The sequence below is a fragment of the Chaetodon trifascialis genome, chromosome 17 (genome assembly GCF_039877785.1).
Source record: "Chaetodon trifascialis isolate fChaTrf1 chromosome 17, fChaTrf1.hap1, whole genome shotgun sequence".
NCBI lineage: Eukaryota > Metazoa > Chordata > Actinopteri > Chaetodontiformes > Chaetodontidae > Chaetodon > Chaetodon trifascialis.
Window position 1 is genome coordinate 17324021 of NC_092072.1, and position 72089 is coordinate 17396109.

Below are 72089 nucleotides of genomic sequence, written 5' to 3' on the forward strand. Positions count from 1 at the left end.
ATTTTCCTTGTGCTGCCCTGATTTTCTAACCATATGAAGTTGTACACTCTGAGATATTATCACCTAATGAAGTTAAAATGGCAAACATGTCAGCAAACAGTGGCTTACTTGCACGTTGAGCAAACATGAAACAATAGTAGCCTTAAAATTCAGCGTTTGTGTTGAATCTGAGTCTAATTTTCACTTTCCTTTTAGCTCCATTTTGGTCTCCACTAAATGTCCGGCTGTTTCGTGGCTAAAGTCGCCACTGTGTTCACCAACTAGTCACTTACTGTGTCTCCACAGGCAGCGTACGGCTGCTCTATTAGCAGCTTTAATTAAATATCTAAACTGTATGTTTTTCCTTAAATTGTTGTAGAATTTAACAAAATCAATTTTTATTCAGTTTCATCCGATTACATAAACCAAACAAATACATCTATAACTGGGGATACAGCACCTAATCTCTAACAATCCTACCATCATTTGATCTGAATAAGTAACTGGTGGTGTGCCACTGAATCGATCAGTGATCTGTTATGCCAATAGCTCTGTGTTTGCTGTACTCAGTTGATATTGACTAAATCATTATCACAGCAGAAGCAACGACGCCATCCCAGCCTCTTATCCTGCTATCAGATGACTTTTAAATGTTGTGCACACATCATTCGGCTCAATGTGCCGTGAATGAGACTTCAAACTTACCCACATGTTCCCTGTGGATCATTAACACTGCTGCTCCATGCCGGCACTTCAGCACGCGTGATGGATCAATTTCCATTTTCTGTCCGGGAAGAAAATGAAAGCAGCTGGGGCCACTTTCTCATTCTAATAAGATACAATTGATAAAGCCTTTATACGTTTAGAAATAGCGTCAATGATCTTTTTCATATATGGATTATTAAGCATGACTTATTAGAAAGTGGTACTGAAATAAGTGATAACTCACTGTTGTGTAATATCAAGTTCTGGTTTTAATTTGTATTTTAGCGCCAGTCAATCCACCGCTTTGGTTCAGAGTGAAAATATTTCAACTAAAATCAACTATTGGATGGATTGTCATGATTTCTTTTATCAATTTGCTGATGAAACTGATATTTTTGCTCTTCCATCAGTAGACCGGGACAGACATTTCCCGCATTTTGCACAGACGTTCATTGTTCTCAGAGGGTGAACCGCTGGTGCCAATGTGAGGTTAACATTTGTGATATGCAATAGATGACTATGTTGCTGCACACGTGAAACACTAAAAAAAAATACATCTGTATCAGCTGTGCATTTTTGTGAATTAACAGCCTTGAGTGGAATTCTTTTTGGATAATTAATCTTGCCTGCAATCATTCAGACTAATGTTCTAAATCTTCTGCTTGGATGAATTGATTTACTCGCTCACTGATGACTGGCGTCTGCGTTCTCATTATGTAAGAAGTGAGGTGACTGAAATGGGCCAGGCTTCCAAATACCGAGTGTATTTCTCTAAAGTCAATCAGAGTTCCTGAATGAAAAGACAGCATTTGTGCCCCCCCCAACATGAAACAAACTTTGATGCTCCTCACCACTGGGTCTTCCTCTGTCGTCAGAGATGAAGAAATGCTAATGCTCAAACAGAAAATTCTATGAATGAGTGGGAGAAAGAGCAGAAGGCAGGAAAGAACAAAAGGAGGACGGAGAGGCAGAAAAACAGAGGTGTTATGGGAAGAGAGGGCCGTGGGTGATGTATTCATTGTAAGTGTTTGATCTGTGTCCATGTTCATGACCTGTGTGTGTGTGTGCGTGTGCTGACCTTTTCACACTGTAGCAACATGGCAGATCTCCCCCTGGCTGCTTCCATTTGTGACACAGCTGTGAGAGACAGTGAGAGAGAAAACAAGAAAGGCTGAATGAATAAATAATAAGATATATCATATTGACAAGCAGCACACCTTATTTATGCTTGACTGACTTGTAGGAGGTTGATGCAACAAACAAGGAGTTAAGGAATGACAAATTGGCAGGATAACTATGAAAAACACCAGCATGGTGAAATTAAACAACTCTCTGGAGAGACTGAGAGCTTTTCTTCAAGCAAAATAAATGGCAAAAAACAAAAAATCAATAGGTAAATATTCATACATCAGATGAAAAGGCATTTGTCAGGAACTTGCTGCTGAAGTAATTAAATGGGGCCAGGTGACTTTTTTCCATCATGTTTTCCTCTTCATATGTATGGAGCACAAAAAAAAAATACACATTCTGCATCACTGTATGAACTCTTGGAACAGTGTGCTCATTGAGCACAGAAGCCAAAAAAGTTTTCTAGCTTGGGGTTTACAAAGTAAGCCTATGTCTGCTGCCAATGACACAGTATCTGACAACATGGCAAGAACGGAGCTTACGTACGGGATGTGAAGTATGTGTTAAGGGCCCAGGAAGTGGATGGACCCTAAATGCAGCATGCAGCCTCTGAACATTTGAATGGTAACAGGATTTTTTGATCATGATCTGTGATGTTCTGTGTGGATCCAGAAAGGAGCGGGCAGGCAGGTGAGGTGAGCCAGTCCAGGTGGTGGACTGGAGCTGGGCAGACCTGGCAGGTTTGAGACACAAGGAGAGCAGAAGAAACGGGCAAAGCAAAACTCAAGAGCACAGGGGAAAACACGAGGAGAGCAAACCAGGCTGGTGAGTGCAACAGTCTGGCCAAGACTGGTGAGGAGGTCTGGGTTTTTATCCTGATGAGCGTCGATTGGCTGCAGCTGTGGTGGCTAAACACAAGGAAACACAAGGGAAGACTATGTGGTCCATCCATCCAAAATAATCCCCAAAAATGGAGCTAAACCAGGCCCTCCCTCAGATTTGTGCCGATGCAAAAACCGAGAAAGGTGAACCCTTATATGGTTGACTGGCACCCAAAACGACGACAAGAGAAGAGGCAGTTAAAACACACTTGTACCAGCATGATTGAACCCTACGTCAGCAACTGCACAATTAATTGCAATATCCAGATAAATGTTAACAATCAGCCCAATCTTTAAGCGTGCTCTCCACAGTCTGTGTGTTGCTGCATCTGTGTGTTGCCTGGCAACCATTCTGTAAAACGTTGCTGAAGCGCTACATCGCTTGGCGGATGCAGTAACTGTCTTTTAGGGTTTTAGGCCTGGCAGCGCCCCTCAGCTGTTCTGAAGTCCCTGTAGACCACAGCCTCTTATGGTTTTGATGTATTACAATACTGTAACAAACTAGAATACAACATTCAATGTGTTGCTTTGCATGTTTTCGTTGTGCAGTAATGGCAGCGCAAATTTGAGTGCAACACCATCCAGGGTAGGAGCTGTCTCCGTGTCACTTAGCTTCTGTTTGTTTAGTTTAACATGTTTCTAACCATAAAATGTTGGAAAATAACTTTGTGTTGCTTGGTTTGGGCATTTTTTTGTGTTAGAACATCCTAAAGCAACATGAAAATCTGGCATCCTACTATTTGAATGGTCAAAACCCTGGACCACGATGGAGGCAGGGGATATGCATCTCACAAGCCTGAATGCAGCATCTACTGTAGATATCAACACTGGGATGATGTCACACACTTTAACACGTGTTTTCAAGACTCTGGGAGAGTTTGACAACTCTCAAACCTCTGTGGATCAATGAGCAATAATCGACCTTGTTTGCCGTGTCAGGCGTCCTGTCAACAGTTTACAGTTATCTCTTTTATCATGGTGGTCTATGGGGCCTTTTGGGCTGCAGGGGCCACTGGGACAAGTTAGCTAGCTAACTTTTTACCTTTAGCTAGCTGGCTTAAATGCTTTAACTACTGTTAAAAGAGCTTATACAGTGATGCAGTATGCGTTACAGTATGTAGACAGTTAACATGAAGTGAACTGGCTGGTGTAAACACATAGTTTCATTTCAAAATAAAAGTTCCTGGCGAGGATACATCAGAGAGGCAAAAACCCCAAAGAGACATGTCTTCACTGTGCTGTCTTTTATTAGAATTCACTGTTGAGCATTGTATTCCCTCTGCATCACTTCCTGTGGTTATTTTTTCTCTTTGTCATGCATACAACGCACGCATGAAAGGGTCGAAATTTCTGGACAGGAGCGGGCTATATCTGCGCGGGAGATGCGGTGATCCACAATCTGTTTCATTTTTGCTGGGAGGACGCATGGGACGGATGGACGGGTAATTTGCGCCAGTGAACACAGCGCCCAGAACAGAGCAGAGGTCAATGAGCTCTTATATGGCTGCATCTTCCATCTGTCGCTTTGTATGGTTATCAGTCCACTGGCTGCTGTAATGGAATGGTCAGGTGGGTGTATGTGCACACACGGGCATGTGTGTGTGTGTGTGTGTGTCTAATACGCTTCTCTGATGCATGACGACTATGGAAAGTAGTGGTCAGCCCAGACAAAACATAAGGTTACAAGGCCACACTGAGTCTATAATCCTATTGGTTTATTGGTCTCCCCCGATGTTATTCGCATTCAATCACATTCACATTCTGCCTGACGACGCTGCTATAGTGGGGTTGCCATGACTCACTGACAGGAGGGGAAGAAGATAAAGATTGTTATGATCCAATTTGTCCGAGGAAGAAATTAATCAGAGGACACCAGGTAACGCAATGGTCAGAAGTAACCACATGACCCACAGATGCTACGTCAATACAGCGTCATCCAAACTCATCCGTCCCATCTTCTTTAGAGGGGTTCACCAAAGAACTGCCATGCTTCTGTCTCTTGGGACAAATTGAAGCTAAGCATCACTCAGCGTGTCATCTCGATCTGCCGTGGCAGAAAAGTGGGCATCATCTCTTGAGTTCAGTCAGTTGCCTTTGTCATTGAGTGTCATTGTCGCTGGTGCAGAAGAATGTGTGCATACGTACAATGTGTGGGCGCATTCTGGATGTCTGATGAAGTGGTGGTGTGGAAGTGTTAATGTTAGGAGTGCAATAATGGATAAGAAAACAAACAAACTACTCAAGTGGATGGGGTGGTGAATGTACAGTAGGTGACGTTGTTTCTTGGCTTGTGGCAAATTTGTCCAGCAGCAGCGACGGAGGATAAACACCAGGCGCTGCAAGACATAAGGGTGATTTTAACACCTTATATTTAGCAGCCGAATCTGCCTGTACAAGTCTGTCCTCAGCTCTGTTAACGGTGCAGCAACAGGCATCAAAGAGACAATGGTGACACCGCGCACACACAAAGACATGAAGAGGCGTTCAAGGACAGTATGAGACAGAGTTCCAGCTGATATAAGAGGAGACGGTAAGACTGCTGGCACCAACTGTTTTTCTCAAATCCAATGCAACCATTAACAAAGAAGTTGTTTTTCGTGTTTTTCACTTGGTGTATCTTGTTATTTTTCTTGGTGGAAAGCCTCATTATCTCATGCGCAGGGTTGTTTCCATGATGAGGCGCAGCGCAGACATCTCTTGGGTGTGAGCTGGAGTCAATATGCTTGAAAAGTCTTTGAAGAGAGTGAAATAGAAGACAAAATCAATGTCTATGTCTCTGTTTCTCTGCTGCTGCCACACATCTCCTCCCTCCTGGCACCTCCTCAACTCTGAGGAATGACTCTCCTCAGGACCATAGTTGAATTGGGTATGACGGCACCTCGGAGGAATCACGTTCTTCTGGAGCCTCGACGACATCATGGCCTGCATCACCTCGACGTCAAGACTACGTCAGCAGCTGGCTCTGCTCTGTATGAGAGGGGTCGGTCAAATCCTCCCACGCCTCGGTATCTCAGCTAACATCGAGGTCCTGTGTCGTACGTCCTGACCTGTTCAGAAGCTCAAACGTACCTGGAGTAAGTGCTCGAAGTTGGCTATGGGTCAAAAAACATATAATGTCTCAGAACTTATGACGGCTTGACTCTAAACCACTTTTTATGAGGGGAAAAACATATTTCCAAAGTATTCAATATGAAATAAAGTAATTGTGAAGGAAATAATTCCATGAATAAATACTGAAAAATGTATAAAGAACTGGAAAAATTAACAAAACCCAGTTGTCACTTTCACCTAAGTTCATGTTTAACCAATGCTACCAGATTTAGCCTGTTCGCTAAACGAAGCACTGTGCCAACGGAATTAATCAAACAGAAGCTGCTGTAGATAAACTCAGTGATTAACATCTCCTTTAATGTAGAGGATCTAAGTGATATTTTCATAACAATGTCTGAAATGGCGAGATGAAAACTTTGTGATGGTGAGAAAGGGATCGCTCCCAGTGAGGAAAATACACAGAATTATCATAAGAATCTGACGCTCCCCTCAGCTTTATGTTTAGTCACTCATGGTGTTGTTTTTTGCTGCTTTTCGGGGAAAAAGCTCTAAAAACCAACTGTACAATAAAGACTCTGCACTGAACAGCAGACAGAGTTAGCCACAGGCTGGTTAGCGTACTGAAACATTTCCTGAAGAGCCAGATATTTCCCTATTTTTGTGGAGACCAAAACGGAGACAAAAGAGCGTGAATTTTGAACTTTAAAATCCAAACACATGAAAATGTTGCTCCGTAACTGCTGGATTTGGAAATAAGCAAGCTTGCCATAAAAGGTTTTGAAAGGTGATCATACAGTATGGCTATACAATTTGTTTGCTGCCCCAAGTGGCCAAAAAATTTAATAAAATAAAAAATCAGTTATTGCTGGTTGAACACGGCTAGTCATGCTACCTATGTAGCCTGCTAACAAGCTAGTTTTGTTGTGAACGGCAGCAGCTAGCTGGCTAATTCAGTGACCTCTGTTGTGAAATTCAAAGTTTTATTATGTTGTATTAAAAATAAGACTGATAAGATGATTGTCAATGTTCCTAATAATGTTTTGAGTTATTGCTTGAATTATTTTACTTTCACATTGAACACTTTGGGGCTCCACAGATTCTGGCTCTCTCAATGTTAGCCTCTCGTCAATGCTCAGCAGAACGAGTAAGTGGAGTAAAATTATGAACATGTAACCCAGCTCTGCGTTGACTAAAGGTGACTGATGCTCTCGGCTGATTCTGGCAGAGCGGCGAGTGTGCGCCGCCGCCAAGGCGAAACAATCTGGATCTCTGTGCTCTGTGGCACCTTCACAGTCTGCTACAGCTAATTGGCTCCTCTGAGAGCCGTGTACAGCCACTCATACACATACAGTAGATGACATCCATGTGAGCGCACACCAGCAGAGGACCTCCCAGCCATCTGTTGGGGGCTCACACATACAGGTGCTCCTCTGCTCCTGCTGTCCCGGCTCAGTGCTCAGGAGATGTCTGAGGTCCCACCAGCCTGCTGTTGTGTTTGATCAGTGACGCTGCGTCGTGTCTTGTCATTGTAATTTTGCAAAGCTGCACTTCACACCTCATCTGTGTCCACACAGCTACTGCTCTCACATCCTCCAACCTCCAACTGCTCATTCTCTGTCTACCTGGGTGCTGGAAAGACACACTTCAAGCAAGAGATCTCAATAAGACAGATGATCCGGAGCACTTTCACAAAGCCAACAGCCCTTTGATTCAGATCATGTTAATATACTGTACCACATACCTACTGTAGCATAATCAGCCCACAGTGTTGCTCTCAGGGTGAATCTGAAACGTAGCACTGCTGACATCAAGTTGTGGAGGGAAGGAACTACAACTGGGTCTGACGCACATCACTGTCCCTCTGTGGGAAACTCGTCCGGGGGCTTCTTGTCAATATTAACCCAACTCCGACTCACTGAGCTGCTCAGTAAAGCAGGGAATTGTTTGAACGCTCAGAAGAGACTTGGCATGCAGTTTGCATTTTTATATGCCGCAGTGGGAAAATTAATTATCGATGGCTGCATTCCATTTAGCAGTAAAAAAAGCTTCATTGGGCTGGCTTGCTTGTATGGTAGAATGTGATAGGACAGATTAATTTTAAGGCCATTTGTCACACCTGTGCAAACTGTTGTGAAATATCTATTAGGATAATGTCAGTCCTCAATGGTTCGGCGTGATTAAATTGAGCTGACGGTCACCAGTTCAGGGGCAACAAAGCACAGGTGGTATTAGCTGATAACACCAGCAGTAGTAGCAGTAGTGTGTGCATAAACTCTCCATATATTTATTATCATACATGGATCTGAGTGTTTCTGCAGTGTCAGAGCAAATAAAGAGTCACAGGTTTTGAAGTCAAAGAAATACAACTTTATTTAAGCGTAAACAAAAAAAAAAGCAAACAAAAAAAACTGCATAGGAAATGTTTAAAGTCCACAGAGTACAGAGAGAGCAGCAGGTGGCCAATATATTATAGTCTCCTCTGCCTTATTTAGACTGAAGACCTGACATCTGCACTTAAACTCAGCACCATGTGTGAGTGTGTGTTAAGAGGGAGGGGAGGTGTGCTGGCAGACACACACAAACACACACACATACATACACACGAGGTTTGACTGATAAACACACACACACACAGCGGCCTGGCAGAGGAAGTGCCAGCAGCACCCATCTAAACTCAGCCGGCCACCCCGGCTCGCCCTGCCTCTTGGACTGTTCGGAGGATACATTCAGTGGATTTCTGCTCAGACAACATGGATGCAGCGCACAAACACAATACACACTCCACACACAACTGGCTGCTGGGAGAACGGGATGCAGTGGAAAACAAGAGTTCGGACAAGATGAGCGGGCAAATATGTTCCCCATCTGATGCTGAATCTGGTTTCTGAATGAACGGTGCTGCGTGTTCCACAACCACGTGATTCTACAATACTCTGAGCATTGCTTGTGTGGAACATTTGGCACCGCGTGTTAGGAGGGAAATGGAGGATTTTTCTGTGGTCTCTTATGTAATGGCACCAGCAGCTGGTTGGAGCGAGTGAGCATCAACAAGATCCCATTTAACCCCTTTCTTCACAAAATACATTCTAAAAGGGCCAATGAGCATCAAGTGGTAAGAGGTATTTGTACTTTTTGTGAAAGAAAACAAAACTTGGCCAAAAAAATACTAAACAAAAGAGATTAATCAGGGGAAACTAATCAAAAGCCTTATTGTTTCAGATTTAGAAATAATTTGTTTTTATAATATGCAAATGGACACACGAAAGAATCAGACTAGTACTGAGAGGTCATAACAGGGGAGGGGAAAAAGTCACTACATCATCACTATGGGACACGTTTCAATGAGACACCTGCAGGGCAGGGCTGCCGAGAACTACCTGAGTTTATTTTTTTCCTTTCTAAATTTTCCATCCTTTTTTTTCTGTCTTTCTTTAGAGTATACAATCATTAAAAGGAGGTCTACGACCTTGCACACGCCACCCGGTGCAGCTTTGCTTTTTCTCTCTTAAAGCCGTGAGAGGCCAGAAATAAAATGTTTGGAAAAAAAAAAAAAAACCCACCCCACCCACACCCCCGCCAAAAGAAAGAAAAAAGCCGAGCAGGAGTGCGGTCAACCAATCACTTGCTCAGCAGCCGTTGCTGCGCTTCCCGGAGTCCTAAAAAGACGAGGAAGGGAGCTGATTGCTGAGTTTGTGCTGGAGGAACTGAGCTGCTCCTCACAGGAGTGAGAGGGTTCCCGTTCAAACACGAAATGGATTCATCATTGTTGGTAAGGTTCATCTACAGTCAGCAGGGAGCTTTTACAGCCTGCTGACATTACAGGGCTCGAGTGTGAAAGGGCAGTATGTTAACATGTCTTCCCGTATCATGCATATTTTAGCGAGTAACCGTAAATGAAGCACCCGCCTCCTGCATTTCTGTGAAAAACCCTGCCTCTGTTGTCGTTTCAGGAATCAAGGTACGGCAGGCTGAACAGATTGTGCTCTGCGGAGCCTCTTGAGAACAGGAAATACAATCGCAAAGGTCAAAGGTTAACTCCATCCAACGCAATCCTAACACACATACACATCTTTGGGTATATATTTTGGTAAAAACCATCCCAATATTCAGCCCCCATCTGAGTTTTGCAACACCTATCTGAGAGACGCCATTATAATACAAGGACTTTTTAAAGCATGCAACAAAACAAATAAAGGTTTAAAACACACGTTTCCTCTTTAAGAGTGAAGACCTACGGATCTTAAAGATAGAATTCTGCAATCTTAAAAACGGATGCAACATGAATGAACATTTCACAGAGTAATACTGAAAAGCAAAAAAAAACAAAAAACAATCTTACTGGTGAAGCTAGGTATTGAGTTCAAAGCAGCAGGGTGTGTGGAATCAAACTGGTTTGCCATCTATGTGCTAACAGCTCTGCTTCAATAATAAACCAGCCTGTTGTCACGCGTTAGGCGTAACCCTCTGATGTGTTTGTTTAAACACAGTCAGATTGGTTGCGTTTAGACTTGTCGCAAAGTCCTCCACAACCAACATCAAGCATCCTTAAATCCACACTGAAATATTGGTAAATTGTGCTGAAATCAGAGGTAATTCTTGTGCGTTAAAAGGCGAATTTGTGAAGTTCTTCTTAACTCTTTAAAAGAGGCCACATCCTCTTGCCCTCACTCCTTGCGCACAGTAACAAAGTACAAGTGGAATCTGCATGTTCATCATCATCATCATCAATCATCATGAGGTAAAGATAAATGGGGCCCAGCCCTCTTAAGTGCATCCAATCAGAGAGTAAGGATTTATTCTCAGGTGCTCTGACTTAACATTTGCATCTATGATATAATGGTCGAGTGACAGTTGTTGTCTACAACAGCGTGGTCCAAATGCCAACCCTGTTTGGCACAGAACTCTCACAGATCATTTTGGCACAATGCTTTCATCTGAAATATTTGGTTTCTTGATGATAAAAGGCATAGACTACCAGGCAATTTTACAGTAGCGGGTTGGAAGATGGAGCGATGACTATAATACAAATTTCATTTCAACTCAAAACAGTACCACGATCTTTGGTCCTAGAGCTGCGGGACATGTACTGTACTGTAACACAAGACAATTCATCCTATGAGGTATATTTGTAATGCATAAATATATCTGATGAGGTATGCTTAAATAAAAGAGTAAAAATGAGGTATTCAGAATGAGTAACAAGTTGAGGTATTCGAATGTTTAAATGCACAGTAGCAATGAGTGACATATTTGAGGTATTCAGGAGTTGAGGTATTCGAGAAGGGAGGTAATTTGACCGTTGAGGTACAGGATGTCTGAGATATGACAGATGTGCAGACAGCCCCCCCACACACAGAGGTGAGAGGCAGTCAGAGAATCTTTTTATAGGTCCCAAGATTCTTTGCTAGGCTAAGGAAGTGGCTAACAGAACCTTAAATGTCTAGTGCTTCCAGCGGGACATGGATTGAACGAAGGGAAAGGGGATTTAAAATCCCACGATGTTTTTACCACAAACAGTTCGTGTCAATTTGTTTCAATGGTAGATAGATTGGGATACAAAGGCTAATCTGAGATGCTACTTTGAACCTATGGGCCATCTAATAACGATAAAACTGGGGCATCATTTGATGGTCTGAGGCAATAAATGCGAGGGGGAGAATGGGGGTCTCTTTGGTGCAGGTATCTTCTGTTGTCTACGCGAACATCTCTGCAGACAGACGGACAGGCTCTTTCAAAACCTGTCTCACACAACAAGGGTCTTGGTGTTAGCAGGATGTGAAGTACTCAAGCACAACAAGCTGTGTCCCAAGCACACCTCATTCTTCTAAGTCGAACATGGACAGTGCTATGAACTCAACTCCATGAGTTTTATCAATTTTAGTCTTCCCAGCAAAATTATTTAAGATAGTGTTTTAAAGGGGATTTTTAGTTTCTTTCATTGCCAAATCTACAGTTGGCCATTGTGCAGAAATTCTAACTTTGGTTGACTCCAGCAGTTGGTCTATAGACCTCCGTCATTAGAGGAATCGGTCTGCTAGCGCTCATTCTGGAGAGGTCTCCTCAACTCCAAAGATCAATAAATAGGGCAGGGCTTCGTAATCACGCCCTCTCGTTGGACTGGACTAATTCTCAGGCCCGAGGAGCCGAGGGAGTGGCTTTCAACCACACTCTAAATCAAAAGGATTGTAAAGGTAGGCCTTTCAATGGATGTCATTAATGTCCTCTGGACGGCCAAATTAGGAGTCTACTTGTGAGGCTTTTGTTAGACAGCATGCCTCTCCAAAAAGGTGTCATTCAATTATATGATTAAATCTCTATATTAAAATCACTAATAGATCCTGATCTTGGAAAATCCGTCTCCAAAATCCTTTGGTGGGTCCTCCCTTTTGAAGGAGACGCTGCTCTCCTTGCATACTAATCTTTGCATCTAGTTGTTCATGCAACTGACTGGATAGTAATGACACAGGTTGTCTAATTTCATCAGAAACATGACTTCATCCAGCCTTACGTGGCATGATTAGGGGTGGGGGTGTATGGATAATCAAAGAGGGCTTATTTTGGGGATCATATCGGGGATCATTTAGGAGCTCCTTTCCTCAACTCTATATTTCTACTTCTCGATAAATTCAGCACATCAGCATTAGCTAGTAAAGCTAGAGGGAGAACCAGAAAAGTACTGATCATTTTAATTAGTTCTACCGTGACCTGGGCTAATTTTGATTCTATCGTGTTTGGCATCGCTCGGTACGCTCTTCTCAGGCTGCTATGACGCTACAAACTTCACAGAGCCACGAAGAGATACGCGTTGATGCATGGGCAAAAAGCTAAGTAGCCTAACAATGTGGAAAGGACACTACTGTACTCTAGTTTCCTCTCAAAGCGAAACCCTCTAATGAGAATGAATCATGCAGCCTCTACAGCGGTCTGAGTATTGTCTCAGCAACAACATTCAGGAAGTTCACTTTAACTCAAGATGCACAGCAAGAATTCCATTAATCCTGTGCAAATATCAACTGAACAGTCTATTCTTTTTTGTCTCTCTTAAATAACAAAGTATAGAGGTAGACTTTTCTTCTTTGTAAAACTTCACGGACTAAAACCTCTGCTCAGTGACTATGAGTACATTCATAAAGAGCTAAATGAGGTAGGTATGGAGCAGAGGGTACAAGATTTCAAGAAAAGTGAGAAATTCCCTGAGATGGATAATTAAGGAGAGCTTCCAGAGAGAATTCAGAGCTGAGACTGAGGGAGGGAAATATGGCTCTTTTTCTACTGATTATCAATTTGTAGAGGTCCCCTTTGTCATACATACCACAGATATCTGATTGGAGAATATCAATGCAAATGAAAAAAAAATAATATACAGTTTTAATTTCCCTTCATTTCAACATGCTCTCAATCCTCTCTGAGCTCTCCTCCCATTGTGTCTGTTGATTCATTCTCTCTCCTCCGTTTCCTTCATCAAAAAACTGCAAAAGGGCAAACGGAGGGAGAGAATGCAAAAATAAACTTTTTTTCTTTCTTTCTTTTTTTTTTTTTTTTTAGAACTTGAGAATGCGATTATTTCCAAAGTCAACAACCACAATGACTCCGTCAGGCATCACAGCCACACCGGAGGGGCGATCCATCTGTCCGAAGCCGCTCCCCTGTGTGCCAAATTTGCATAAGAAGTTTCCGTTGGGCTCAAACACTTGGACTCGGTGGTTGCGGGAGTCCGCCACGATGATGCGGTTCTCCTGGTCCACGGCGACGCCCTGGGGCCGTAGAAACTGCCCGTTCCCGGTGCCCTCAGAGCCCAGAAAGCGAGCTGACTGGCAGTCTGGCCGGATGACGAGGAGCCGGTGGTTGTTGAAGTCAGTCACCACCAGGTGGTCTTCGTGGTTAAAGGCCACTCCTCTGGGAGAATCAAAGTGTTTCCAAAGGGCCCCTTCAAAGCCGTACTTGTTGAGGAAAGAACCATCAGGGGCGAAGAGCTGTACGCGGTGGTTCCTGGTGTCTGAGACCAGGATCTTACCCTCAGAGTTGACAGCCACATCCCACGGATAGTTAAACTGCCCATTCTTGGTACCCTTTTCCCCAAACTTCAGCAGGAACTGGCCCTCAAAAGTAAACACCTGTCAGACAAAGCAAATGTGTTAGGGTCCAACGTGTTTATATCTGCAGTAGACAGATGAATCACAAGGAGTTACGTGTTTACATATGTGTGTATGAGTTTACACGTTTTCAAAGGCCAACATGCTCTCTGAACTTACACAATTGTACATTTACATTTTTTTCCTCCAGCGGCTTTCCCGTGGCTTTTGGACTTTCACATTCACGTCAGTACTACAGAGTAAGCTGGTGCGTGTTCGTACCTGCACACGGTGATTGTCCTTATCAGCCACAATGATTCGTCTCTGACTGTCACACGCAACCCCTGCTGGACGATCAAACTGACCAGGCCGGGAACCCAGAGAGCCAAACTTATGGTGGAAGGCACCACAAGGCTTGAATATCTGGACAGAGAAGGAACAAAAACGTTGCTTATTGATTTAAATTTAAAGTTATGAAATTGGAGCGTTCACTATGTACCAGCTCTCTGGTAAAACTCTCGCACTAACCGGCATGTTAAACGCTTTGGTCAAACTCATTTGTATTTTTGTGCAGTTCATAAATAGTAGACTCCCCCCTTGGTTTTCAGCAAGCACTATGAAGTACACACAGCTACAGTCTTTGCCAAGCAAAGCAATACACATACCAGCATGTAAGAACTACTCGAGCATATGAGTGTGTGGTGAGCTGTTAGGGCCCTCCTGACACTGGAAATTTCAAATTTAGACATTTGTTCATGTAAATAGAGCACTATTTTCAGTTTTTCAAACCACTGACTATACTCTGTTACCACAGTATGATTGTATAGAAATAGAGACTGAAGGTCGTGCTCTACCTGTATGCGGTTGTTGCTGCGATCAGCCACCACCACGTATCCTTCCTTGTCCACGCTGATGCCCCAAGGACGACACAGCTGGCCGTCTCCCTCCCCCTCGCACCCGAAGGATGACACTTGGGAGCCCAGGGAGCCGTAGCTTCGCCCGGACTTCACAATTACCTTGAAGGGGCTGCCCTGGATGTGCTGGTTACACACCAGCACCGACACAAGGTGCTCCCCCTCACATTTAGGTAGGTAGCTGACGGTGTACGAGCCATTCTGGTGGTCCATTACCTCCGCTGCAGACAGGTTACCATCTGTGACCGACATGACCATTGCTGACACCGTGTCCCCGCCGGAAAGACGTGGCTCGCCGTCATGGTCATATCCAATCACAGTGAAAGAGGCAGGCTTGCCACGAAGCGCACTTTTTAGACCCTCACCATGGGCTTTGGTGACTGGGGCAAAGGCTCCGCTGCTTATGAGGCCCATGGACTGGATGGCTATATACAGAGCCTGTGAGAACAATGATGGAATATATTCAACTGCTTTAAGGTTTTAAAAGGTTTCCGTGTAAACTTTGAATCTCCTACAGCCACTATTATTACATTAAGTATTCAGAATGTTAAAACCCATCCAAACATTAGGTGATGACAACTTGTTTATGATCCAAGGGGTCTCAGTGCCTACCTGGTCTGGAGGAGTGAACATGAAGCGATCATCCTCTTGCGGCTGTAGCAGACCCCTCAGGGCCTTCAGTTCATGGATCTGAGTGAGCATTCGCTCCCTGGCCAGCAGCACGTCGAGGTGACGGCCCTCATCCAGCACCTGGCTGACAGCAGCAATGGTGCTGTCCAGCTTGGTCAGACTCTGGTGCAGTTTCTCCACCTGCAGGTACAGAGACTTGGCCTTCACCTGACGAATCTTCTCCACCTGAAAGGAGAGAGAGAGAGACACAATGTTTAAACAGCAGTGAAGGCACATGACAGAGGCATCCATAAAATTATCCATCTATACCCGACTATCCCTTTCGGGGTTGCGGGGGGGCTGGAGCCTATCCCAGCTGTCAACAGGCTAGAGGCGGAGTACACCCTGAACCGGTCGCCAGCCGTTCGCAGGGCAACATATACAAACCTTTATGCTCACACTCACACCTAAGGACAATTTTAGGACAATTTTAGAGTCACCAATTAACCGAATGAGCATGTTTTTGGTCTGTGGGAGGAAGCTGGAGTGCCCGGAGAGAACCCACGCACGCACGGGAAGAACATGCAAACTTCACGCAGAGAGGTCCTGCCCGACCCGGGAGTCGAACCTGAAACCTTCTTGCTGTGCACTACCTGCTGCTCCTCCATGCCGCCCCCATAAAATTATGGTTTTTTATATTCGAATTGATGATGTTTAACGTACAAGTAATATTGGCACCCAAAACACAGACACAGCTAAACACATTTTTCTATCTTATAAGGTTTTCTTGTTCCTGTCGTGACCCAACTACTTGAACAATGTACAACAGAGAGTAATCCAATTAAATTATACAAGGTTTCAAAAATCACTCTGTGGTTGGTTTAATACCTTCTAAGTACTACAGGACCACTTTCTGTAGATGTGGTTACCACTTCTTCCACTTTTCCTTTACTTAATTTAAAAGTAAATTGACGGTGGAATTAAACCAGTGTTTCTCAATTCTGGTCCTCGGGCCCCACTGCCCTGCATGTTTTAGATGTTTCCTGCTCCAACACACGATTCAAATGAGTGGCTCGTTATCAGGCCGCTGCAGAGCTTGATGACAAACTGATCATTTAAATCAGGTGTGGTGGAGCAGGAAACATCCTGAGGACCGGAATTGAGAGACACTGAATTGAACAGTCAAGTCTCCAAGCACCTCCATTCCACAGACTGTTATCAGCAAATGTGCCCACAGGATGGCAGCAATGTGCTGACCATGCCAAGTCTTTCAAGACATTCAGGAAGAAGAAAAAGACTTCGCAGCTAGCTGCCTGCACACCAGTTTTGATTGGGCATCATAGCATCAATATCAATCGCTCCGGTAGAATATAGATATCACAAAATTGATATGAAGTTGACTTAAGCGAGCAAAGAGGGGAAATATTGCATCACTGATTACAGTGACAAAATCAAACTGTAGGCAACTGAAAAACACAACAATGAGATGCTCTTGCTCCAGATTACTGATGAGGTTTTCTTTCAGCACAAATTTTGCCCTAAGAAACATTTCTAAACCAGCTGTAAGCGCCCGTCGTATGTTTCTTTCTTCTTGCCTGAACAGTACAACGCAAGACAATAAGCTAACTATGTGCAACAGTGTATACAAAGCAGACTATTCAAAGAGATAGTGGGGTTGGGGATGAACAAAAGGGTTGAATTATTCAGCGCATCAACAAGAATAAGTTTGATCATCACTTAATGATGGCACATTTCTGTTACGCTGAGCCAGATCAATTTAGAGGACAGTGAGTGAGAATAAAGCTGTAAAGAGTGGGGCAGAACCTGAGAAGCAGAGATTGAGCTCTTACTTATGGTCACCTAACAAAAAGAGAACAACACAATAGCCTGACTGGCTCTATGGTCAGAAAGACTTTTGATGAAAGAAACAAAAACTCCACAAGAGAGGGGCCTTTTGTTAATTCTTGGCATAAGTGGAGCAGCAATTTGCATCTGTGAGACTAGAGTTACACTTTACAGTCGCTGAGGACAAAGGCACCAGTTAGGCTTTCTGATGGACAGACAACTAGTTTCAGTTCGTACACTGAACACGCTCAATGGCTGAGTTGGTGTGTATTTCACACAGTTACAGAAGGAAAACTCGAGAGACAGAGAAGGAGACCTTGATGTTCTTTGAAGTAACAACAACTCCTGTGCAACACATTCACACAAAAACATACAGAAGACACACCCAAACTCGTAGTCATAGCTCTCAAGTGGCATGTTTTACCCGTGAGTCACATTAAGGTATCAGGGGGTCATCTCACAGCCATAAATCTCCCTACATCAGTGACACAGTGCTGAGTCACTTTGAAATGGATTCCTATGTTCAGTTAGATTTTTCCTGAAGCACTGTCAGCACAGGTGGCCATCAACAGTGTCTCATAAGATTCAGGTTTGTTTTAACTTGCAGCTTGTGAGCTTTCCACGCCTGAGCTTAAGGAAAGGTGGAAGGTAAAGAGCTGAGCTAAAAAGCTAAAACCCAATAATATTCCATTTAAAATAAAATTGCAGCAAGTCGTCCTAATTGCCCTGTTTGATAGGGATGCATACACATGTATTAGTGAACCCACAGCAGGACAGCCTCCTACCACCTCTATGAGCAACAAATGACCTATACAACCCATCAGCACCCTCCTACTTTCCATATACATGAGATAAATTTTCAAATCCATTCCTCAATCGGCTATAGTTATGGCATGTTTAACAGTCAAAAAAGGAAACAAAGAGTGTTCGAGGGGATGTGCTATGGTTGCCTGTAACAACTTTATCAGGTATGGGATAAAGAGTGAGTCCTGTAGTGTTGTAAAAAGGATTAAAAGGGGGAACATGGGTAAGTGAAACCCTCCTTTGTGACATTTTGACCTGCGCACACACACAGACACACAAGAGATGTGAGATCTAAGGGAGTAAGACACAGCTCAGTTTTTACGATGTCATCGAGCCCGCTCTCAGGAGAAGAGGAGAAATAAGAGTTTGGAGGCTAAATTATTGCTTACACTCTGTCAGGCTAGAAGCTACAAATTTTCACATGTACATAAATGCACAACTGCACACGTACACACTTCACTATCTGGTTTCAGTTGTAATTGATAGGATGCAGATTTTGTGCGTTTTTACATGTAAGTGTGTTACAGACTTGACTGGTGCATTGTCATGCATGACGTACAGTCTCCTTTTTATGTTGTTATTCATTACTCATGGATTGGGGATTAGGAAGCATGGTTGAGTCAAGGGTGAGGGGCCTCAGGGATGAGGGGTCCTGCTTTCACCCAAGACTTCAGTCGCTCTGGGTAACCTTAAACCTGGGAAGCCTTTACAGAAGGTACCTCAGGCGCAGGCCGCAGGCCAAACTGCCAGCCTGACCAGCACCTTGGTTTTGTTTAACAAGTCTGAATTAATAAATCCTGGAAATAACACTTTATGTCAGGGGTAGGGGAGTTTAAAAAGAGCTGCTCACAGTAGCAGATTGTTTCTTAGTAGCTAGGTGATTTCATATTTTACATTGTCAGGCACTCACCTGGTTCAGTGGAGCAAATATGTGCAGTTCCTTTTGTTTACTTTCATGTCCTGAAATCTCTCACCAAACGCCTGAAGGAGTGTTCACACTCAGCAGCATGTTCAGATGTCATAGCAGCTTTTGATCTTGCAGAGTAGAAACACGCTCAGTGTTTCCGCTTTCCTTTTGCCACAGCTTTAATTTCATTTCAAGTGATTTCACATTTGAAAGCAGAGAGCTGAGAAGCTGCTGGAGCTTAAAGTTCAGCTCTGAGAGGTACTTGCTAATGTCCACCATGAAGGTCAAATCACACTCACACTTGCTATCACTGAGTTTCCACATCAGGTTTTCCTTCATCTCTATGAATTATTCCAGACAAACTGACACTTTGGAACATTTTTATTTGTCTGCTTCTAGCAGCTCTGCAGCAGCAACAAGGCTCTCCTTCACAAATTCTCCTGAGTGAGGTTTCAGCGTCTTAGCTGTTAGCTTGCTCACCATTCTGTCAGAATGTGGTCATGTGAAAGTTGCATGTTAACTTTGTCCAAGTCCTTGCAGCTCATCACTGCGAGCTTGTCCCCACAAACTAATTTAGTCACACTTGCTTGCCTTTTACTTCCAAAATAAACAAATAAATAATTAAATAAATATTGGTCCATTCCTCTGGGAAAGCGTAACACTGCATCTTTGTCCGCATGGTTTGTTAACAAGTGCCACAAAGTGCATAAGCATGATATCCTTAGCACTGAAAAAAGCCACTGTTTTTTTCTGGATCAAACAGTCTCGTGGGCTGTATACAGCCTGGAGGCTGTAGGTTTCTCCCTGCTGACAACAGCTTCACTCCGTGTACCATGAGAAAATCTACACCTTGCTAAAACTAAAGCAGTCAAAGAGCCCTGCACTAACTTCTACCTTTAAGATGGCTCCAAGGTTGAGCTTCTGGTTAACTGTTTGAGAGATGTGTTGATTGAACAGCAGTAACCATCTCTCATAACGCAGTACATTCAACCTACTGACAACAGTTTCTTGTGTAGGCTACTCAAAAAAGTCCCCCTGTACCTTGGGATGAGAATGATGAGGGTGGGTGGGTGGGTGTGTATAATGAATGAGGATGTAGATTCTTCCTCTAACAATAACAATCATAATGAGCATGCCACAGTGTTATACATGATGGTCCTGGTGCCAACAGGATATTTCATTAGTGAAAAGAACTCTGCCCAGTATACGAAGTGACAGGACGTTTATGAGAGCTTCAGCTCACCTTCCACAGTAGTTCACACTCCCTCTCCTCGAGTGCTTTCTTGTGCCTGAGGACGAGGGCCTTCACTTCAGTCTGCACCACTTTGGCTTTGATCTCCACCTGCTCTGCCATGGCCTGGACCTTCTCCATGCTTAGCTGAGGAGGCAAAACACAAAGATGTCATCTTACTGATGTGGCAAAACAGCCCATCATCTTATCTGACAGTCAGCTGAGGCAAGACAGACAGACAGTGAGAGAGAGAGAGCGAACGAAAGGATTTTCAGAATGACCACTTACTGCACTCTCTGTAGTGCGATTAAGAACGGGAATGTCTAAATGCACCCCTGGTCTGTTTTATTTGTCAGATGGGACACAGATGCCCCCCAGAAACAGGATGCAGAGGATCAGGAAGCATTAAAAGAAAGGACACCATATGTGACATCCTCCTGGCAATTGAATGGACAAACACCTGCTCGGTTTTTGTGATCTATTCCTTTCTCACATCTGGTGGTGGCTCCTTTTGAGGGGAAAGGGAAATGTGGGTCAGGAATAGGAAGTCACTTCACACTGCACGGGATGATGCAACTTCCTGCTGGGCTGAACCCCTGCTGACTCTTGATATTCTACAAACTATAAGCACGACATCTGCAACAGTTTTCCCCCATCACAGAGCAGGATCGAACCTACCAAAAAGTGCCCATAGAATTGAGTATTGAAAAGTCAATTTAAAAGTCAGCATTGCAATCTTAAGCTTGGTTACCTATTCTTTGATATATTATTATTTAAAGCTTCTTTTTTAAATGTATTACTTCAATTTACATTTTATTCCCACTTTAGAATATCTTATTAAGGAGAAACTCTTTATTTAACAGAGTTTTGCTATATGAAAACATGTTACATTTCCTCAACAAAGACACTGAAAATAATGTTTTGGTAGCAAAATTCAGATGTCAATCAAACATTTTCAAATGCTACCAACCTGATAAAAACATTAGAGATGTTTCTTTTGGCATGGTATTTACAGTTAAGAGTGTACGTACTGAACAAGATTCTTCTTGCCCTTGCTCTAGATAATCAGGGCTTAAATACAGCCACTAAAAAGCAACTGTATGGCACAAACTTTCTAACTTATTAGAGGGTTTTAGCTTTTACAACCCACAATTTGGGCTCAATGCACATTTTCGTCTTTGTTCCCCAGCCCCCTCATTTTATCTGGCTTTTCCTCTGGTGCTTTCTGGGAGGTCACAGGGTGAACCGGACCTCACAGGGACGCAGGGGAGGTGGGATAAAGCTTCCTTTGTGATATTGGCCAAAGGGACCAAGGGTCACCTAAATCTCTACAGGTCGTCATCTGCAACCCCTGTCTTAACACACACAGCGCCCTCCCCCACAAGAACAAAGCATAGCAGCAGGGTCCTTTTCTCTTTCGCCTGGCCATTTGAAGTGGACGGCTACAGGGTCAACTAAATCAGGACCCCAAAGATGGAACAGCAGGGAGTGAGTCCTGGAAGAGTCGGGGGAGGAAGACAGTGAGGAAGGAGGCAGGGTGCCATGTACAGCCACCACCTTTCTCCAGCTGTCTCTGTGCATTCCTATAAAATGCTTAGCTCCCTTCTTTAATTTTCATTCTATTTATTTTCTTCAATGTTTCTCCTCCGAGGTGAAGGTCTCTGCACGTCCATCTCTTTTTCCATCTTTCCCTAAACATTCCCAGAAGAGCACAGCTTGGAACACAAAGAGGGTCAAACTGACCAATCAAACTGCAGAGTCAAAGAGCTCTGGCCAACCAGGAGGTCACAAGTCCAGGGTCAGAGGTCGGGGAAGATAATGGGTGTGGAGTGGGCGGAAATTTCCGACCTCAGGGGACAGGAGCGTGTGTGGTGTGGTGGTGTGTGTGTGTGTGTGTGTGTGTTTACATATACTCTGGCATCAGCATTTACTCCCATGGTGACCTCGGAGAAAATGGACAAACACAAACCAAACACCACAACATATTGCCAGATGGCAGGCAGTGTTTCTCACGACTCAGATGCACAGATCCTGGTGCTTCTCATTAAATGAATTATTCGTATTGTAGATTTGACTCTCACTAGTCAAGAACCAGTGAGTGCCGTGGTACGTGGCTTTGGCTGTAAACTCTGCTGGCCTGGAGTTGAGCATTTAACTGAGCAGATCCATGGTGCCATATCTTGGAATCTGTAGAACGTTCAGAGTGATCCATTAAGGTAAAAAGAGTGAACTGGTCACTCAAAGGTCAGGCACAGTGTGTGTGACCTATCCCTGTTACACAAGCAAGCTGGACCGTCTTTTCATTTTGGATGAATGCGTTAATCTTTTTTATTCACTTTTATTCCGTAAAATGTTAAAAATAATAATCAAAAATGGCACTTTTAGGCAAACTAGAGGCATGGCTGTGGTGACGGTAACATCGGTTGGTCCGAACATGTTTCCCAGACAGTGTAACCTAACGACTTTGATGATGCCCTGACTTTAATCTCCTGCACCACCATGAGTTTGACATTTGTGTTTCAAGTGAAATGCTTAGACAACAACTGGACGGACTACCATGAAATTTGGTCCAGATATTCACGTCCACCTCAGTATAAGTGTTAGAACTTTTGTGACCCCTTCACTTCACAAAGTCAAAACTTGGATCAGTGACAGCAAATGCTACTTGTGGTGCTTTTGGACAAAGTCAAAAAAGCCTCAGCAAGACTGTTTAGACAGTTATCAGACTGTTAGTGAAACCTCTAATCCTTTCTTCACTTGTGCAGGTATCACTGTAGCTGGAATATAAAGGAGGTCTCAGAAGCTGCTGCCCAATCTCTAAATGAAGAGAGGCAGTGTGTATGTGTGTTTGTGTGGGGGTGAGAGTAGGAGGTGGAGGGAGGGAGTGAGAGAGTGACTGAATAGGGGAAGGGCAAAGTGTTCCACTTTGTGAAAAGAGGAGGGGAGTTTTCCTTTCTCTGAAATCCTTTAAATACCTCATCTACCCTCCCCCATCCTCCTCACCACTCCCCCTCCCCTTTGACCTTCAGCCCTGCCCCCGCCAAACCTCACTCCATGCAACCCACCCCCTTTCAGGGCCAGCTGGACACCTCTAACCCCTGGTTTCCCAGCAGCGCAGGACTGGTCACTCTCAAATATATTCAAGCTGATCATCTCTAATGGCTGGTTTCTCTGTGCCAAGGGACGATGGACAGACACAGCTGCTCTCTTTACACTCTCCTCCATCTCTCTAGGAGATGGATAAATGTGGATTTGTTTGGTTTGATCTTGATAAGGATCGTTTTCGTTGTCAGACCTTGGAGAATAGTGCAGGAGAGCTCTTGACTTTGTTCAGACTTACATCAGTTTGACCTATCTGAATCCTGTGGAGTGATACAGGACTAATTATAAGAGCGTCTGATCACGTTCTCTTAAAATTATTGTTTGGGTGATTTTTCACATTTGTCAACACTTTGTAATAAGTCAAAAATCCAAGACTGTTATTTTATGCATGTGTACCTTGGTTCCAGATAAAAGGGGTAGAACAAGCAAACAAATTCATTAATGACTAACAGATATTTGTCCATTTTATTGTAACTGGGTTCTTGTCTCACCTGCACGGCCTGTCGTCCCTGCTGTGCATCTGCCAGCAGCTGTATGGTGATGGCCCTGCAGTCCTGTACGGCGTCTTGTAGATAAACGAAGGTGTGGCCCATGTGACGGCCCACACTACACTCCCTGCAGATGGGCACTGAGCAGGTTTCGCAGAAGAACAGGAATACCTGGTAAAATGAAAACATAGATGGACAAATGAACAAATGAACCAACATAATTCCTGCTTCTATTAGCTTATTCACTAACCACATGTAATTGTTCAGAAGCCTAGAGTCTACTGAGTGTAAATCAACTGTAATTAAGGACCTGTACATTTTGTAATACTGGCAGACTCCCAACAGTGCACTGTTATTGTTGTTGGCCTGTGGCAATGTAAAAATGGTCCATGTTTTTTTTTAAAACAGACACACAGACACATTTGTCATCACCACATTTCTCTCTATGCCTTGATAAGACAGCCCAGCTCTATGAGAGCTAATGGGTTTTACTGTTGTGAGTCACCAAAGGCTGACAGTGAATGAGACTGAGAGGACAAACACATTAATCACAAAGTGTCACTCTTTCCCCCTCTCACTCACTCACTCACACACACACACGCATACACACACGCACGCACGCACGCACGCACGCACGCACGCACGCACGCACGCACGCACGCACGCACGCACGCACGCACGCACGCAAAGTGCGACTGACTGTAATAAATGAGAAAAGACCATGAATGATAACCAAGTTATCCATATGCATGTGTTACCAGGGAGGCTCAAATAGGCTCGACACCCTAGAGAGCTTCTCTCTTCCAAAACACAGAGCCAGAAGAAGCAGGACCAGAGGGACCAAAGGCCACCAAAACTAGATCAATACTCATTCTGGACAATCTATGAACATCTGAGGAGAAGGGCCATAAAGGGATGTTGATCCAATTTCACGTTGTCAAACAATTTATTACTGTAATTAAGTTGGCAACAGTCTTGTGCATTTCTGCTGAAAGGTTTTACTTTTACCCGAAAATGTACAATTTTATGTGCGGCATATTACACGTATCTGTTATTTTAGCAGAAAAGCTCAGTAAATGAGGGATGAAGTTAAACCAACTCTGATCATGGTTGACAAAACAGTGCCCCTGTCCATCAGGATGAGAAGGAAAAAAAATATTTATCCTTTATTGCTAAAATCTAAGCTTTGCCTTAAACCCCTTGTCTGAATGCTGATTGGCTGTAATGGAAGGCTAATTAAATATGCACTAGCCATCATATCCCAAAGAGACACCAGATCAATGGCTTCCAATAGCAGGAGACCTGAGTGGATGGGGAGGTGCGTGCAATCAATCCATCAATAATGGCTGTTCCCTTGGGGAGCAGTATAATCTAATGAGACACACACACACACACACACACACACACACACACACACACACACACACACACACACACACACACACACACACACACACACACACACACACACACACACACACACACACACACACACACACACACACACACACACACACACCCTTTATCTGACTTCCTCCTCCTTTCTGCCTTCTCCTTAAGCTCCTCTTGGATCCTTTTCTTTCTGCCGAGCCCTGTCCTCTACTAGAGTCTCTGCACGCCTCTGTCACTCAATCTCCCCCTCACCCATCAACATCTCCAAAATTCCAAGGGGACTGAGCACACAAAGGCAAGGAATGCAGCCAGGCTGGAGTGGAGGTAGAGAAAACGATGACGGACAGGGAGCTGAGGCAGTTGTTGATGAGGGGCCGACGGATTGATGGTGCAAGGACAGGATGGATTGGGGTGAGCGAATGAGCCGTCGTATCTCCAGCACCCAGATCACCCAATGAAACTGTTCCAATATTTTCAATTACACTGCGAGTGTTTCAATGAACTACGTATCTTTACAGCAACAGGAAACCGGTTCCCTACATAAAAATGCTGACTTGCTTACTTACAAGTTGTGACGTTCATAGGCCTAACACCTACTGCTCAGTAGAGGAGCCTGATAAAGTCTTACAAAACAAAATATCTATCCCACACCACCATCTGCAAAGGCCACCACCACCATTTTCTAATGGTATTACAAAGGTGTCTTGTTCCAATTAACACATCATCGACTGGTAGCTCTACAGATGGGCCAATTACTGATAGCCACAGCTCCAGAAAGACCCTCAGATCTCAAATTTGTTTTCATAAATATGAGATCACTGTCTACTAAACCTGCACTGATAAATGCCTGGATTCTTCAGCATAGATGGATGGAATTACTTTATGTAACATGTGGCTGAAAATATGTTTTCTTGCCTTTAATAAAACCAAACCAATGCCCATGTGGCTTTGGACATTAAACAAAGTGGACTTGTGTGTTAAAACTATCTCCACGCTGCTGACTCTCTTGGCAAACCGTTTCACTTTCAGTGTATGTGCAGTAAGATTTGTGTACATGCACATATTCATCGGTGTATGTGAGCAGTTTTATTACTGTACCATCAAGAGTTTCACTGTTGTGTGAACTTGATATTGCTCCGACTTGCGCTTTCACAATAACTGAAACATAAAAAAATAGAAGCAATATTTGCTTGTTGCACTAAAGGCGAATCATTTGGTGATCTTTGCAACAAACTATGTCTTTTCATCATCTGGAGTTGGTGCACTTCAATTTCCTATGGCCAACATAAAACCATAAGGGGGAAAAAACATTATATGCAGCCACAAGCCTCCATCTACCGTTTAGTTGGATACATGTCGTTACCGTGGAAACAATGACTATTCCTGAAGTCCTGACTCCAGACCCAGTTATCACCATTGCACCCATCACACATATAGAAACCTACAAAACATTAAGAACAACTGGCTCATAAGATTTTATATGGACCTTTCAGGAATCAATAATATCGTGACTTGTTTACAGTCACCTTTTGTGTATGTGACACATTGCAAAATGAGAAACGACAGAACAGTTATTGAAATCACTGGAGTCCTATTTCTCAGAAGTAGATCCTCTGACAAATACCTGGAAAAAGCTTCAGATATCTTCTATCAGCTCCATTGGATCCTATGTGTCATGAACAGCTCAACCCTCCTCGAGGTGAAACGCACTCATACAAGCAAGGCTGTAGATTACATAAGACGTCGGCCAATTGGAAAACCAATCAATATTATTGATCCACACAGGATACTGGTTCTTCCAAGAGGTCTTCATGGAAAGGATCCTGTTCCCTCTCTGTTTGCCTTAGTCTTTACCTTCATCTCTCTCTCTCTCAAACCCACCATTCAACAAGCTGGAGGTAAAGTGACGATAATATTTATTTTATTCGACTTATGAGACAAAAAGGCACCACGCAAATCACATTCTTTGCAAGCCAGGAAAACAGCTACTCCAATAAACATGTGGTTCTTGAACAGGCTGGGCATTTTACAGCCATGTCATAGACTGGACACGACGGATACCCTCACACATGCAAGAGCACACCAGAAACCTCTGGCGTACACGTGACGTTAATGTGAAAAACAACTCAAAAAGATGTGAAATAGGCAAGGTGTCACGCTGACAAAGCTGTAAATTCCACACAGAACGCCCTGGAGGAAAGGCTGTCAGGCAGAGGTGACTCACCTACAGGATTTATTTATCACACATCAACATGTAGCACGCTCTAACAAAATATACAAACATGTTGATGTGCATGTAAAAGGCTCAACAGAACACATACACAGGCACACAGAGTGAAATGCTAGTAGTGACGTGCTATCGGAGAGGGGCTGGAACAAACATGCCTTCACCAGCTCTGTAACTGAGCGGGAGGGCTCGGCTACGTTGGGGGGGAAGTGAGTTATTGTATTTCATTAGAGCACCGGATGTTTCTCATTCACCCTCTCTGCCCATTACGCTCTTCCATTATGAGTGTGCACTTAGGCACGCCCACATATGCTGGGGTGTTCGCGTGTGTGACTGAAAATGTCTCGTCATAAGTGATACTTCCAGAAGAATTTAGGGATTATTTTTGTTCGCGTTTTGTTTTTGCTGCCACCTGCTTATTTCCACTGAAAACCATTAAAACATGCTGAAATGAGGAGTTGATTCATCGATTAGAAAAATCAACAACAATTTTGACAGTCCATTCGGAGATTTGCTGATCTTTGTTGTTTTATTTCATTGGAAATTGCAGGATTTGAAGACATCACATTGCACACTGAAAAATTATGGAGGTTATTCTCACTTTTTTCTGACATTTCACAGACTGAAAATGTAACCATTATATGCTAGAATAATTGACAAATTAAATCAAGAGTGAAAACAATTGTCAGTTGCAGGCATACATTCAAATATAAGCAAATACTGCTAGTGCACCAGTCAGGTAGTGCCAAGCACTATAATGCACAGATCATGGACTAGTAATTCCAGTAATATGAGCAATTGTTCTCTTCTTAACACAACAGTAGAATAGTTGACACATTGTGGAAAGTGTCTAATCTCATGAGTAATTATAAATTACAAAGTAGCAGAGACACACAAGCCCCGAAAACAACAGGAAAATTACATTTATTGATGTGTAATAGCATGAATACATTAATACACATTCACAATGTAATCTGCTGCTCATCTATAACTTGCATGACAGTATCGCACCACGTTCTGGCTTGACAAGAGCACAACACGGAAATCTTAAGGGAAACATTCGAAATATGTGCTTGGCCTTGTGCTCACACAGTGTGCAGGCAACGGTAGGATCAACCCTCGATCCTCCCTCCCTCCCTCCCTCCCTCCTCCCTCCCTCCCTCCTCCCTCCTCTCATCCTCTCCTCCCCTCCCTTCATAGGTACTGGGAACTGGGGGAGAGGGCATGATCTCAACTAGCCAGTAAAATCACTGTATGCAGCACTCACCGCCTGCTTACACAGCCCAGTGGGGGGAGGGGACAAGGGCCATGTAATATCACACTGTGGTGCCAGAAAACCGGGGCTGCCCTGAGAACTGTGAAAGCACATTCTCTCAAAGAACTTAACCACGTTTTGCTTAGCCATTTGTGATGGTCATGACTAAATGCCTTTTCTCAACAGTTTGCATCTTACTCTGTGCCTTGTAGGGTTGGCCTATATGATGGTTAACCCTTAGTGTCTCTGCTATATGTTCAGGGCAGGCTATGTAGCAGATCAGGGCTTGATTCTAGCTCGATCTCATGATCTTGTGAATTCCAGCTGCCTTGCAAGGTAACATAACTTGGGCAGCAGGACTACTCACTACATTCTCATGTGACGTGGGAGCGACAGTCAAAGGCGGTAATGCACCCCTCCCTCGACATGCAAGAAAAATGGATTTCACAAGTATGTCACAATTTGTTTTGCAGTGCCTTTCAAAGTCATGGCTTGTATGACTTGAAACTCGAGCTACAAATGGAAATGAATGGATTTTGCAGGAACAAAAAAGAAAATGTAATTGAATGTCAAACACAGGGGGAATGTCATTTGATATCCCACAAGACAACATGCATTTTTGACTGTTATTTTGTGTCAATCTTTACGCTCACTGTAATCAGGCATCACTAGTTAACACAGTACTCGATCCTGATTAATCAGGCTAACATGCTTGCAGCAGACAATAAGTGTATTTATCTTCATAATCAAACCACTGAACAATTGAATTTCGCATTAATTATAATTTCATTTGCACAAGGAATTGAAATTAATTGAATATGCCAATTTAAAAAGACAATACTGTTAGTGACCAATTCAAAAGTAGAGGAGATGTGAGTTTATTTCTAGAGATGAGATCAGACTCTGTTTCCTCTGGGACTTTATTTTCCGACAAGCAGTGGAAAGGAGCTCAGGCTAGCAGGATCTCATCTGTCTGTTAAGAGGAAAATGTTGAGAAAAGGATTCTAAACCTACAGAAAGAAAATCTATTTCTGTTTCAGGCTGCTGGAAAAGTGTTGCATCAGTTGATCATCTGTTGAAAGGACATTGTGTTTTCAAAGTTACATTTTTAGAGAATTTGTTTGAATTTTTAAAAAATAGACCTTTTCTGTTTTTTGTTAGACTACAAGGATTAAATGTGCAGACAGACTACTTTTCATAATACCGCCTCTGTCTGGTCTTTCTTGCATTGTCTGTCAACAGACAGAAGCAAGACAGGTCAGAAAGGTGTGGATACACACACACACGCACATTCCTAGAAGCTGATGTCAGATGTCAGTGTGTTTAACAGCTTGGGCCAAACACATTTTAGAGGCGGTTTCTCTTGAGAAATGGACAAATCCTGCTTGAAGGAATCATCTGAATGCACTTTTCACATACCCTGCTTTACACTCACTTAATTATCTAGAATTTCACTTAGAAGATGTCCTGTTCATCTGCTGCTCACTGAGCAGCAAACTCGAGCATTTGGGGCCTCGCTTAATGTAATTTTAAAGGAAGTAACTAGTCATTCATAACTCTGTCAACTCCAGTTCAGAAAAAATGTAGATATTGCATCGAGTCAAAAATGTGGGCTCTACTTTTACTGTACAAGTTGTTTTTAATAAATACTTCAAAACCATAATAACGAAAGCAGCAGTTTCCCACTCGGCAAATGCTGGTTTTATTTTCCATTGAGAAAAGCATATATCAGCCAGATTAAACCTGCTTTGGAGCCCTCAACAGGACACCTGGTCAGCAGAGCCGCATCACAAATCATGTTGAAATTATGGAGAACCTTTAAATTACAAGTTAAACTCATGTCAGATACAACTGCAAAGCATTTGAGAATTGAGATTTGATGGCAAACATGACTCTCATGCCTCATTCCAACACACCAGGCAGAAGCAGGTGTCAGCAGTCTTAAGAACTCACACACAAATGATTTCTTCCTCTGTGAGGAAAATATATACAGTCCACATTGTGGAGCTGTCTGCAAGGAAACCCGCTGCAACATTGTGAATCTGTTGCTGTTGGGGTCGCGAGCTGGGGAAGGGCAGAACGATTTGCAAAGTTACTTCACCTATGAACGGCCAAATAGACATCACCAGCGCTCAGCTAGTCTGGTACGTCCAAGCTGGATAATCTGTGGAATACCCAATCCCAACATAACCAGCAATCCCAGGAATACCATCTGCCAGACAAAGCTCCTTTTATGGAACTCACTGACACCTACTCTCATCTTTTCCAAACACCCTCCATATCTTCTTCACATATAGTTTTTCCCTCTTCTCTCCGTCCCCTCCGTCAACCTTTTTCTCTACATTCCTATTTTCCTTCCTCCTCCACCGCCGCTCCGCCCTCTCGTGGCAACCCCTGTTGGCTTGCTGCCACCGACACAATGTGCACGCGGACATGCCTGCTGATGTTTTGAAACTCTGCCAGATGCAACATGGGGGGCGGTGGCTGTAAGCCAGCGATCTGATTGGATGGCCCCAGAGCGGAGAAGGAAAACAAACCACAGTCAGCTGGCCTCCTTACACAGCGAGCATGTGACTGACTGTACTGTGCTTAATACTTGAGCAGCAAAAAAAAAAAAAAAGAGCGAGAGGGAGCGCGCGCAAAGGGACTGAAAGGGTGGGAGAGATGGCTGTTGATAAAAATCAAGGGAAAAGGAGTTCAACAACAATAAAGGAGCCAGAGCTTCAAGCAAATGACAGATGAAACAGAGAAGCTGTGCTGTGTTGCTGAGACGTAACAAATGTACATATTCACACAGTCACAAACCAGCTATTCTTAAACAACTCGCATACTTAATGACCCTAAATCCATGACAACAAGACTTCCCGTTAACCGCCTTCGATCACTCACATCAAGCTCTCATTGTTGTCTTGTTGTCTACATATGTCAATGAAACATAACCAGTGAAAAAAGAAAACAAAGAAGGAACAGTCCAAACAATGAAACAAGATTTACTAAACACTTTGATTCATAGATCATCATTATGAGGGAATGTTTTTCATCAATCTGCTGCTATCGTGTCATGCAACAATTCTACAAATTCAAAAACAACATTGATGAGGACATGTTTCAGGTACCAGTGAGACAAAATACAATCCAAGGAAGTCAATTTGAGTACTAGGTCCATGTGTTTAAAAGTCTATCAGACACCAAAACGCAGCACAGTGGCTTCTAAAACTGTAAGGAAAGATTTTACAACATTGGAAAGTTGTCTCTGAATAATCCTTTTGCAACAATCAGCGTCCCACAAGTTAACTACCACCAACCCATGACAGACGATGAAAGACAAATGGTTCACCCAATCAAATGAATGAAGTGGCTGTGCTTTTTCGCCCGGTGCTGCTGTCTGTCAAAGCATGGCTTTATTGCAATGTTTTACACAAATGAGCCAAGCTTTAAGAGCCTGTTAGTCAACACTGGAGCCAATCAAAACAGATGGCTACCGAAGACCGTACAAAAAACTACAAGACAAAATCTAAATCTTTAATGCCATCATGACCACAGCAACTGGTCTGAAGCTTGAAGCAGTACATATCCAAATTACAGCAAGTGTGCTGTTTACCTCAACTGTGAACAAACTAGCAAAGTTTTTGCCTAACATAAAAAAAACATTTATGGTGGACAGATTGTGGCTGGAAGCTGTGCAGTGTCCCCCAAATAGGGCCAAGAGCTTTAACGTTAAATGTGTTAATAGTACAATCCCCTTGAGTGAGGTCAAATAATGGCCAATTAAAACCCCATTTGTGCCTGACCACTAAGAAGGAAGTGGCAGGTTCAAGCTTTTGCATGGGTTTTAAATCCTGTTGTCAAAGAGAATGTGATAAATGCCTTCCTTTCTATCCATTAAATTTATATGGCCCAAAGTCCACAAATGGACATCAAAGCTGGGACACACACACATACACACTCCCCCCTTAGCCTACATGAAACACACTCACAACACACAGGAAACAGGGAATGCGCTCTAATTACTGGGCACATGTTGCACATTAAAACCCTGGAAGTCCAACTTCATATAAGCCAATTCTGCTGGCTGTGTGGAAACACACACACGCACTAAAATCCTCTTCAGAGGATAACTACCTGCAGATGGGAGATGCTCTTAGAAAACAAAACGCTACCGCCACACACTCACAGGGATACTTCCAGGAGTGATGAAATGTAATCACTTGGCCCTCAACAGCAACAGCTGCTAAATCACATTGAGGAGACTTTCTGCATCCATAATGTCCACTGTCTCTGACACAGAGCAGACAGAGAGCGCTGATGAGAAAGGCAGGAGACAGCAGAGGAAATACCCAGTGAGAGAGAGAGAGAGAGAGAGAGAGAGAGAGAGAGAGAGAGAGAGAGAGAGAAGGAAAAAAGCAAACCCAGGAGGTATAAACTCAAGTTACAGGAATTCCTCTGGCCTTGTATCAGCGTCAGTGTTGGGTTCGGTTTCCTTACAAACATTCTCTGCAAGCGAACTCCAGACAGGGGGAGTAAAACCGGTGATTCACAAAGCCATATGTTTTAAATGATAGTCTTCCTCTGCAGAACTCCACAATAAAGCAGTAAAGTTTTACAAAGAAAAGCAGAATTGTGGAAATGTGTGACCGACTACAATTAAATCCCGAGACCTCCCACTGCAACTGATCATTGCACCTTTAAAGCTACACAAAAATGGCCCCTGAGGAGATACAAGAGCATTGGCAGGCCGTCTACCTGATTAGTTCAACTTCACCTCATCCTTATAAACACGATGCATTGTAGCTGCTCATTGCCTGGCAACCATTTTCTGTCCACTCTCAGCCTGCTCTGGTACACCCACCACTACCACCACCACCACCACCACTGGTGTATAAAGACTATTATTTGTGTGTGTTGCTGAGACGCCATGCGCGCACACAGCCAGGCACGCTGTCATGTTGACAACAATTCAATCTAAAGCACAGAATGGCACATTGTAGGATTATCATATCATTAGGTGTCTCTCAGATGGAGCTGCGTATGCATCTCTGTGTTGGAGGGTGACATCACAGCAAGCCAAGGGCAGTCCATTGATGTAATCCAATTTTCCATTTCCACTCCACACACACACAACATGGGACCCTCTCTGACTGCCACTGCTTGAGATGAGTAACAACTGACATTCATGCTGTTTAAGTAGGCTAACGTATTCACTCATGTGTGCACATACCCTTTACATTCTTATCAGTGGAGAACTGGACTGCTGAGGCCCAAGGAGCCTTATCTTCCAACTGAAACTCTTCTTTTTGCCATGAATCCTTCTGCTTCCATCATTGGAGAGTCAACATAGTTCGACAAATTCTGATGGCTTCTATTACCAAATGATCTTCAATTTAAGTGTGCGCTTTAAAAATGGGTTACCTCAACATTACTCATGTGTCTGGGTGCAGAGAACTGCGAGAAGACTCAAGCCAAAGCAAACAAAGGTGATTTTCACTTCCACAGTCTGCATATGGAGAGAAAAAAACATAACTCCTCTCTCCATTACAGCTAAAGTTAAACATGAAGTGAGAGATTTTGCATATCCCTCCCTGTCAAAGTATCAGCATGCCTGTTTTTCCCATATCAGGGTTTCCCAGGTAGTGAGGGTGCAGCAAAACTGAATCAAGCACTCTGTATGTCAGATGAAGCCCTTTGAGGCAAATTAGTGATTTGACTATACAAATTGACACAACTATTGACGGTGCAGTCCTAACTTGAACTGGCTTGAACTGGGACCTCCTAAACACAGAGCTGTGAAGCTGCACACCATGTCAGCCTGTGTAGCTATCATTTGCTGAGTCTGATACACTGTTGAGCTGTATCGTTCAGTCAGATATCATTTGCTTTAGCACAGTCAAACATGACTTACCCGTCAATCTTCACTATTGCCAGAGGCTGCAGCACAGTTACCATCTAAGATTTCATTTCAGAATGTCAGGCTTGGCTTACAGTAAAAGTCCGTTCTCATTCTAGATGACGTGTCATCGCAGGAATAGCACAGGTGTAGCTAATAATACTAATTATGGTTCCACCATATATTGAACTAATGTGCACAATACAAGGGCCCTAAAACTGGAACACCTAATTGTAATGCAGCCATTGTTAACGTTAATTAATTACACCTGTGCTAAATTTCTTCTTGTTGCAAACTTTTTCCAAATCATGACCACAGCCTCAGATGATGTGTTTCTGGGCCAACAAAATTCTTCTTTTTTTTTTTAAATTTTTAATTCTAGTACCCCTTTTCAACATGGGGGAGCCGAACACTTCCACAATAACCTAAAAAAAACACAACAACACTTCTTTGCTATTAAGGTGTTTCACCAGTAACCATCGCCACCACCAATCTCCCAGGACGGGAGAAATTCCTTGGACGAATTATGTAAGACTGCAGAGGGGACAGACTCCTCACAAAAAAGCTCTGCTCCATAACTCACACAACACTGTCCTCTCACATTGGTACACCATGCTCAACTCAGAGAAGTAGCTCAGACAAAGGCAGATGTAGTGCCTTTGTGTTTTGTTGAGAGTTGCACTTGAATGCACAGCGAAGGCTACAGCTGATGGCCAACTGACTGCAGACATGCAATGTATGCTGTGGGCTTGCATGAGAGGAACTGAAGGAAATACAGTCGGTAGTCGACATGCCGAAAACAGAAAGCAAGCCACAAAGAGCACTGAACATACAAGCCGAGAAAATCATATGAAAGAAAAAAATCCATTGCATGCAAGAAAGCAGCAAAGGAGGGTCTCTGCTGTCCCCTTTCAGTAACCAGTTCCCACAACCCATAAAACTAGATGACAGAAATATCTGCTTGGGGCTTTGCTGGACAATTGCATTCAAAATAGCAACAAGGTCTCCTCTTAATGTTCACACAGCTGTTTGTGACAATACAAACTTTCTAAAACAACCAGTTTCAACACAATATTGTTTAAATATGTCCTGAAGACATTCATAGAATTGCAGATATTCGACTGTTCAACAGACAATTCTGATGGAGTGTAAAAATCCCTAAAAAGGACACCTACACAAACCTTGAAATCGAAACTTGTGCATTAAGTAAATTTGTACTGGATAAGCAAACTGGGGATTAATAGAGCAAAAAATGTATGAAAATCCTGAAAAGGGCCAAACTGGAACCATTTTAACATATGATGGATGTGGAGCTGGGAGACGGACGCTGACTCTGCTTGCTCAGTGCTCATTGGTAAAGGCGAGCCTTCTCCTGTGTCATTCCCTCCCCCAGGGCTGAAGCCCAGTGAGTGAGTGAGGTATTACTGGGAAATGAAGCCTTTACTGGAAAACTGAACCCACCTATTTACTGGCAATGGACAGGGGGTGTGTATGGGGTGGGGGCTCATGGAAAAAAAAAATTAATTGGAAATCTGAACTGGGCCTTTGTGACTAGGTGCTTAATTAATGTTCTGAAAACTGCAGACAGAATTACTCATTTACTCAAATGGCTGCATTTTAATGTACATTCAGCACATTTTAACAAATGCTAAGAAACTGTGAACCTGAATTTACCAGTAAAACATTTGTCTGAGAGCTGGGGCAAAAAAAAAAGGAATGAATGGTGGATGTTTATTAAACTAGAAGCTCAAGAAGATTTCAACACAAGCTCACCTTGTGTTGTTACGTGAAAGCTGGTTGGCAAGCTGTTGGGAAAAAAAAACACTACCATTCTGCTTCTTTTTCAAACCCACTACTTAACATTTGATTCACTCTGTATCACGTGCACAGAACCAGCATTCAAGATAACTTAACCAATGTCTCAAATTGTCTATGGCTGCAATTCAGCACAAACAAATAAAATTAAAAGCCCCGCCTGTAGCATCCAGTAGTATCATCAAAATAATATAAAATAACAATAAATACCAAAAATGACACAAATGGGAATGGGCATAAAAGTGTGTCCTAACCCAAACATGAGTGTAAACATTAAACAACTTAAAATCATCCAAAAAGTCTATTAACTAGTGATGGGTCGTACTGTACCGACGCTTCAAAGCGTGTCGAGAAATCCCGGAAGTGTTTAGCGAAGCGCGTAACGACGCTTGTCTCATTTAGGTTGAGTGACGTCACCGATGACGTTCGAAGCCTCACTAGTTAAGGAATTGGTTCGAGTATCGGCACAATTTATGAACATGTATTTCCCGCAATGGATTCGCTCACACTTTGTGGGTTAGAGTTGGCGTTTTGTTGCTTTGTGTGTGACACAGAGGTGCATTTTGTTTTACTGCTGCTTATTTTGATGGAGCCTGTGAGAAAGAGAAAGTTTTCCCCCGTATGAGAACATTTTGATCTGATCTCTCCCAATAAAATAAGTACACTATTATTCTATTGTATTGTCATGTTACATACCCATAATACACTAAACAAAAATATAAATTTAATTAATATGAATGAATACATGAACGGTACCTGAAATGCATTTATTAAGATGAATTCATTTATTTTACTTAGCAGTCATTCCCAGGCTGCACTGTTGCAGGACAGTCTTGAGTGTATTGCGAATAGATAAAACTACTTATAATATATCTGGCTGTTTAGCAGTCTTTGACCAGCTGGGGGGTTTGTGTGCACATGCAGCCTCGAGAAACAAACCTTTTTCTGAACGGTTTGGCTGGAAGGCTTCAAGAAGCTTCATCCCACCCTCACTACTATTAAGTAAATGTTTTCTGAGTGTAGAAATGCCCCCAGCGTGTTTGTTTGGGCTCAGAGCTACACATTGTTCAATCTTGTGAGAAACACTGAATGTAAACATAACTTTGTAAACATAACTTTGTACATCTTTAATTTACATACTACTTTATTCTCGTGTTTCCACTGTATTGGTACAAGACAAAGCGGTTAACTTCCTAAGCTATGTGCTTCCTTGTGTTGCTTTTCTTATGCTTGTAAGTCCCATCAGTGTGCAAATATATTGTAAACTGCTGGTTGTTGGGCTGACAGTTGCTGGTCGGAAAATTTTAACGCATCACCCAAACCCAGTGGGTGCCACCAGCATGTTCCCTGAGGTTCAATTAACAATAGCCTCTTTCACACATTAGTTTTACTAGTCATACGTGCGGCTACTTTCAGGAGGATTTGCATCTTGCGCCTCTTCACACATGCCATGACAATGCCAGAACATATGGGGCAAGGGACAGTCCAGCAGATGGTGGTAATGCAACACAACTGCCAAAAAACTAATCAGAAGCAGAAGAGGAAGATTGGGCAAGGCTGACGTAGCACATGTACATGGTAGAAGACAATGAGGCCGAAGGGTGGAAGACTGGGTCTTGCATTGCTTGTTATCAAACCACCTGCGAAAGCATTGGCAGGGCAACCTAAAACAAGCTGCAGATTCAAATGGCGTGCTCATCCCTGCAATGTTACGGTTTTCATTCACAACACAGCCATTTCCCTGAAATATTACTAGGTTCTGATGTGGGGATTGGCGGTACAGGTTGCCCTGAATATTGATTCCTGCTCTCCTTCACACATGACCCAATGCAGCAAATGTTCCTGAACATGTCAGGGATAGACTGCACGTGTGACAGGAATTAATGAATGGCATCCTGCCACATCTCCAGTGTTAGACACACACTACTGTAACTTTAAAGATTAATGTGTAACCCACATCTGTTGATTGACCCTTCTCTACACCCTGCCCTCCTTAGTTACTGTTGCTACATCTGTCAAGCTTTCCCTTCTTGAACTGCCCATACAGTGATAATGGGGTCAAATCTACCATCTAAATGCAAAGAATTTTTTTTGACAGACTAGGTCTTTGATGGTTCACAGAAGCAAACAAAAGCAGGCTTATCATTTCTAGAGGATGACTTGGGATTCTGTTGGCTAAAATGACTCTTGCAACCAGATTTTATTACTCTAGCTAGCTAGTCCGTCTCCAGCTGACCCTTCAATGTGAGACATTTTAGAACAAGAACAATGTAAAAGGGTATTACATATATTCTTGATGGCTGTGTACATTATAATGATAAAAGACTAAGGCTAAAGCTACATGTCCAGGGCATGACATTAGCGTCCTCATCAGCTAGCTCACGCCATTGCTGGAAAGGTATTTTTCCAATTTGACCTGTAACCTCACAAAGTAATAAAGAGCAAATAACACAGATTGCCTTTAGAAGTAACGCTTGCTGACTCCTCTAGGTGGTAAGCCAATTAGCCAGACAAGCTAACATTTATAGCGTAAGTCATAGCAGATTATGGCTGGGCGATAAAACGATAGCGATATGTCTCGCGATAGACACGTCATCAATATCAATAAAAAATGCATTCGATAAAACATTCAATTTTTTTTTCTTTGTTGGAAGAAACCTGAAGTTGCGAAGCGAGGATGGTTGCAAGAACAAAGGCACTCGCTCTCAGGTAACCGAGCAACGTAGGGAGTAATCACTAATCAGTGAGAGAGACACGCTAATACGCCAATCGTGTAACATTATCAAGTTCGGTTGTGCCATCTCGTTGTCTAGTGTTTGATGCTTTGCGAGGAGTGAGATGAGAAATGGAAAGCGCTGCAGCAAGCAAAGAAATTATCGATAAAACAGGGAAAGTCAGCTCGCCAGTATGGCAGTTTTTTGGATTCTATAAGTCAGACCGTAGTCAGAACAATGTGGTCTGTAATTTGTGCAAGACCGTCGTCCCCACCAAGACCGATAATACCACAAACTTATTTAACCACCTTAGCCGTGCTCACTCTTTGGAGCGCCGCCGTATTCGCCAACGTCCGCCAACTGCAGCACCACCACACAAGCAGCTGACCACCATGCAGAGGTATCTGCTTCAGTGCCTGATGACAAATCATCTAAAAGGCACGAAGACATAACGGAGGCAGCGGCATATCATATAGCTAAAGACATGCTTCACTGAGCACTGTGGAGAAGTCAGGTTATAAACATCTCTTGAACGTGCTTTTTTTTTTTTTTAAACAATAAAAATATAATTGAATAGTTCATGTATGTTTAGAGTAAAAAGAGTGACTAAAGTTATTCATATGTCTAGGCTGGTTTTATAGTTTTATAGTCAATCTTACTTAACTGTCTATCATGTTTGTTGGTATGTTACAGATGTCAACTCTACCTCAGTTTCTGCTATGTTTGCAACACACTGCACATATCTGAAAACATTTTATTCACCAGAAGGTGAATCAGCTTGTGAACTTCCTGCACTAAACCTGCAGAAAAAAAGTTCTCAGGTTTCTCTCTGTTTACATTTTACACTTTTTTTTTTTACAATTATTATTTGTGTGTTTTCCATGGTTGTGTCGACATTTCCTTTCCTTTCTGCCTTGATAGCTGAGGGGATTATAATCAGAGGAAGGTTAAATTTAAAATAAAAATGTTTAAATTGAATGTATTTTTCTGCCGGTCCTTATTTTAAATAGGTCATAAAAAATATCAATAATTATTGATATCGACCAATATAAAACACTTATATCGTAATAGAGTTTTCAGCCATATCGCCCAGCCCTATAGCAGATAAAGACAAATATTGATCCATGTTCCTCATGTTTTAGGTTTATGAAAGACTGGAAAAAAAGGACACCAGCCTCTAGATAATTGAATAGGGCTCTTCCTAAAGCCTCGTGCACGCCGCATCAACATGTAGAGAAATGTCAGAGCTTGACAGGCCTGCTGGTGCCTAGTTACACTTACTAAGCAATGATTGGACAGTTTCTCTTCAGAGGGGTTTAGCGAAGGGTCAATAGGTTATGTGGGAAAGCTAACATGGCTTTAAATTCTGTAACAGCACTACACTTTGATAATTTCAATCATTAGAGTGTATGTAAATATGCTGTGTGATTTGCTGACTTAACGATCACACACTTACAGATCTCACTAGGCCAGACCTTTTTGACAATGCACTTGCACAAAACATTTTTTACTCATGCTCTTGCGGCCAAGAAATGTATTCTCCAGCAGCAGGAAGAACTTCTCTAAGCTCCTAGACAGAAACCAGAAATGGTACAAAAATGACATTCCAAGAACCCCTACTCACGCTATGTTATTCTTCCTGACTATTTGACTAAACCAAGAAAAAGTCAGTTTCCTGTTTAACACACCTTTGTAGTTTACTTTATTCCAATCACATGGTGGGGAAAAAAGGGCCTACAGTTCCAGCTGGTTTCCCATTGACAGAGAAAAGCTAAATCTCTATAATATGTCCATGGATAGGACTTCTAACAGTCATAGAAACATGTGTGCAGTTACTACAGGGGCCTCTCTCTGCCCTGAATGGATGGTGTGGTACAGATTAACCAGACTCTGCATGTGTCTATGCTTACAAGTGTGTGTGTGCACGCAGGGTCTCTGTGTGTGTGTGTGTGTGTGTGTGTGTGTGTGTGTGTGTGTATGTATAAATCCAGCTCAGCACACGTGCCTGTTTGTGTCCAGGGAAGTAGGTGAAGAGCCACTCAGCTCCCTTTGAACCTAAGGCCATATGGCCTCCAGTATGGTTCTATACTACACACATAATGCTATTACACTATAGGAGTGTGAGTGTGAGTGTGTGAGTGTGAGTGTGTGCACATTTAATATGTTATTACACAATACAGGAAAACAGGACCAGTAGGGTGGGACATATAGAGGCCAAGACAGCCCAGTCGTGCATATATTTCCTATTCATTTCCAAAAATGTGTTGGTTATGTGAATGAACAGAAACAGCCCTTCTTCTGTCGGTCCCCGGTGCAGTGGTTCAAGTTTTATTCTTATGCTCTACTCACCTCATTGTCATGGTGTTGGCAGAAGCTCATGCGATCCTGGAAGAGGGAGAGCAGGGCAAAGTTGTTCTGCAGGGACTGCGCGAGGGACACCGACACCCCTGGCTGGCCTGAGTTGCTGTTTGCATTGACACGGCCCAGGTGGAGGCTGTCTGCCAAGCACTCGATGAAGTGGTCCTTGGTCAGCCGCACCCGCTGGTGTGCCCGCACACAGTTGTCACACAGATACTCCTGGCAGTCAAGGCAGTGGGAGGTGGCTGGGTTCTCCTCATCGCAGGAGCTGCACTGAGGCTCTCCCAGGTTGTGAGGGTGCAGCAGGCCTCCATGAGGGTGATGGAAGCTGGAGGAGCCTCCACCTAAACCTCCCCGGTGGTGGTGGCCGTTCTTATTTTGGATCTGCTCCTCTGAGCTCACCACCACGTCCAGCAGGTTGCTGAAGAGGAAATTAGAGGAAGGCAGGGAGTCTACCCCAGCCTCAGAGATGGACACCTTCTGGTCGCAGGTGGGGCACCGCAGCTTCAGCGGGTCCCCAGGACTGCGCTGGCCCTCTAGGCACTGCCTGCAGAAGGCATGGAGACATGGTAGGACGTGGAGCCTCCTGGTGGTCTGGCTGGAGGAGGATGAGGTATGTGAGGAAGATGAGGAGGTAGATGAGCTGGAGGAAATAGGAGCAGAGGAGCCACACAGCTCCTTGCAGAGCGGGCAGGTCTGCAGGTCCGACTCTGGAAACGAAGCCATCTGTAGCGTTACCGAAACACAGGCTAAGTCTACAACAGCAATGTGATTGAGGTATTGATTAGGGGACACATCGGCCCACTGTGTTGTGTAGAAAATTAAGTTGTATTTGAGGTAGATTCATGAGGTATTAAAGTCAGCTTCAACAGTGAAAACGGTGCTCATCGACTTACAGATTTTTCTCTGTATTATATAACTTTGAACTAATGCAAAACAAGGAGGTAGCCAGTTCTTCCAAACACTTCTTCAAAGATTTTTTCGGAGGTAACAAAAAGAAAAAGACTTAGGCTGTTAAGATCACATCAAATCAGTTGTGTAAGGCGTCTGTGGAGGAGTGGGCACATCCGTGTCATTCTATCAGATAAGACCCACGAGATGACAATGTACGATGTTGGTGCCTCTGTACTGATAGATTGGCCGATGGTGCTGAGTTGAGGCTCATAAAATAAATCCGAAACTGGAGTGACACTGGATCGGCGTCGAAATACTAGGGGCTCCGTCTATCCTCCCCCACCGACTCAGCAACATGACTACGGGGCTCTGCGCTACAAAACAAGACCTATAAGAGTGGCCTATAAGGAAATTTATAATTTTCGTTTCTTTTCTGTTCTCCAAGTTAGGCCCGTGTTGTCGCTGTGGCGCTTCTCTCTAGTCCACCATTGGGGCCCGTTCAGTGGGCGTCGGGCGCAGCCAACGGGCGGTTGGGAGTCGCAGCGCGAGCCTCGGACACCGAGAACGTTAAATTATTCATCAAAGCAACGATCTCATAGTGTGCCTCGGGTCACTAGGGCATCAGGCACAAACACACAGAGTCTCCGATAAAGCCAAAACATCAGACAGGACGTCTGTCACCAGCCACTGTGGGTGAATTCCCCCGGTCCACCTTGTGAAGAGGCCGTTTCCAGCTCTCCTTCCTCGTTGGGTCCGTCGGTTGGTCTCCCTCTGTGGCGCTCTGCGTGGAGGAATGCGCAGGGTCGTTTCCCCGGGCAGCGTGGAAAACAGTGCCTCACAACCGGGAAAAACTCGGTCCAACGACCGTATGGACCTTAATTACGTCCCTTACTCCGCTGTTGTTGCCGTTGTTTCGACTCGGGCGAAATAACATTAACATAAACATGAGGCGTGCAGTCTCGTGGACGCGAGTTGCTCTTGCTGCAGCTCCTCGAGCCACTCTCATCCAACTGAGGCAGAAAAAATGGACCCACTTCCGCTGTAGGGAGGAGAGAGGAGCGTGCGCCAAACGCTCGCTCCCGATAGCGAGAGAGGCGGGGTCGTGCGCGCGCAACTCTCACGGGCGTCAGTCAGTCGTGAGTGACAAGTGAGAAACAATTTTTTGCCGCCAGTGAAACATATGTATCAAACATATCAAATGTTTTAACAATGGAAAAAGCAAAAGTAAATGAAATGGTGCAAAACCCAGAGGCACTTAGGGTTTATCAAATTTACTGTTCCCCTTGGACATACAGCACATGAAGCTAATTATGATTGATGTTTGTAAAGTTTAAACGGTTTAGAGAACTCCAGCCCTCCAGCACTGGTGGAGGTTAGCCAACGGCTACTGAAGTTACAGGAAAACTTAGACGTCGTGGTCTTCAGTCAACGCTGTAGATAGGCAAGAGAAATTTCATCATAATGAACAATACATTTTTACAGTATTGTGTGCAGCAATTAAAGTCTAGTCTACAATATGTTTTCATTTGCACTGACGGTGACAGCGTAGCAACGTAAACAGTGACATATTTAATTTTGCTTTGCTTAAACCACATTTCCTTGCAATCAATGCACAAATAAGTGCATCTAAAATTACTGTAGATTCCATGAAAGCACTAGACGGACATTTCATACAAATATAAATTGGCACACAAGACGCTGCATTTAAAAACCTGCTCAACAGATTAGCAAACTGCGTGTGTATATTGACTAATTAACACATCCTCTTGTATTTTTTTTTTTATATGAATGATTTCCTGAACTCTGAAAGAAAAAGAAAAAGAAAAAAAAATAGCAGCATCCCACAGCTGAAAATCTGTATACTCTCATGGATATGCATCATTTCTGTGACGTACAGCTCGGTATGGTGGAGTAAACAGTATTCTGTGGACTTGTTTAGAGACAAAGCAGCTTATTGGTCTGCATGTGATACGTACATTCATCCACACATCTTCACATTTGAGAGGCCGAAACAAGAAAATATGTTGGGTTTTTGCTTGAAAAATGACTGAGGTAATCAGTGGTTACAAAGATGTCAATGATCTTTGCTGAGGATAAAATGATGGACTAGGTCAATAATAAAACGAAAGGTTACACAAGCACTGTAGGAAAGCAGTACATGGAGCAGACAAGTCAAAACTGTGGGGTTCGGTTGTTATCTAAGTGAGATCATATGAGACACTTGACAAATTTAATTTGACACACGGGTCACAAATGTTACTCCATCAATCTCAAAGGTTAAAGGAAAGAACGGTGACTCGGACAAACACGGGAGGCAGCAGGGTTGATTTACAGGAACCTTTGCAAAGCGATCAAAGTAACAGCGGGCAGATAAAAAGACGAATCACTTGAAAAGATGCCAGAGGTTATGTTGATATGTCAAAGTGAGAAAACATTCCTCGTGAAGGAGCACCAAAAAAGGCAGTGTGTTTCACACGAGCCTTTCACGAAGCCACCGCAGGCAGCCCATGAGTCCTTATGACCCCGGCTGCAGAAGTCCTCCTTTCTTTGAGCGTGAAGGAGAATTCATTCTCTCATATGATGAAGCATCAGCCGAAAATGACACATGGCTTGGTCGGGAGGGCAGGCAAGGTTGTTGAAGGGCTTGAGGCGATGTGGTTGGGCTGAGCATCATGCTCAGATATCGTTGCTCGGAGCAAAACTAAAATAAGAAAAAAATCAGTGTCTGTGTCAGGATCCTCTCTCTCCCTGGATGACACACACTGGCGTCTGTGTTTGGGCGCCAGCAATTTTCCATTATTTACAGCAAATCATCTGACTGAATGGTGCGGGGCTTCCCTTGAAGTCCCTCTGTCTAAAGTTACACTACAAATGTGGCTGCAAGCAGATATAGAGTATTTTATTAGTTATTAACATACAGAATTGGACAACAATCCAAATTCTGACCTCCACAAGCGGAGTTATGATTAACAACTACATTTTAAAGCAATTAGTAAATGTTTATATACTGTTTCTACATGCTACATTAAAGGGGCTTAACTGGCACGCGCCTCTGGACAATGTTGCCATTCATGTGTGCAGACCATGTGAAGTGCTGCCAGGCCTGTTTTTACTCCTCCGTGTCCCCAACTTGTTAGAGCACTGGGCAGGACGACACATCATAAAGACACAGGATAAAACGTCAGATTGAAATTCTACATTTTTCGTATTTGTGTTTCTTGTGGTCAATGGTGTAATCTTTCATTTCTCTCTGGTCATCTCAGACGTGGAACTGTTGCTGCAGCAGCTGGGTGATTGTTTAACATGAGAATCAGGCTGCCGCTGATCAGCCTTTATGATTCCTCTCACCACAGTCCAGTACTTCCCCCTGGTGGTTCAGTTGTTCTGTAACAGGCAGCTCATGCCGGCCACACGCAGCTCCTCAATATGAGACCACATCAAACCAGAAAGTACAAACACATTTCATTTGAGTTTTCCTTTTGTGTGACAATGGCTGAGCGACTGCTCTGTTTTCTCACTTCTTTGGAACACTGAAGGTTTGAGCAGCGTCATCCTCAAACCAGATAACACTGTGCTGTTGAATCAACAGGAAGTTTAACTGACTTCTGCTTTATCAGTCCATCCCCGGGCTGCCATGGTAACCGGTAACACTATTATTAAAAATAGCGTACGCTGTGTTCCGCTCGACTAATTGCTCTACGGAGCTGAAAAAAGTTCCATGTCAGTGCAGTTCCCATCGTTTGTAGTAAAGACTGCAGCGGCTAATTATGTGCCAGCTGGACATGAAAACACAAGGTGTTGATCTTTACTTAGAGCGCCATCATGACTGCAAGGATCGCCAGGCATGTGCAAAATAGCAACCAGACCTGTCAGCTCTGTCAAAGTCATGCATTATCAGTGCGATGTGCCAAAAGGTTCAGCCCTTAAACTGATTGGTTGCGGTGTGGAATCTGCCCTTCCCAGTCACTGATAACTGATTACCTTCAGGGCTGCTAGAAAACTGGTCTCTCTTCTCCAGAGGTATGTAGTGAAAATGCTTCAAATATGGATGTTGCTGCAAAGAAACTCCAAACTGTGAGTCATAGATGCTTCACACACACACAGCTCAGAAGATCTACATAGTCACCACAGTTTCAAGGTGGTGGTCAAGATTAGCGTCACCAATTCAGTATCTGACCAAATGTGGAATATGGTCCCAATCTGCCTGTCTGTACCTGAGTTTTGCTGTTGAAAAATGGCCAGAAAAGTGTTCCCGCAAAAACATTTTGGATATAAAATGTCAATGTTTTGCGAGGTCACACTGACCTTTGACCACTAAAATCCAATCAGTTCTTATATGAGTCCAAGTTAACATTTGTGCCTAATTTGAAGAAACGTCCTCAGGGCCGTCCTGAGACCGCATTCATGAGGATGGGACAGACAACCTGAAAATCTAAAGATCTGTCTCAGGATTTAGTTTCCCTTTTGTGAAGAAACACTAGAGAGGTAAACTTGTTAGAGCAGAACAACTTTTTTTTGTTGTTTTTTTTAATAAAAACGTCATACAAACAAAATGTAAATCACAGCTCTTGAACAAGCAACAATCAAGGTTTCGACAATCAGCAATATAAAACGGTAACATAATACTGTTATTAAAGACTTAACACAATTACAGATATATACCTATATACACTCAGATGTTATTTACATTTTCGGTATCAACAAAATCTAATGACCCAACAAAATGATGCAGGTCTTATTTTTTTCAAATAGCCAATCACACAAACCCTGAGTGACATCAATCAAAGACAAAACCGCTAAAAGAACTCCCAGGAAACAACAAGGAAGTAACAAAAAAAAACCTTTGCAAAAAACAAAGTCGAAGGTTCTGGTCTTGCTTCTTAATCAAAGCCAAAGTTGAAATAGTGTTGCCAACAAAGAAGCACATGCATTTGTTTTTCCTGATTTCATGGGTTGTTTCCCCAGAGTCAGCTGAAGGGAAAGTTAAGGACTTGATGGGCCGCAGTTTGGTTCAGTGCGCCCACACCTCATTGGCCCACAAGTGATTGTGTCGGAGCCAGCAGCGGGCAGAGGAAATGTCGAGTCTGAACACTTGCTCCTGCGAGGAGTTAACTGTTGTGTAGTGAACGATTAGTTTAGGCTGAGGGATACAAGCAGCGGAGAGGAGGCGGCTGCCGGCCGAGAGGTACTCGCTCTCACAGCTCTGAGTCCTGGAAGAGGGAGCAGCTCATGTACATGCACGTCACATGATGCAGGCGAGGATCCCACACATGCAAACACACACCTTACCTTTTTAGAGTGATGCTGAGGCAGCGAGTGGTCATCTCCGAAAGGTGGAAAATGGCCGTTGCGTTGACAGTGATAAACATCTCGAAGGCGAGCGCCAGCTCCACCTCCCCCAGTTGACAGGGGACCATCAGTGTCATGAGGCCAGGCGGAGCGGACACAGGTGGGTAGCATCCCACACTCAGAGAGTCTGATCAATATGAGTGGAATCATGAGGAAGTCAAAGTTTCCACAACAAGTCGTTCACTTGTCTAGTTTTTGCATTAATGATATGTATTAATATAAGTGGAGCAAGCCGATAAAGCAGAAGGTGCTACTTACGTCTGAAGACTTCCCGAGCTCGGAGCCAGAGGTTTTGCTTGCCCAGTTTGTGTAAAAGTATCTGCAGCACAGCGCGGTCAAGTGCCAGGTTGTTCGAGAGCATGAAGTCCACTGTGTCCGAAGCTACAAGAAGTGCCTGCCTGTCCACAAACTCTTGCAGGTGAGAGTTGAACAGAGGATGGTACCTGGAGATACTGATCAAGTCTGAGCAAAAAGAAACACAAGCGGTTACAAGCAAACGTGCTGAGGGCATCACAGAAACACACCTACAGCTGCTGTGCTCGCCTATGAATATTCCCTCTGTGCTAAGAACACTAATGCTCAGAATAATGACTGCTTCGCCCAAAAGTCTGAGTCCTTCAAACTCTTGGGAAATGTTTGGAGACTGTTGTTGGGCTTCTGTCTTTCACAACAACGAGTCAAAGCCTTGTCTGATACATGTGTCACTGAACCTCAATATACAGGTATATAACAGCATATTTGATCTAAAATGAGAGAAATTGGGGTTTTTAACATCACAGGCAGCAAAAAGGTTTTCTTCTCCTTCCCTCACCGTTGGGCTCTTTGATTCCTGGGAGATTCCGGAGGACATCCAGTGTGTCTCTATGACAGGTTTTCTCAGCCAAGCGTATCAACACGCGAATCCGACTCTCCACATCAGCAGGCTTGCACGGCCACAGGCACGAACTCAGGAACCACTCGTTTTCTGAATTAAGAGAAGCGATTTAACCAATGACGCTCAGAAGTACAATTGCATTTGAGCCACAGAGTAGCGAAACTGTGCGTGAGGTCAGCTAAGCCGATCGTGGCGACCTGCTCACTGCGGGGTCAGAGCTGTTACCTCGGAGTGTGTTTAGAGCTCCCTCCACACTGCCGCTCAGGAGGAAGAGCTCAGTGGCCACAGTGACCAGGCAGCAGCGTGAGGCTCCATTCTCATTCCCAAACAGACCCTTCAGCGTGGAGTAGCTGACTTTGGAGATGGACAACACCTCCACCACCCTCCGACCCTACACACACACACACACACACACACACACACACACACACACACACACACACACACACACACACACACACACACACACACCCCCACACACACACACACACACACACACACACACACACACACACACACACACACACACACACACACACACACACACACAATACAAGTCAATACCTATTTGCTGGCATTAATGCATCCTAAATTCTCCATTTAAAAAAGCTTATATTTGTAAATCTGCATCATTTCTGTGTTACCATCATTTTTAATTAATTACAAGTCGCTGATTCGTCATCAGTGGAGATAACTTCACATTTTGTCTGTTCAATCTCTGCACTTGTCGTTTTGCTGCATCGTTGGACACAAAGAAATGTAGAAGCAACAGGTTGGCACGCATCAACGCTCAAAATGACCACAAACCACAAAAGTGACTGTGTTGGAAGCAGAGAAGGGCGACTGCAGTCTGCTCCGATGCTCTCTGCTGCAGTGATGACTGTCAGTGAAGCCAAACCACTTCTGAACCACACCACAGTACGACCTCTACTGCCGTCCACTGTGACTCACTCTTGGGCTGACAGGCTGTCAGTAGCCCGGCGACAGAGACGCTCTGTGCTGTGCTGGGATTTTATAACTGAACTACATGAGCAGGATGCACACTTTTACTTTCTCTGTGTGGAAATCGGATCATTTCCATCACAGATGTTCGAAGTGAAATAAAAAAAAAAAGGCCATAAGAGCTAAACAGAAACACGTCTGCTGCCTCTCTCATTATTTGACATTTGTCAGCAATTCAAACAGGCCACAATTCAAATCTTGCATCTCAGGTGGCTCTTTTACTGATTTTTAAATGCTCAAAATCATAATTCCCATGACTCTGTTGCATTTGACGATGTTAAAGTGGTCAAAATCAATACTGATACCCACGCCAATGGATTTTCCTGATTGCCAGATAGTCGAACGAATAGTGTAATCTTTGAATTCAACAGCCAAATCTGACTGTACTGACAAAATTCTGAGTAAGGTACATCCCTAGAAACTACTACATGAATATCGTGCTATAGGCACTTCCATTACTCCCAGCACCGGCAGGCCATGACAGAGATGACATGTGCATAGGAGACAGGCATATGAAACACATGAAGAGAGTACCTTGGCCCACTGATGCGTTTTGTGGTATCGTAACATGAGAGAGACTCCAATTCTGCCTAAAAAGCTCTTGATCAGGTTGTCCTTATCTTCATTCTGACACACTAGAAATCAGAACAAATTGTCAGCAAATTAGTCACTAGAAATAATCCCGTTCTATTTTTTCTCGCCTAACGTAACAGGCTTTTACCTGTCTCAGCGAAGGAAGCAAAGGGCAGCGACAGCTTGTCTTTGCCCTCAGACAGCAGCGCTATGGCAATGCGACCGCTGATTTGCTCCACTTGGTTGGGACGTTGGCTGGATTGGCAGATGGACCTGAAAACCTCCCCCATCCGCCTCCAGTGTTCCTGCTTTGCACAGAGCTGTCAGAAGGAAAACAATGACAGACTGAACACAACACCATTTCATCCTCGGATAAATTCACAAAAATAATCCAGTGAGGAGAAGAGCTAACCTCTATTTCCACGATGGCATGGGCCAAATTCAGGTACTCTGGAAAGGCTGCACCGGTGGACAACCTTTTTAATAAAGACAGAGCAAACCAGCCACTTGTACTATATGTCAAAAAACTAATCACATGACATTTCAGAAATAAGAGTCATGAATATTTATGGGTGATAATTAACTAGTTTATTAACAGTGTTGTGACTGACAGTGTTTGATAAGTTCCACTCACTTGTGGCTGCCAGACGCTGAGTCTGGACAGAGAGTCTGCTGGACCTCAGGAGCGTTTTTTACACAGTCCAAACTCAGCACTAGGCCTGCACTGGCCATCTGTCAACATGCACACATAACAAATTCTTACACATAACACAAAATTCAGACCCAAGTCTTGTCATAAAGTGTGTAGGAATGAAGATACCTTGAATGTGAGCTGCATGAGTTCAGGTACAAAACCCACGAGAGCCTTTTCTCTCACAAAGTTGAAGAGGGCCAACACGAACTCATGGCCAGGCTAGCGAGACAGGAAGAGAGAGTTCAGCACATATCCTCATGCACACAGTGGTAATTAGTGCTCCTCTTCCAACACAAAACAGATCGTGCCCTGCCCTCTGCTGGACCTCAAGGTGCACTGCATGACATGACTGAAGACAAAAAGATGAAAAACACACTGACCACTATCTTATGGGCCAAGCTGACACTGAGGACTGAGAAGACCTCGGACACCATGCCAGCTTTGAGCAGGGCCCAGAGGAGGGACAGAAGTATCGGCATGGAGAAATACACTCCTGGAGGGTTGTTTTGGTAGTAGCCTGTGAACACAGCACCTGGAGACCGAAGGAGATGACGGGCAGGAGACCCACGGAAAATATTATATTTTATATATATATATTCACACTGTATAAACCTGTATAAAAAATGTGTCCATTTGGGGTAAAATGATCAGATAAACTGAAAACTTGCCTGCTTTCTGAAGGCACATTGGATTTTTGGTGAAGCGCATCACAGTTTCGACACAGAACTGAAAGACATGGAAAACATCAAGTGACTCCACGAGTCTGAACTTAAGTGAGCAGTTGCAGCTACAGCACAGCAGAGGGAAACGTTGCCTCAGACGGCTTTAGCTTTGCTCCACTTTCCAGTCAGCTGCTTTACACATCAGTCCTATGCTGTACTTGTTGACTTATTCTTTGAAGGAAAAGGTGGCGTACAGAACTTTGCAGTGCTCAGTGTATTCATGGTTTACGAGCTGCTGGCAAGCTAAGAAAACACTGCTGTCACTTGGGCTGTACCTTCTCATCCCCGTCCACGGGCACATGTGGGAACCGACACACCTTGAACCCACAGGACAGCGACTCACTGAAGTACCGCCTGCAGTACTGAGGGTTTACAGGAGGAGAGGAGTCGCCACATTACTCAAGCGAAATTAAAGACATCATGTCTGCGGCAGGAGAGTGCACAACGAATCTTAATTAAAAGTCATTAACACGCCGAGCGTCTTTGTCCTACATCTCCACGCATTCACTTTCTGCCTCTTGCCAAACACACATCAATACTATGATGTCTGAAAAACAGGTCTTGGTGCAAAATCCAAAGTCTCACATGACTAAATTATTTCTAATTTCCTATGAGAAAGCACAGAGATGATACCCGGCATCTCAGCTGTAAACAGTATGGCAGTATGTCCTTTCAAATTGCACGTGGACCTCTGACCTTTTCCACAATAATCACTTATGGAGCTATTCTGTCTAGAATTAACACACCACTGCAAGTGAACTGCATGGATATGTTTGCTTATTTTTTGTAAATTTGCCTTTTACCCCAAGTGTTCGGATACAGACCACAGATTTGCTCGTATTAACACAATTCTTCAGTCTTCATTGCGGACTCTAAGAACAGCACAAACAGTGTGTTTGTCTAGCACCGATTAGTTTTGGTCAGATTCTCTGGAATAACGAGAAAACACAATTTATTCTAATGCCAAAAAACAAGTTTCTAACCGAGGAGAAGACAGAGACTGTTGTTCAGCTGACGGCATACTTACCGCAGTACATTTGTGGCGCCTAAGGTCGGCCATGTTTGCCTGGTTTGTGATCCACGGCCCTGCGCAGAGGGCAGAGGAGTGAAAGAAACAGTCACACACAGCAGGTGAACTTTTAACTCCACATAAGAAACACTGGACTGAACATTTAGTCTGGCAACAAAATGAGGACTTGTCTGCGCAATCAAGACAGAAGTGGCACCAGTCTAAACATTAGTCACTGTCTATGGCATTTTCTTTTTCTCTCACCATTTTTCACAGTCATAAGCGGAGGGAAGGGATTATTCGGAGAGGGCACTCTCTCAACGCGCTGGTTCCTATTACAGGACATAAACACAGTGATTAGCAAAACGATGACAGATTTAGTGGGCAGGAGACATGTTTCATCATGTGACAGACAGCTACCTTTCCAGGCCTTTGTTTACATGATTGTTGTTGGCATTGGGCTGATCCTGTTCAAAAACATCAAACACATTTAACATAGTCAGTAGTAACTATTTGTAGTAATTAACCCTGTTTGGTCAAGATTGTGTTTATACTCCTGGTGTCAATTAGGCCATTATGTCATCCATGATGCTTCAGTGCGTATGTCGTTAAGCTAAATTACGGATATTATAAATTTGATTTCTCTTTTTGTAATGTTTCATTAAGCGCTCTTCCTCTCTTTTCGTTAAGGACTTTTACTCGGGGGCAAACACAGCGAGCTTTTACACAAGAGAGATGCTGTTTATGTTTTGTTTCTCCACAACTGCAAGCGTGGAAGTGGTGAAAGACAATCCCAGTAAGTGTGGTCCTTGTCCACGATGTCACATAGTGTCAGACCCTCTACATTACCATGTGTTCAGTTTGCTTTTCTGTGGAAGGCCACACATTGCTTTGCGTTTTGGAAAGGGCGCTGCTACGCTGAGGTCTCCATGGCCTCTTGTTGCTCTCATCTGTGAAACACACATGCACACGCACAAATCACAGGATGATCTTTCAATAAAACACCACACATTTAAGGACGTACATATTTTTTCAAATAGGGAACTATGAGTTACACATCAGCTGCAAAACTGATGCATATCAGCTCAGTCTGCAAGCAGAATTTAGCCTCAGAAATATGCATGAAATGTGTCTTCTTTGGTTCTAGATGTTTAGGACTTTTTGCATGTTGTGTTGTGGCTTAAAACGACTCATAGCATGGCTGTGTATGCTCTTCATTTATGTCCAGGATGCCACTTGTTGGGTAGGGAATCCTCACTTTGCGGGTTTGTAGCATAAGCATGTGCATGCCATTACCTGTTAGCAACAAACATGTGATAATACCTGAAATACAGATTATATAATGGATTCTGACTGGTGCACTGGCCATACCTGTGCTATCAGGGCTGTTACAGTGAAAATCCATAATAACTGGGCTCAATCTGAAACACAAACACAGTAATTTCATTTCCAACGGACCACACAATTCATCTGTGAGAAGATGCTATCAAATGAGACCTTACCCTTGCTTCAACTCCGGTGATGCTCCGTCTTTGCTTGGTAACAGCACTTTCACCCCTCCAATAGGTCTGGCTTTAGGAGCCCCAGTAACCCTGCAAGGGCCCAGTTTCAGTACACTTTGCTGGCTCAGGTTTTCAAACAGCTCTGGGTCGTCCTGGATCGCATCAACAAGTAGGATATCCTGCTCATAAGCTGTGAACTCGTCCAAATTGTCCTGCTGAGTATTACAAACGGCCTCTCCTTCAGTTTGATCCCTTTCACTGCCTGTGATTTCAGATGAACTAGATCCCTCATCACTGAAGGTTCCACCATCATCTTCATCGCTGCTGGGCGATGAGCAGGGTTCTGTCAGAACACTTGAGGTAAGGGTTGACTTTATTTTAGGGTCTGAGGGAACTCGCTCAGATTTTTTGTTACCCTGTTCAACATCATATTCACAATCTGTTTCATCCTGGCTTTCCTCTTCGTTACCATCAGCCGCATCTTCGTCACTGCTGGGACAAGACTGGGGTTCCCACGGAGCAGCTGGAGGTTTGAAATTTGTTGAAACTCCTTCCGCTTCTTCAATACCATGTTCAAGATAATCAAAGTTTTCATTATTGCCCTTGACAATTTGTGGCATGTGACATCCAGGTAACATTTTGTGTTTGCAGGTGCCCTTGTTTATTTCCGCCTCTTCCTCCTCCTCATCCGAACACCCTGGACTTTGAGGCAGGAAGCTTGTCTGTGAGCGCCCTTTTGGTGAAGTGACAGGAGAGAGCACTGGTGGCAACATAAACTCGTATTCTTCACATGATCCATCTTTTTCGTGACCACGGTTAATGGGGCTTGTATTATAACATGGCTCCAGCTTTGGTGGGCTCCTACCTGTGAGAAATTCTTCATCACTCTCTTGCTCATCTTGAGGGAGGAGGAGGGAGGATTCACACGATTCAAAGGAGTCGGAGTTGCGTGGCGCAGCAGAGGATGAGGAACTGCATGAAGTCATTTGGGTATCTTCACAGTACAACAATGTCTTTTCTGCAGCTGTGACCACACAACCGGGTGAAGAGGCATCAGCCAACTCCACACTTTTGACTGTCCTAAGTAGGAACGATGAAGGCAGGAGAGGGGACGGTGTGGCTGAGAGGCTGCTCAAACCACCGTGTGTGAACGGAGATGACATGTAAGACAAAGTAGTGGTAGTTTCCCAGTCACTCAGGCCAAGTGCTGAGGGGGACAGGGTAGACATGGAGCTGTCGGTCTGAGGTCCATTAACTGGAAAAGATGAGTCAGGCGCTTCTCTGTGCTGACTTGGGCTGGAAAGGCCGGCCGTATCTGAGGGAGGGTGGGCTGGTGATTCTTCAGTGTCCATTAAGTGGCGCGCAAACTCCATGTTTGTGCTGTCTGAAGAGTACAAAGACTTATTACCACGTCGTTTTTTCCCACTTCTCTCTGCTAAAATGCTTTCTCCATCCTCTTCTTGCTTCCCGTCATTTTGATGAGAAACTTGGTGGGTTGTGTCTGAAGAGTGGTCTGCAGGTGCATCCGAGAGTTTGTCTCTGGTTAGGTTGCTGGGTGAACCTCGTTGATTTTGATTTAGTGGAGAATCACTGTTGTCCAGTGGATTAACAGCCTCTGCTGGGCAGGAGGTGGTAGCAGCATGTGTTGCAAGGGTCCAGCCACTATCAGAGAAGGGCCACATCATGTATGTGCGTGCACAGGAAAAGTGATTTTTTCTGAAGTAAACCCTCACTCTCTGGCAGGTGAATGACTCCAGGTCATCATTTGTCTCACAGAACAGTTCTGTTGACATCTGTGCTGCATTAGTTCTTGTGGGACTGTCTATCTCTCCACAAGGTTTGTTGTTGGCACCGTTTTCCTTCACAGCTGAGCTCAAAGTGCTGCTGCCCCCAGCTGCATGCTCTGAACATGGATGTCTATCATCCCACGCCCGAACGTCTGTTTTCTCTTTTTCTCTACAGTCAGTTTTTGCTGGGTTTTTGCAACTAATACTTTCTATATCTGGAGTGGATTGCAAAATCCCATCTTTAACATTATCACCATGCATCATTCTTTTCTCTCTGCTAATTTTCACCCCTGTGAGGTAAAATCTTGGCTCAGGATCCTCCCCAACATTTCTGTCTGTTTTTGCTTTTTTACCTCGTATTAAAGGAGCAGAACAGGGTGCAGAGCTTTCACTCGTCCAAGTCCCAAAGAAACAACCTGCAGTACGACCGGATAACATCTGCGCATCTGTGCGTCCTTTCAGGTGTCTCTGGTGCTCAGTCAGGCGCTGAGACTGACAGACGCTCTTCTCAGACTGAACCCTGGGAAAGAGCTCTCTATTTTTAACCAGACCACCATCCTCACTTTCATGGTTGCTGTGCCCTAAACAACTAGACCCAAACTGAAATCCAGCTTTCATGTCCCGTTTGAAGCAATGCACAACCTTGGTCTTGAGAACATCCGGTAACACGTAGCGACAATTGTGACAACAAGCATCAAATGTCTGGGCTATGTCACAAAGCGTCACCTTCGGGTACTGGTTTATCCATACATTAATCTTCTGAGAGGTCTCATTGACTGTGTTTTCTTCCTTGATCTTAATCTCAGCCACAAGTTGCTCTGGCCCTGTGCCACTGCTTTTTTGCCTTTGCTCACCCAGTATCTTCCAGTGAGGAGGAAAGTATTTAGAGTCACCACAGGGACTACAACCAGATGTTCTGGTGGTTCTCCTTGAGGGCCATTCTGAACCAGCAAGGCCAGAGGGACTTGGGTAAATATTTTTATCAGTGTCTGAAAGTGAAAGCAAACATTTGTCAAATAGTGCAAAAGTCTGTAACTCACCATCTGGAATTATTTGTGCAGTTTTGCACAAACAGAACAAAAGTTACCATATGGAATCATGAAGCACAAAGAAGACCTTCCCTGTCTCTATCACCAAAGTCGGCCACATTTGAGACCGTCTCATCAGCTTTGTGGGAGACAGTAGATATGACAAAAAGCTGAGAGAAGCAGCTGCACCCTGCTTTTATCAGAGTTTGGGACCTTACCAAGACATGAGTTTAACAAGTCAACCAGTTCAATGCATGACAAAGTATGAATTTCTCCTTGGTGTGGCTTGTGCAAGCAGTTTTTCCAGTGAGGCATCTCACTCTGGTCCACCAAGCTGTAATGTCATTACTACGTGTTTTACTGTAGAAAACATCCACTGCAACTATGATGAGTGAGAATCGCAACTGCAGCACTTGTTCCACACACCCCGATTAACCACATGGAGCAGCAATGAGTACCTTCCAAAGTCAAAAACAAAGCTGGACAAGCCACACAAGGGTGAGATTTACTCTTTATTGGAAGTGTTGTTAAGCAGTATGTTTTGATTTTGAGAGGGAGGAGTCTTCAGTGATAAGGACTAACTGGTTGGTTAAGCAAATGTTCATCTGGAGAACTTCCCCATCTCTGATAAAGAGCAAGGCGAAGTAGCTTCATGTTTTTCCAGTGGAGAGTATCTGGGACTGTCTTCCAGGCTGTAGCTGAGACAGTACCAAATGGGACAATACACCATGTATAGCCAATATATTTACACTGTGTTTTGATCCACTTTTCCACAGCGACAAATGACTAATCTAGCTCAGTCTACCCAAAAGCAATCCAAGTAAAGACATCCCCAAGGGTCCATGGTGCAGGGGATCTCTTCAAAACATGACAGCTCATGTGACTGGGCCTGAAGGGGTTATCCTCACTGCTGTTAGTTGAGTCAGCATCTTAGTTCATTCAGTATAAAAAATATTCTGCAGGAGGTAACTCTGGTAATTAACATTACATTTAACGACACAACGTTAGTAATCCACTGACAAAACACTTTTGTCAGAGTGGTTAGCTAGTTGTTAGTTCGATAGGTAAAGATAAATTTAGCCGCGCCGTTAGCTTAGCACTAACACTCCAACACACTTAGCAAAAACACGCAAGTTAGCCAAGTGTTAGCTAAGAGCTTTCGCCTACCAAGAAATGTAATTAAATAATAATTAAATATCAATTAAAATGTTAGGTGGAGTAACGTTACAATACCAGAGCCTTTACAAATGTTGAAAGGGCACCTTACTTGGCAGTCCGATGGGCATGGATGGTGCTCCTGCTCGCACTGTGCTGGTAGCAGCAGACTGAGGGTCCCACGCGCCGGACCTGGCCTTCACTTTGCTGTGATCCTCCCTACGTCTGAACCTGCTTCCTGTAGCAACGTTGGTCGAGCGCGTTTTACGATCAGCATCCCCTTGTTGACATTGACTTCTACCAAACAATCTCCTTATGCGAGTCTTTGGTTCTGGCGATGTCTGGCTCCTCGGAGTCTTACTTGGGGCCGAGTCATTGATATCTACTTTGATTTGACAAGACATACTACCCTTCGGTTTTACCCCTCGGAGGAACTCTGCGTCTAAACAACGCGCTGTCTGAGGCAGCGCAAAAGCACCAAGCACACCTCAGACTGAGGCTGCGGACCTTTGTGGAGTGGTCCAACCTAAACTAGCCCCTGGTGTTTGGTGTGCTCTTTTCGATATTTGCTTTTAGTGTCCCCCCTTTTTTAAACACCCTCCTATCATTCCGTTTGCACGACTATATTATGACTTACATTATTTCTCATTTTTGTCCTCTGCCAACCTACGCTATTCTCCTCCGGCTCCCCTCCAGATATGTTTCTACCAGCCGTACTGGTTACATTTTGCGGGGCGAGTTGATCTCTGCTGAGGATGGATGCGGTGTCTTTCACTTACACTGGTTCAGACACTACGTCCTGTATTTGGGAGCCTGCTGTAACGTTATTCGGCGACGCGGCACCACGTTTGGCCCATTAGCGTCCTTTAACTCGTCTTTGTCAATGTTTTCCCTATTAGAAGATAATGAGAAGCTGATAAGTAAATGGTGACTATGGACAGTAAGTGATTAGTACGTCCTTAGCGCCATAACCATAAAAAAGTGCTTTCCAGAAAAGTGTACACGTGCTAATTAAATCTGCGTAATGACGCACTACAGGTTCCGTCCCTAGCGTTCACCTGTGCCTGCTGCGTCTTGTTTGGTTGGGGGCGCGCGCTTCGAGGGCTGCGTTTGAAGGCCTAATACGTCACAGCTGCGCGACCAGAACGCCCGAGTTGACGTGGAGCTAAGGCGTGCCACATTGCGCATATGCAATACGTCTCGCCTGGCAAATAAACATTTTATTTCTTCTTTTATATTAAAGTGTGTGCTTTTGTATGTACTTTTTTCTGAACCACCCATAAACATTGGTTATGCATATCAAGGTTGTCACATTACAATATTTCAACTATGTGTATTGATGGTGTTTGTGGTATTGTGGCTGATGATGCAGCCATCATTGGAGGTATGAACTGGAATACAGGGACGTCATGACCAACTCTGTCAACTGGCGTGGACTCAGCTACCTGCACATAAATGCCAGCAAGACATAGGAGGTGGTGATAGATTTTCGCAGGACTGTGCCACTGATCACACCAGTCAGCATCCAAGGTTTGGACATTGAAGTTGTGGACGTGTACAAATACGTGGGTGTTCACCTTAACCACAAACTGGACTGGACAAACAACATGTCCTAAACAGGAGGAGCCAAGATTGTCTCCATCTGCTTAGAAGACCAAGGTCCTTTGGAGTATGTAGGACACTGCTGAATGTTCAGCCAGTCGCTCTCATCTCCTATCGCTGCTGGTGTAGCTTCACTGATAGAAGCTTGTCCTCCAAATTATGCTTTTTATCAGTCAGTCACACAGAACAGGCAAGGAGGAGGCATTGCAGTTAGTTTTTCTAAAGAGATTGCGAGTAATGACATTGACCTAGGTGAATTTACATCATTTGAATATCTTGCTGTTGAGCTGAAAGCAGTTACATTGAGTTGACCATCAAGATATTCACCTGTGTTTATGGAAGAAATTTGCACTTGGCTTAACTAAATATGACAAATTAATCCTGAATGGAGATCTGAATACTCATATCAACAAAAAGAGTGACTCCAGAGCCATGGAGCTTATGAATTCACTGGACAGCTTTGAATTTATACAATATATATGCACGGTGGAGCAGCAGGTAGTGCGCATGCCTCACAGCAAGAAGGTCGCAGGTTCGATTCCCGGGTCGGGCCTTTCTGTGTGAAGTTTGTATGTTCTTCCCATGTTCTCTCCGGGCACTCCGGCTTCCTCCCACAGACCAAAAAAATGCTCATTAGGTTGATTGGTGACTCTAAATTGCCCCTAGGTGTGAGTGTGAATGGCTGTGTCTATGTGCCCTGTGATTGGCTGGCAACCGGTCCAGGGTATACCCCGCCTCTCGCCCGTTGACAGCCGAGATAGGCTCCGGCCCCCCCGTGACCCTGAAAGGGATAAGTGGCATAGAAAATGGATGGATGGATAAATGAAGCCACTCATCAGCATGGTAACATTCTGGACTTATTAGTATTATAATTACCTTCTGACTATCACTGTATTTTTTTTTATACCAAACTTGACAAAGACTAAAAGATGATTTCTGGTTAAAAGACGGTTCTTTGATGGCAAGGCTGAAAAGAGGTTTTGTAATATTATGACATCATTTGAGTCACATCATTTGATACGATTGACCACGATGTCTTCATCAAACGTCTTGAACAGTTGGTTGGTCTTTCTGACTGTGTGTTTAACCTGTTTTAAAACATCAAACGGAGAAACCTTTTCATCGGTCTTGGAGATCATGTGTCTGAGAAACATGACATCTGTTTTGGGGTTGCACAAGGCAGCTGCCTCGGTCCATTACTGTTGTCACTATACATGCTGCCACTTGGTGATGTCATTAGAGGACACAATGTATGTTTCCATAGTTACGTAGATGATACACAACTGTACATCTGTGCTGAACCAAATGATGCTGCAGCTGTAGACTCCATCACTAACTGTCTCTTGGCAAAAAATAAATGGATGAGCAATCATTTCTTGAAGTTAAATGAGGACAGAACTGAAATCCTACTCGTCAGCTCTTAAACAAAGAGAGAAATGGTGTTTAATAATAAATCTGAGGTTATAAATCTTGGTGTCACCCTAGATTCAGATCTAAGATTCAAGCCCCACATCAACAAGGTGACGGAAACATAGCTAAAGTACAACCATTTCTAAACCAAAGAGATGCAGAAAAACTGATTCACACCTTTATTTCAAACCAACTTGATTACTGTAATGTATTATTTTCTGGCCTATTGATGAAATCCACTGAGAGACTTCAGCTCATCCAGCTCGGCTGTTAAGCAGAACCAAGAGGAGAGAGCACATCAGTCCAATTTCAGTTGCTCTGCCTTCCTGTAATTTTCAGTATTGATTTTAAGGTCCTCCTCCTTGTATGCAAAGCCCTTAATGTGCTAGGTCCAAGCTAAGTCCCTCATTTATTATTTGCCTTCAGGAACACTGCAATCATCTGCTGCTGGTCTACTGGAGGTTTCCAGCAACAGTTAAAAGAAAATTGGGGATGCAGCCTTTGAACACACTACCTACAAATCTCAAAGAAGCCAGCTCATGGAATATTTTCAAAAGAAAGCTAAAAAGGTATTTCTTCACTTTAGTCTTTCACTAGCTGTGACTTTCTAATACAGGCCTGAAACTTTTGTGCTTTGCACTCTGTTTTAACCTACCTATTCCTATCATGCTGTGATTTGCCTTAGTCCATTCTATGTTTATCTTTGTTTGGTTTTATGCATTGTCTTTTTTTATTTTTCCTTATTTCAGTCTTTTATTACGTCCATCCTGTCTTTTTTATATAAAGCTCTCACCTGCTGCATGTGATTTCTTTCTTTTAAAGCACTTGCAATTCCTGTATGAAATGTGCTATAGAAATAAAGTTCAATGTTATTATTATTGTCATTATCTGCAGTTTTCTATGCAGTGGTCTGCTGGGGATGTATAAGCTCTGAGGGGGACAGAAAAACTCAACAAACTGGTAGGGAGAGCTGGCTCTGTCCTGGACTGCCCTCTGGACACCATCGAGGAGGTCGGTGAGAGGAGGATGTCAGCCAGGCTGACATCGATCATGTACAACCCATCCCACCCCCTGCATGAGACAGTAGGGGGTTTCAGTAACAGACTGCTCCATCCAGTCTGTAAGAAAGAACTCTACCACAGGTCCTTCATCCCAACAGCTGTCAGACTGTTTAACTCCAGCATCATGCACTGCGTTAATGCTGTTTTCCCCAATTCAACATCATAAACCTACTTTTGCTTTGAACTACTGTTATCAATGGTAATACGTGCTCACATTATCCATTTCATCTGGCGCAATTTTTAATTTGTTGTATATTTTTTCAACTGTACAACAGTACAAACACTGTATTTATCATCCATATTGGCAACATCTGTATATATACAGAGACCTGTGCAATTCAGTGTTCTTTTGATGCAACAGCAATTTAATATCTGGTAGTTTTACTCATGAGAATATGGCAATAGTACTTTTATGAGCAGTAGTATTTTTATGGCAATTAGTATTTTTAGAATCTGTACATAATGTACATACATAGCTTATTTTTATTCTTTATCCTGTATCCTCCTTATCTTGGTCCTTCTATGCCACTGTTTTTGCTGTTTTTGCTTTTTAATACTTTGCCGGCTTTAACGACTTAATTTCCCACGCATGGGATCAATAAAGTTTGATCTTTTTTATGTTCTGTGCATTCTCATTTAGTTTGGCTGCTTGCAAAGTGAATGAAATGAAGAAAAAATGACTTAATCAACAAATAAATAGACAACTCATATTAAGTACAAAAGCTATAGAGGTGGAACATACAACCACAGACTGACAAAAGAAATCCACAGGGGCAAGTAGGGAACACCAAAACTGTACATATTTCACTGAAAGGTTATCTCTATATCATGATATATTTTACATCAACTTTGAGTTTGATTTCTTTAATTCCTGAGATTCATGATATTTATCTTCTTATGATCTACACCTGAAACTGTTGAGATGTACAAAAGAGATGTACAAAACATGCAAAATTGTTCCATGTATTCTACATTGAAAATCTGAAACATGCATACAAACATACATGTGAAGGGGTAGAAATGTGGCTGGCCAAAGAGTGGTGCTGGGATTCAGTTCTGCTGTAGAAAGTGAATAATGCATTTCTGTCTTGATATAACTGGAAGTGATCAGAGCATACAGCAGCTTTGGTTTGAACATTAGAGGTACACACTGTTGTCCCACATGCTACTGAGCACACTGCACTGGCATGTGTACAGGCTGATGCACAACTGTAAACAAATGTCATTTACATTGTGCGTTCAGGTAATTTTCTGGTGGAGCATTGCCTTCTCATGGTCTTTGTGACTTGACAAGCATACATTTATGATGTGCTTTTGTTAGTTTAGTATTGCCTGTCTTAGGTGTTCTTTTTCGTATAACTTTAAAAGTTGTCTTTCACTGTACTGTTTGTTATTGTGCTAGTTTTTTTTTTTTTTTTTGCTCTGGTGTGCCGAGGGACCACAGATGCGAAGTAGCTTGAAGCCAGAATCTGATACAGTGCATCAAATGGTGACATTTATGTTTGAGCTCTACACTGCCACTTTTAAATACATCAAATAAATAAATACTCAGACATAATCCATGCCTAAAATGGCAGAATTTGGGTTCAGACTCATCTTTCTTGCTCAAATCTTGAGGGATTGTTTTTTTCTCTTTAAAATATAATCAAGTACTTGTACAGCTGTAGCCTGTAGGTCTAGGGTCTACAGAAAGAGCACCCAATTACTTATTAGCTCTCAGGAAACTCTAAGGAAATTAAATATGGAGTTCAATTTTTGCAGAGACAGACACAGCACCACCTCTAACTGTAGCAGTTAATGTGATCTCTTGCTTCTCCTGTCATAATCATCACAGCAGATTTGTCTTTTAGACATTAAAGTCATTAACATGAAGGCAAGAGATGAAATAGAAGCCAGAAGAGAGAGGCTAAGCACTCATACAATAACTATATTATCCCATGTTCCTCACACTTCTCACATCATGTATGTTAGGGTATGTTTCAGTCAGCCTTACTACATAGGATTGTGAATCGCATTTTGTCTCATATTTGAGAAGACATCAGTTTGTACTGAAATTTGAGAGTGCTGTCAGCACTTCTCATAGGACAGGTGGATATATCCCCTGCCTGGTCCCCTCAATCCAAGTACTGAGAATCAAGTCAAACTGGAAATTAACGTAGGTAATGTGTTTTTAGGATTGTTTGAATATTTTAATGTAAACTCAAAAATAAATAAAGGCCCAACAATGGAGCCCTGTGGGATCCCATTCTCAACTGATTACAATAAATTGCTATCTGTTAAGAATGTACAAACGGTGCAGCCATTAATGAGCATTTAGCTCCTTTCAAATTTGCCATAATTTATTATTTGGAAGGAATGTAACAAATGTAACAAAATGAGAAAAGAACCAAATTTCCATGTGGTTTCTTAACATTTTCTGAGACACTGCAAGAATTAATGCACAACATTTTTGAAGTGTACACTTCATTTATTTGGGGAAAATGTATGGGCTGTGATATAGTTTTGAAAATATATTTAGCCTATTGTATGTCTAATATGCATTTTTTCTGATTCATAATTTGAGAGGACATAACGCAGAGGGAAATATGAGACACAGATCTGGAAAAATAAGTAAGCATTACCAGTCACTAATCACCATTTCATCAAGCCTAAGAGTGTATGCTGACTGAATCCTTCAAGACAGAGGTGAATGCATGAAAAGGGGTGAGGAGTGAGGGTGAGACCCTGGTGTTGGGAAGTAGCCGGTCCCTGAACTATGGCGGCCTGATTCACAACACCAGCTGTCCCGCCCCACCGAGCCAGCAGATGGCGCTCTGATGGTGGAAGTGGTTTTCCCTTAGAAAGCAGAGAAGTGGTTCCATCTCATTGCGTCCTCCCCGGGGGCACAAAGTCAGCTCTCCCTCTTTCCTAATCTTCGCTACATCTGTGACAGCTGTGAAAAGAGAACATGCAAATTAGATTCAGTGGAAACCATTCGAGGTGAGGGGAGAGACACTGAGGCATGAGGGGACTTTCTCTGGGTTCCTCGAGTTGAGTTCTCAACATGAATACAGACATGAGGGATTCTGGGAGTCTCTGCCCCACCCCTCTACACCTGACAGGCATTAGACCACCCACAGCCCCCTGCTTCAGCTCTGGTGCTTCAGCACTCCACAGCTCCAACAACATCCTCTATGCAAATTTTATAATCACACAACAGCAATGAGGGATGTGTGTGTAAGTACAGTGAAGAGGGATATAAGCTTTTACTTAGCATATGAAATGAGTTGGGATTAGAATGAGATAAAGAGCAAAGTGAAGAGCAGAGGGAGTGTTACGAGAGAGGTCACTCATAATTTTGCCTCTATGAAGCACTTTAAATCTTCCTGACTGCTCTCACAGGCATCGCAATAGCACGCTGGGCTCAACCGAGTGATAAAAGAACACCGGCAGTTTCACCAATAATTGTACACTTCAAATTAAAATGTTGTAGAATATCAGCATGATAAAAGGACTGAAAAATCAGGAGCGTGTATTTATAGGAGAGGGAGAATCACCCATCAACCCTGCGAGCTCAGACCAGTGGGGTTGAGTCCTATAAATCATTTAACGTTTTGATTTCAGACGTTTAGCTGATGCTCATTTCTGGAGCATGTGAGCATTCAGCGTCTTGATCTGAGACGGGCCAACATGTAGAAATCTGAGAACGATTATGCTGCAACGATTATTTTCATTATCAGTTGTTCTTTTGATCATTTTCTCAATCAGCAGTAAAAAATTAGCAGTTAAAACCAAATTGTCTAATTATACAGGAAACTAGAAACAATAGCTTTTTAAAAACACCAGTTAAATGTTTGATCTATGCCTTAATTTGTTGACTGGGAAAAGTCCTATGACCTGAACTCTGGGTTCAAAAGAGCGTTCTTCTGGCAGTTTTGTGGTGAAAAGCGGAGACGGGAAAGTAAAAGGGGTTCAGATGCCTGCTAAAAGCTGCAGAACAAAAAGGAGCCACTGTCTATCATTAAATGTTAGTTGTTAAATGTTAACAGAGACACATGGGAGGTCAAGTGAAAATACAGCTATTCTCTCAGTCGACAGTGGGAAATAAATGCTGTTTCCCTTCAAGTGTGCGTCTTCATCCAACCAACTATAATGACAGAAATGTAGGATGTTGTAAAATGAGTGTTGAGGAAACCGTGCTTTCCTTTGTTTGCTCCCCCTTGTCTCTGTTTGGCATGCAAAGCACTGTACGTGCACAGCAGTTCTTCCTCTCACACTTGTCTCCTCATGTGTTACTGTCCACTGAGGAATACCTCTCTGGAGACAAAGTATGTTTTTTTTTTTTTTAGCATGAATAATTTCAGATTTGAGACTCTACATTTACAGTGGCCCCTTGCACAGAAATTCAAAATTATGCACATCACCTTGTACAAAAAATATATATAATCCACTATTGTGGAAGTTAGCTTTTTATATATATGTATGTCCATTGTATGTAAAAGGATCTAAATTAAGTGCAGCATGTTCTCAACAAAGTGACAAGATGGTGCGTTTGCGTATAACTGTGCTGAAATGCTGCAATTAAATCTGACTTATTTAACTGGCAAGAGGGGAGAAAGAGGTATTTTAAGACAAATTACCAAGGAGTGGTGGACAAAAAAATCTGAAACATGAATTTCATGGTCAAAAATTCAAAATTAGGAGTTAAATCAATGTTAAGCCTCCTAACAGATTTAAATATAAATGTATTGCTCTTTTGTGCAACCATCAATTTAGAGTGTTACAAAGGGATTTGTTGCATTTTACTCTTCGTTGTAAGCAGACATTACATTGTGGGGGTGAAACTCTACGGATCTATGTTTTCCTGCCCTCACATCAATTTCTTTGTCTTTCACTGGACCGGTGTGAAGCTGATGGGAACGCGAGCAGCAGCTGAATTCCTTTAAATAGCCCTGCCTGCCTCATCATATGGTTGCTATGGCAGCCAGCCCCTCGTTTCAAGATATCGTCCACATGCTTCGAGAGACCTCCTCCACCTGAATGCTATAGATCGGCATCGCTGCTCAGCGGAAAAGAGATTTGCCAGCTGCTAAACGGCACATATGAATAATGTTCAGTGTGTCCCCACGTCCACGATGTGAGAAATAATCAATATTTGAACTATGCATTTGTGTGTGAGATCAATCCGTGGTCGTCGAAGCTTCTGTTAGCAGTTATTAAAAAAAAAGCACTTATTGGAAAAAAAAAAGCATAAGAAAGATATGAGGGAGGGAAGGAGAAAAAAATGTTAAGCAGGTTAGAAAAGGAATATGTTCGGATGTTGGTGGAAAACGAGATCAAAAGTAACAGATGAGTGAACAGCTGGCACAAGAAATGAGGTGATGGAGAGAGAAATGAAGGGTGAAAGAGGGGATGAATGCACTGTGTCATTTTGGAGAGAATGAAGGAATTGAAAGATACAGATAGGACAGTATAGTAGTACATGGCATCGCTTTCTTTTCTTAATAACTCCTTCTTCCAGGCTTCTTTTTTACCACCTCCTCCTCTCATTTCATTCCCAGCCCCCATCCTTTGTCTTGCCTCCTGCTTCTCGCGCTTCAGTTTTTGCCCAGGCTCTCATTTAGTCATATGTTTAGTTGAGGGTCAAACAGGACATTAACAGTGCAGGATTGTCGGCAGCCGGTGTGCGCGCGAAGAGATCTACATGGATGCGCCTCTCAAGCTGACTTTGTCCTGAATATCTCCCCTAAGTGCACTCAGAAAACTATTGTGAGGCTCAAAGGTGTGAAATCAATTACAGGGAGAGAGAGGGAGAGGCAGACTTTCAGGGTATCAGCAGGTTTCACAAAACCAAATTTTAAGAGCTTTTTAATGCTACCTGGAAGTGAATTGAAGATCAATTTTACAAGTAAAATACAGAACAAAAACCTGTAAAATCAGGGTTATTTCTGACTGAAGAAGAACGATCAAATGTAAGTTATTAGATGTAAAAGGAGGCACTGCATCAATCCTGGTTATATGCATGAAGACTGCATTAAACTAACTGTCATCTAGCATTGAAAGCACATTTAACATAAGAAAGTATAACAGGCACTACTGCCGCCCCTTTTAGCGTTTAATAACATCGTGACACTTGCATTATTTCACATTAGTTTAATTCATGTCAGATTATGTCATCAGTAAATATGGTACAAGATGAAGAATGTGGAAATGTAAATGTGGGTGCTTTGAAAAATTACTGTATAAATCTGTAATTTATAGGATATAAGGATTACATTTAGTTAATTAGAACATTTTTAAAAACTGCAGGTGGACATTTCATATAAGAGTTTTGTTGTCTTTTGCAGCCAAAAAAGGTGAAAAAGAACAGGAGCAGGAGGAAACAGAGGGACAGCATACAATGGGAAGGTTTATTATGCAGTCAGATATATTCTGAACTTACCTTCTCCTGAATCTACTGTATCTAACTCATTATGAGATGAGTTTAAACGGTCCTCGCAAACATCCTCTTTGCCTTTTTCCATGCAGCCTAAAAGAGAGACAGATCAGTAAAGGGTGGTCATGAAACAAACCAATGGTCCTGTTTACATTCTGAAATTATTTCAGTGGGGAAAAAAACAGGTCTACAAAAGAGGACAAGTCAGAACGACATCGCTAAAGATGGCACCCTCAATTTCCTCTTAAAACACACAGGCAGGCTGATTGCATTTGAGAGAGTTGGGCGCGCCTCAGCATCTCCTAATGCGTCTGTAAATTGAGTTGGAAAATGACGATGTCTGTTGTCTGCACTTGGGATGGACGCCAGGGAGGCAGAAAGCTTTGCTGTGGAGAGCATCCTCCCTATCTGTGCGTTTTAGACCCACGCCATTAGCAGCAGACCTCCACTTGTGTCAAACACCGTTCTTTTTTATTCCATATCACCTCATGTTGAGAAAGACACAACCTTACAATACCAATTTCTTTACTTTTCTATACACTTTGTGCCGCATCGCCCCCCCCCCCCCCCCCCAGTCTTTAAAGCAGACGATAAATGACCGCCTTAATAGAAATGAACAGTCTCCTGCGTTATGATACATTATTTTGTGCATTAATGTTATCTGTAGCAACAGACTGGAAGGCTGAGAGGTGTTAGTGAGTGCATAAATAGAAATGACTCTGTGCTTTGTGTCCATTATGAAGGAGCTGTGGTGGTCAGCTCTGAGAGCAGGAGCGATAAGGATGCTGGCTGAGCATTTGCCAAGCATCCATTTCATCTTTACTCGGGTCTAAAAGGCCTTTTTCCCCAAACACAGGTACACGCACACACGCGCGCACACACAGGCTGCTGTCCTCATGTTCCCTTTACTCAAAGGTAAACATCAATATTTCTCCAATTAAATAGGTTAACAAAACAGGATTATATCTTTGCCCTGGTCTCTCTGACATGATCTCTTTCATGGTCTTATTTCTAACTTATTGTCAGCATGGCAGTGAATAAATATGATGCAATAATAGTAAATGACCACTCTGCTTACTGTAGCTTTCCAGTAGCTCATACGATAATTAGCCGGTCATATAACTGATGTAATTTTTAAATAAAGTTATAAATGTACATATTTCTTACATTCAGAAATCTGTGTGTCGTCATTTAGATGATTACAGACAACTACTGTCAGCATATAAAATGACACTAGTTTTTGCTTATTACAGTCGCTATCTTTTATATTTTCAACAAGAACATTTCCTGACTTTAGCTGAGCTTTTAGCCCTAATCTGCTGCATTTGTAGACACCCAAAAAATGGCTCCATTACGACCATACAGGAATGGTCGAGAGAAGCATTATTCGCTCTAATCAATAGCAAATAGCGAAAGCTATCTCCTGTTCACATACCCCCCCCCCCCCCCACAAACACACACATCTGTGTGCACACATCCACAGACACACCCGTTACGGTGTGATGCATGTGAACGTATAGCGGCGCGCTGCCTCGCCATTGTCTTTCCACCATCTCACTGAACGGTGTGACCACACCGCTGCTCGACAAATGCATTGGAAACAGCAGCAGAGATTTTAATGTGTAAGCCCCGACCCTCAGTTGTCACATTCAAGACTCAGCGCACACACATTCACACTCTCTCTCCCTCTCTCTCTCTCTCATGAGCACACAAGCCGCACACCCACACAGTTGAGATAAGGCCTGAGCGCTGGTAGTCATTTAGTTCAGCTTTGTCTTTTTACAGCGTCTCCCTGATGAACTGCAGAAAATGCTAACACTTGCAGTATTTGAATTATTAGCAAAACGGCACAGCTTTAAGTTAATCCAGCGATGCTTATAATCTGCGCTCCGTGTGTGTGTGTGTGTGTGTATGTGTAGCCTAATATGAAAAGAAGAAAAAGTGGGTATGTAAATGAGAGAATGCTGCTTATCTCGGTACAAAAGTGTGTGTGTGTGTGTGTGGCTGCGTGTGTGTTTAAGAAGGTACCCACCTCTGAAAGCTGCTCCTTCTCTCAGATATTATATTGGACTAGTGTCATAAGAGAAGTGATGCGGGAAAGAATGAACTAAGGACTTTAGAGAAGTCTCTTCTCTCTTTGTGTCAAAATATAAAGAAACACAAGCATAAATAAAACAAACAAGATTGCGACCACTCGATATCTCCTCGAAGATTACAATGAGACATTGGTTTTGCGCCACAATAAAACTACTGAATGTCTCTTGACTTGTCCTATTGACTGCTAGAAATCAGGAGCAGCAGCGGTGCTTTATGGATCGCCCCACCTCCTCTTATGTAAGTGTATTATTTGATTGTCTGGCCTTTGCTTTAAGTGCAGATCTATAAATTTACAAGTTCCTGCCTGATGCTTACAGATGATTTTGGCACAGAGGTGTGCCAAAGGCGCACTAACCCTGATGACTCCCGCAGGTTGCCAGTTCTGGGCAGGGCAGGGCCGGCCCGGCCGAGCGGATGGATGGGCGGATAGCGGGACAGCGGGCTGGGCGGACGGCTGGGTGCTGGGCTGGCGAGGCAGAGAGCTGTAAAGAAACAACAAGGTCAGCTCTTTGGCAGAACACATTCAGCACCTTAATGCTGGTCTGTGAAAATGCCGACGTTCTGAAGATGGTGGACGTGGAGCTGAAGGGGCTCCGGCGACTCAGAGCGCCGTCGCCGTCTAGAGCCGCGAGCCCAGTTTTATTTTCAAAGCTAAACGTAGGTTCGCTTTATAGGTGCCAGGAAACACAATCATCAACTGTTACAGTAGGGCGGTTTGACATAATGGCTCCTGCAGTCTAGGTATACTGAGCTTGGTAATTATGGATTAGCAGAGATCTCCGGTGAGCAGAGACTTCCCCTGACACAAAGCAGTCAGTAAAAAGCAAAAGCAGGATTACTCTCACAGAGAGTTAGCACAAACACACAGAACAAACACACGTACATACAAACAGGCATACACACTGACACATGCACATGCGCAGCTATACACGCACACACCTTAGACCTACACACTCTTGTCGGCCATCACAGACAGTGTGCCGGCTCGGCAGCCATTTTGCAGGGCTGCTCTGGAATGTTCAATTAGGGTAATTGTTGCTTACGCCGTCATTTCTCAGCATTACAGACATCATATACGCAACAAAGTACCATTTCAGACACCAAGCGGCTACACTCACCTCACAGCATCCAAATTAGAGACAAAGAATCCGGATTCTGTGTCTCCGAAGTCTTTTCTCAGCACAGAGGCCCCATAGTGTAAACCAGGACGTATATGACAGCCAGCATTTCAGTTATTGTGCAGCCGTGTGTGAACCCCACATGGTGTGGACGTATATATGCCGCACGGCTCGTTGTAACGTATGTGGCGATGAGTGGGTGCGGGTGGGGGGGGGGGGGGGGGGGCTGGGGGGGCACGCCCTACAGATTGTCAGTGCTCACATATGGAGGAGGGGATGAGTGTGTGCACGTGAGCTCAGAGAAAAGAAAGAGGAAATGGGAAGGGTGAGACATGGAATAAATGGAAGAGGAGGGAGACAGAGAGAGGGAGAGAAGGGCACCGAAAGAGAGATGTACAGCTTGTTCTCGTCACCACCAATTTTTCACGCAGACTAT

General features: G+C 43.3%; 1 protein-coding gene and 1 long non-coding RNA gene across 2 annotated transcripts in view; both read right to left on the minus strand.

Annotated features, from left to right (window-relative positions):
* Positions 1–13253: 13253 nt before the first annotated feature.
* trim71 (tripartite motif containing 71, E3 ubiquitin protein ligase) lies at positions 13254–43267 on the minus strand. The gene is made up of 7 exons (XM_070984713.1): positions 41353–43267; positions 23720–23887; positions 20139–20273; positions 15343–15585; positions 14671–15168; positions 14099–14239; positions 13254–13858 (listed from the first exon to the last, which is right to left on the minus strand). The coding sequence occupies exons 1-7, from the start codon at positions 42085–42087 to the stop codon at positions 13286–13288; spliced, it is 2493 nt and encodes an 830-aa protein (XP_070840814.1). The 5' UTR covers positions 42088–43267; the 3' UTR covers positions 13254–13285.
* A 20175-nt stretch (positions 43268–63442) lies between these two features.
* Positions 63443–72089, minus strand: part of LOC139345912 (uncharacterized) — a 10806-nt gene continuing 2159 nt past the window's right edge. The window contains exons 2-4 of the long non-coding RNA XR_011603226.1: positions 70891–71017; positions 68445–68531; positions 63443–64955 (exon numbers count right to left, since the gene is read on the minus strand). This is a non-coding gene — a long non-coding RNA (uncharacterized lncRNA). The remainder of the gene's footprint in view (positions 64956–68444; positions 68532–70890; positions 71018–72089) is intronic.

What these genes read in the sequence shown, in the direction of transcription:
- trim71 (XM_070984713.1), bottom strand. Translation starts at nt 42,087, where the DNA reads ATGGCTTCGTTTCCAGAGTCGGACCTGCAGACCTGCCCGCTCTGCAAG. An exon ending in AGGGACGACAGGCCGTGCAG is followed by an intron (nt 20,274 to 23,719) that starts GTGAGACAAGAA and finishes TTGCCTCCTCAG; the next exon opens with CTAAGCATGGAGAAGGTCCA. An exon ending in TGTTCACTCCTCCAGACCAG is followed by an intron (nt 15,169 to 15,342) that starts GTAGGCACTGAG and finishes TTGTTCTCACAG; the next exon opens with GCTCTGTATATAGCCATCCA.